The 72,089-nt window shown below is 34.4% G+C and overlaps 2 protein-coding genes and 1 pseudogene across 5 annotated transcripts in view; all 3 read left to right on the plus strand.

Annotated features, from left to right (window-relative positions):
• Positions 1 to 2,510, plus strand: part of LOC142627755 (flowering locus K homology domain-like) — a 10,651-nt gene extending 8,141 nt beyond the window's left edge. For both annotated transcript variants that reach the window (XM_075801631.1, XM_075801633.1), the window contains exons 4-7: positions 454 to 602; positions 737 to 1,021; positions 1,685 to 1,879; positions 2,085 to 2,510. In XM_075801631.1, the coding sequence (XP_075657746.1) occupies positions 454 to 602; positions 737 to 1,021; positions 1,685 to 1,879; positions 2,085 to 2,267 (812 nt within the window). In that variant the 3' untranslated portion in view covers positions 2,268 to 2,510. The remainder of the gene's footprint in view (positions 1 to 453; positions 603 to 736; positions 1,022 to 1,684; positions 1,880 to 2,084) is intronic.
• Positions 2,511 to 10,440: 7,930 nt separating this feature from the next.
• LOC142628607 (uncharacterized) lies at positions 10,441 to 16,363 on the plus strand (annotated as a pseudogene).
• Positions 16,364 to 20,365: 4,002 nt separating this feature from the next.
• LOC142628337 (protein ACCELERATED CELL DEATH 6-like) lies at positions 20,366 to 58,590 on the plus strand. Of its 3 annotated transcripts, none has more exons than XM_075802443.1 (6): positions 20,366 to 20,587; positions 26,033 to 26,117; positions 27,612 to 28,198; positions 35,026 to 35,193; positions 55,801 to 56,330; positions 57,729 to 58,590. In XM_075802443.1, the coding sequence occupies exons 3-6, from the start codon at positions 27,631 to 27,633 to the stop codon at positions 58,422 to 58,424; spliced, it is 1,962 nt and encodes a 653-aa protein (XP_075658558.1). In that variant the 5' UTR covers positions 20,366 to 20,587; positions 26,033 to 26,117; positions 27,612 to 27,630; the 3' UTR covers positions 58,425 to 58,590. The 3 variants fall into 3 exon arrangements, with proteins under 3 accessions (XP_075658558.1, XP_075658556.1, XP_075658557.1); XM_075802441.1 differs by having other exon boundaries at positions 20,367 to 20,587; positions 27,583 to 28,198; XM_075802442.1 differs by having other exon boundaries at positions 20,367 to 20,587; positions 27,609 to 28,198.
• Positions 58,591 to 72,089: the final 13,499 nt, after the last annotated feature.

Here is a 72,089-nt window from a genome sequence, read left to right on the forward strand (position 1 = left end):
CAGAACAGATTTCCACCACCATTGTTGTTGCTACACCATGGTTGTGCTGCCACCACTTAACCTCACTGTAAATGACACTGCTGCTTCTTCTGCCTCTGCTATTATTATCACTGTTGTTATCACTGGTCAACTGCTGTAATTAATATTCTAGCACATCCCCTTCTTAGTTCTACGTACTACCAGTTGAAATCTATGTCTGAATCTGAATGACATTACTTTTCTTTTTTTGCTACTTTTTAAAAATTTCCCTTGATGTGAAAAATGTCACTTTTGATATTCTAATAAAAGTGTAATCACTTTAGATAATTCTTAACTCCTTTAGATCTTGCATTTTTGTTTTGTTTAGCTTCAATTTATCACTTCAGATGGATAAGTTCATTTCTTAGTTTGTGTCTTAGTTTCTTCTTTAGAGAGTTTTTTTGTGTCTTACAATTTGGTTAATGATTTCTGCAGAAGACCTACCTGTTTTTGCCCTTCAAGATGATAGAGTTGTTGAAGTCGTAGGGGATCCAGCAGGTGTGCACAAGGCGGTGGAACTAATTGCTTCCCATCTCAGGAAGTTTTTAGTTGATCGCAGTATAATTCCTATATTTGAAATGCATGTAAGAAAATGGTTTTCACCGCTAGAGCAATAAAGTGATAATCTTTCTTTTAGTTTTCTGGGAAATGGAATTGTTGATGTACTGTGTTTTTACTTACCCCTCTAAAAAAATGACGCATTTTGCTTTTCTGGCAGATGCAAATGGGGAATCCTCAGATGGAGCACATGCCACCACCACAACACCAGTCATGGGGTCCACCTCAAGGTGTTCCTCCAAGTGGTGGTGGAGGTCCTGGTTATGGACCTACTCCTCAATACATGCCACCTCCTCGGCAACTTGACAATTACTACCCACCTGCTGACTTGCCACCTCCCATGGATAAACAGCCTCATCATGGGATATCTGCCTATGGAAGAGAAGCTCCAATGGGTGTACATGCGTCATCAAATGCCCAAACAGCACCGTCAATGGTTACCCAGGTCACTATCTTGTTTCACATATTTTTCCTTTGTTATTGATAATAGACTACCCAAAAGAAGTGACTTGAGACTTTTTTGATCTCTTATAGTCAGAGGAATGACTGGATAATTCAAAATTATGATTGTGGTGGTTGCAAGAATTGCAAATTAGAAAAAAAGGCCAAGGGATGTCTTGTAAATTTTTTGGTAATTTCTAGTTAATGCTTGTCAAATATGTCTTGCAATCATGTTTCATTCTGTTTGAGTTGATTGGATGTTTTTTGAGGGGATCTTTGGGTTGGAGAATGTGTAGTTAATGACTTCTCAGTCATTTACATACAATATCTTGGTCTCTTCCTGGGTGATTTGTGGCTCATTTGAGCTTGCTAATACTTTAATATTCTTCCTAAGCACTTAGAATTGCAGTTCAGCCCAGTTCTGAGAGGGTTGCAATGGGAGATTTGCAAAACCCTGCATGCAAAGGTGTCATAGAGATGTGCTTTAGATGTGAGATGTTTCTATTCTGAACCCAGTTTAAAAATCTGTGTGTAAATAGGGTTCTATGGCAATAAACCTTAGCTTAGTATGCTTTTTCTATGTGGACAAGTATTGGGATATTCCTCAGATGCATAGATACATAATTGCTCTACACATTTCTAAATTTGTTGTTGATGGTCTTTGCAGGTCACACAGCAAATGCAAATTCCACTAATGTATGCTGATGCTGTTATTGGGACAGCTGGTACGAGTATCAGCTACATTCGACGAGCTAGTGGGGCAACCGTTACTATACAAGAAACTAGGGGTGTTCCTGGTGAAATGACAGTTGAAATCAGTGGAACTGCTTCCCAAGTTCAAGCTGCTCAGCAGCTGATACAGGCATTATTCCTTGACTTTTCCCATGTTTCATTAAATCACTGTTTGTCATAAATACTTAAGTAGAAATTTTAGCCGAGCAAAATCATATGCTCAAGCTGAGATTTGTCAACCAAGTTCAAGCTCAGATCTTTAAAATATATATAGGCTAAAGCTTGGCCCATTTAATAAAACATTGGTGGCTGACATTCTGTTAATATTGTTGCAGAATTTTATGGTTGATGCTGGGGCGCCACCACCGCAACAGGCACCAGCAGGTGGGACTACTGACCAAGGTTACAATTCATATCCGGCTCATGGTTCTGTTTATGCGTCTCCTCCCTCCAACCCTGGACATGCAGGCCACGCTGGGGGTTATGGCTCAGTGTATGGCACGAATTATGGGTACTAAGGTAGCTGATTGGGTAATCATTTTAGAGATTATAAATGTCATTATTGCAAGTTTAGCGTACTCACTGGACCATTGTCTTAGGTAAGTCCTAATATTGTACTTTGCGTCATGCCAAATTTTCACTTAGAGAACTTACATATATTAGATTTCATCATGTGCGTTAGAATGATTGTATGGTTGAGTCAATTCAACATTAACAATTTTTTTGAGACTAAATTACAGCTGCTGCTTGCTTTGAATGTATTCCAATTTCCATTTAGTACTTCAATTTCCATTTAGTACTTCAATTCCATTTATGATTGCGAAATGATGGGGGACTCCTGACAATGATTACCACTTAAGAGGAAGTGTAATGTCCCCGTGTTGTTCTGTACTTATGTATTTCAAAAAAAGGCCTATGACTCCATCCACCAAAAAAACCTGGCTGGGGGTGTCTGAAAGTACTACTTTTCCATATATATATATATATATATATATAAAAAAGAAATGTTGTTGAAAAAGCCTTTGGATTGTTATGCTTTTAGATGATTTATCTGAATGTTATTGATTGCTGAAGTCACTGAATGCGAGTAATTGGAGTATATTGTTCAAGGCAGTCATCAAGGGTTCACAAGCAGCAGAATACAAAAATAATTTGGTGTCTGGGTGCACCCTTGAGTCTTTATGACAGTAGAACCAGCATGATGTCTATCTCTTTTCTCAACTCCATTTTGGAGAAAATGAGAATGATTTCCACCTTATTTGACTCCAATGATGATAACGATAGCCCTCTCTTCAAATAATTTGGTTCTGTAGATTTGTGAGAATTAACATGTTGGATACGGGAAAAGTTTATTGGGCTAGTAACGTGCCTCAAACGCATAGGGTGAAAGGTTGGCCCAGTGGAAATGGTGTTGATCTTTCTTCTCGCTTCTAAACCATCTTCCAAACCAACACCACCCTCTTTCTCTCTCCCATTCTCCTTCACATTTCACCTTTTAGTTAAGAAGTACAATTGAGGTTATTTAAAAGAAAAGCTTTGTAATATAAAGTGATAAACAAATGAGAAGTGTTACGGTAATAATATTTTTACAATAAGTCCTAAGTGATAAATTGTTATAAGTTTTAAATTTTAATCTAAATATAAAGCAAACATTGGTAACTTGAATCATATAAATCTTCTTACAATCACATCTTTAAATCTTTAACAATCTTATGGATCCTCTTACGAGATATGATTTTCAATAACTTCTATGAGCTATTATCTTCAATAGCTTTTATGAGTGTTCTATTATTTTTGGGCAAGATCTTTTTAAACAAAGAAATTAATTTTCTTTCACTTAGAATAATTTTGAATTAGAATAAGAAGTCTATTTATAAATCAAATTTTCTATGATAAAAGTTTGGTCATACACACTTGTTATTAAGTGGGTAGCTCCTCGTTGTTCCTTTACTCTCTCTCTCTCTCTCTCCCTCTCTCTCTTTTGCTCTCTCAATGCTATGAACTTAAAATAATTTTTATTTCAACTAACAAAAATTCCCTAGGCACTTTTCATCTTTCTTCTGGTCATGTCATTGTCATGCTTTGGTCATTTTGCACTCTATTAAGGATAAAAAATTAAAATTATAATAATAGTTTGACCTAAGTGAGTCTTTTTATTATTAATTTATTATTGTGGTTGTGTTTTTGAGGCTTAATTGCGATGGAGGTGGGTTTTTATGGCTTTTGGAGGTGGTATTGATGGTTGGTAGTTAGTAATGGAGTTGGGTTTGGGTTTGGGTTTGGGTGTGGGTTTTATCTTCTTCATGTAGAGTCACATAGGTAATCAAAAAAGACAGTTGCAAAAGGTTTTGACTCAATGACCTATGGGCTCCACATGTTGGAGTTAGAATTGAGTTTTTGTGATGAAAAATTTGTGCACACTAGTCATGTGGGCTTTAAGCCTCTAAACACAGTAGCTACCCTAGCCCAAAAAGGAAAAAACTAAGAAAAGAGAGAAAATGGGTCCTACAATTAAACTTAATAGCACTTATGTGCGGACCAATTGTTAAAATCAGGCCACTTAGAGCATCCACAATGATTTATGTCATTCTATCCTATTTTATCATTTCAAAAAACTATTTTATCAATTATACCACATCATTTTACAATACTCTCAGTATCTCAATTTTTATTTTATAATACAACACATTAAAACAATATAAATTATACAATAAAATATATTTCATTCTCTCTCTAATTCTTGCCTCCCTTCCTCTCTCTCTCAACTAGTACTTACCTCACCACAGAGAAAACCCAATACCCCCAGCACAGAAACTCTTCCCAAACCCCAAACAAACCCAGCATAGAAATTCATCCCAAACCCCAAACAAACCCAACACATAAATTCATCCCAAACCCCAAACAATACATCCACCTCCCAAACCCAAATCAACCCAACCATCAACAACACAACCACCCATTAATTCGCTCAAAACTTTTCAATCACCACCCATCAATCCACCATCAACAAAACCATCACCCACCAATCCATCATCAACAATACAACCACCACCCAAACTTAAAACTTTCTAATCACTACTCACCGATCCACAAACCACGGCACCACCCTAATCCAACATCAACAACACAAAGACCACCCACTGATACACCACCTCGGCACCGCCCTAATCTGCCACATTTGCCACCATATCAAACCCATGAGCTCCACCAAACCATGAGACCCATGGCGGCTTGATTCAAGGGAAGAGAGAGAGAAAAAGAGGTGAGACCCACGACGAGCACGACACCACCCTGATCCACAAACCACGGCACCATTCCAATCTACCACATCAAACCATGCGCTCCACCAAACTATGAGACCCACAGAGGCTTGATTCAAGGGAAAATAAAGAGACCCATGTCGTCGCATCAAACAATGAGGCCCACATCAAACTGAAGCAACCAGACCCACATCAAACCTTTCCATCTCAAACTATGAGACCCATATCAAATTGAAGGCACCGATCCACACAGAGAGGGACGAGGGGGGGGGGATTGAATGAGAGAATCAGAACTGAAAAAGAAGAAAAAGGAGAGGAGATAAGAGTGACTAGTGAGAGAGAGAAGAGTTGATAAAGCAAACAGTAAAAATGAATAAAATATTAATATTTGGTTTTACAATAGAGGTACAGTGCGATTCTACATTCAGAATCGCACTGTGGCACTATTGCAAATTTTTTTGCAATAGTTAGATTTTACAAGTTCTGATGGAGTGGGGATTTTGGGCTTTTATGCTAAATTAAACCAACATATGACATTTGGCAGTTCCATTGTGAATGCTCTTAACTTTTATCAAAGCGATACACTTACTATCCATCCGCACACGTGCACCAAGAAATGGAGGAAAATTACCTCACCCACTTTTGCATGCACTATATTTAGGCCATGTTTGGTAAGATGTAAAATATTTTAAGTGTAATTTTTAGTTAAAAATATTTTACGACAAGGAAAATATTTTCAGATATTTGTTTTGGGTTCTAGAAAATACACCAGAAAAGTATTTTCAATGTTTGGTCGTGCATGTAAAAGCATTTTTTCATAAAATATTTTCTTGTGTTTGGGACCCCAATCTAAAACATTTACAGGAAAATGTAAAAAAAAATATACCTATAATACAATTGAGCATCTCAAAATACATTTGAAATACCTTTGGGGTTTGGGATGGGTTTGAGGGATCGGTGTCGAAAACCCTTTTGGTTTGAGGGATAGGTTTGAGGTCACGGTGTTGGAATACCTTCGGGTTTATTGGTGGGTTTGAGCAAGATTGAGGTCACGGTGTGGATAGAGGGATAGATCGTGGGCTGGGATGGTGAAATCGGGGTGGGTTTAGTTGGGTTCATCGAGGAAATGCAGTGCTCGATTTGGACATGCTAATTGGAGATGGGTTTAAGCACGACGGAGGAGCTAAGGTGGGGCGATCAGAGAAGAAAAGCCAAAGAAGAAAAGGAAATAGAGTACTTACCAGTGCATGAAGGGGAATGAGTGGCGTGATTTGACCGGCAATGGGTTTGGGTGGATCTTTGACTGGACTTTCCTCCATTGCTCTCTATCTTTTTTGTTTTGTTTTTTAGTCCGTAAAATGAGGTTTGAAGGTAATTGGAATGTGTAAATTATTTTACACTTGGAGGGCTCTCATTTTATGGTCAAAGGAATTGATTTTCCTTTTGACTGAGTTTTACATGTGCTCCCAAACACACATGATAGTGTCAAATGTTTTCCAAATTTCATTCTCACCCAAAACAAACACAACTTTATTCTTTACACATGGCACAAGCATTGAGTTGCTTTTCAATAAAAACTAAAAAGAAGCTAACGGGAAGTGTTTTTTTTTTTTTGACTAAAGCTCACGGGAAGTGTTGTAGTTGTTAATCTCAGAAGAATTAAATTTTTAAGGAGATATTATTAAGTTACCGTTAAAAAAAATGGAAGCCCTAATCATTTTGCTAATTTTCAAAACTTTTTTTTAATAGAGTTTCAATTTATGGGGTTCGCTTCTGATAATTGCGTTTTTTATTATCAAACTAAGACAATAATTGATTTTTGGTGTAGGCGGAAATTGAACTCCAGACCTCTGATTCAACTATCATAGACTATATTAGTTAAGTTAAATTGGTAAAGAAGGAAAAATAGAGTGAATTGACAGTTCAATAAATATCCAAGTCCTATTAATTGGAGCAAGCATATTATAAAGAGAAAAATGCTCCCACACTCCAAAATTTTAAGGCAGTGGTCATTATATTCTGAACTTTGATTTTCACACATATGCCAAATTAATGCCTCAATTGGTGTCTGTTAATTTCTAAAAAAGAAGTAGGTCTGCCGTTAATAGATATACAAGCTGAAAAAACACATGAAGCTTAAAATACCATCAATATCCTCCAAACGCGTATGGAAATAAGAGAGAAACTTAAAGAGATGACTGAACCAGAAGCACTAACGGTCCCGCATCCCCCTCAGAGGGCGCAGTTCTTTGTGAGTTGGATTTGTAATCAAAAGCTAATTCCATTTTCTTTTTGTATTGAAGAGTTGAGAAATAAAACACTTTATTTTGGTGTTCTTTAGCTCAACCAACAAACCTCGATCTTTCAAAAGTCAAAACCACCACAGACAAAATCCAAAAAATCCATTCAAAAACGATAAAACCCAAAAAAGCAAAGCAAAGTGAGCCCATGAAATTGCTTAAACCTTAACGTCATCAACTACACAAAACAAAAAGGTACAAAAACCATTCATCTTGGTTTTCTTTTGGTAATAAATGACGGAGGAGGATCTAATAGACATTAAGTTCAGGCTGTACGATGGGGTTGGATTTGGATGGTTGAATTATGTGGTGGGACCACTAATGGCGAGATCTTCGGCAAGACAAAGAACTCCGACGTCAAAGATTGGGATGCGGCGGCTAAACGTAGTGCTGGTCCGATCGTCTCTCTCTCTCTCTCTCTAAGTTTCTCCTTCTTCTTTCTTCTGGTCGATCATCTCTCTCTCCTTAACTTTCTCTCTTATTTCGAAACAGCTCTGGAGGATTGATATTGGTTTCACACGTGTCTCGTGTGTGTTTTTAGTTAGTATATTAATGGTGGAGCAATTGAGGTATTAATTTGGCACATATACAAAGTTTAAGGAGTAAATTAACTAAAATAAAAGTTCGTAATGGCAACTCCCTCAAAGTTCAGGGGTATAAATTGATATAAGATTAAATGTACTGAGCTTGGAAACAAAATATCAGTTTCAAAGTAACTTTTGACATGTGAGATACAAATAGTTCAAGAAAACATAACATTATAATTTGCAAAGAGTTCCATAGGCATCAAAATGTGAATTGCAAGTTTCCATAGACATCTAACTGTAATTTACAATAAGTTCAATAACAATATAAGAAATTTCAATAATTTTGCTGGATTTGAAGCAATGACCGTATATAATCAAATATCACATTCTTAACAAATTTCATTCTTTTATGATTATGGTCACATTATATCTCTCTGTGCCTAGATCTGTGAAAATTTATGTAATTTGCACCCACAAGCTTTTTCGCGATCACCAACTGAGGAAGAAAATCAATTAGCTAAAAGGGCCAAAGACTGTTATATATGAGTGGTCAATAGTGTTTTTTTTTTTTTCTTTTGGCTGGAAAAAAATCATCCAAAATTGAAGATGAATGCATTTAGAGGAATAATAATACTAACACCTCTCATTTTCAACTCTTCTTATGGTTGATGGAAATATCATCCCACATTGATATGATAGTACCATTGTTAGCCACACTCTAGAATTAAATTATTAGCTTTGGATCTAAATTTTCATTAATGATCCCAAGAATTAAAAAAGTTAAAAAAAAAAAACACCGCGTACCATTGATAGTAGTCATTCTATAAGTGTTAAGTGTTTGTGAAGTGTAGAAGGGGCAAGAACTGAGATTCAAATCTCTAAAATTTTTTTTACACACAAACACACTTAAATTAAGTTTAAGTAAAATTTATATCTTGTATTAAAAAAATAAAAATCGTGGCCTTTTCCATATCAACGGTCACATGCTAATATATACTGAATTATGTCGTCATATTGATTTTTTTAAAAGTCAGAGACTGCATAAGGAGAAATTGGCTCCTTTCCCCCATGAAAGAAGGCCATACTTGAGCTTAATATATGCTCAGTGGTTGGACAAGACTTTTGATTGTGCTGATTTGCCCTCCAAATGAGGAATATTCCCATGCCATGCGGGGAGGTATAGATTTACTATTTTGGTGATCCTGTTAACGGGTGCTCGCTTAGGGCTGTAAATGAGCTGAGTTTTGTCCAGTAGTATATGTTTAAACTTGACTTATCAGGAAAAATTAAAAGCTCGAACTTGGCTTGAGCTTGTAACAAGCCTAAAAATAGTGTTTGAGCTTGAGTTAGTGGGAAAGCCAAAAAACTTGAGCTTGACTTAATTAATTAGTCAAGTCAAACTCAAGTTTAATATCAAGTTCAAACTCGAGCTCAAGTCAAGTTTTTGAGCTTGAGATCTAAAAAAATTACATTATTTAATGCTTAGATCTCTAAAATTAAGAAAAAGAAAGTATTATACTTATTTTATCATGCATTTAGTTCTACTTATGATTAGCCATTATTCAAACTAATAATTTACATAATTAAATTTATTCATTCATCATTCCTTGTCTACAGTTTCAGCAATTGTTCAAAATATAAATTTTAAATTCACGTTAGATGGTAAATGACTAGAAAAATACATGTTTGTAACTATTATAAATGAGAAAATATTAACATGTTTCATAACTTTAATCTAGATAATTGATAGGGAAAGATCATATGTGGCCTATTTAATTAATTTATTATTTTTAAATGTAACTATAGTCTAAAGTGGTTTTTGATCAGTTTAAAGGGAATGAAAAAATTAAAGTAATATAGGTAGTGGTCTCATATTGACCATGTCATTATTAAGATGTGTAATGAGTATATTTAGCTAACACTTATAAATTTATAAATGAATCTATGCTTGAATTGTTGTGTATCAAGCCTAATAACTCACGAGCTTGTTCGTGAACAAATTTTTTTGCTTGGGCTCGGCTTGTTTATTAAACAAGCCTAAAGTAAGGCTCAAGCTTGACTTATTTATAAACAAACAAATATGAAAAAATGTTTTATCTAGCCAAACCCAAGTTGTACATAATCGGCTTGATTCATTTACAGCCCTAGGTGTTGTGCTGCCCCCGTTAAGTAGGAATTTAATAATAAATTTTTTTACATGTGAAGCCACTTTTATTGAGGAAAGAAAAACCATTCAATTTCTTATTTATAAGACAAAAATACAATTCTTTATCTTTTAACTTTCCTCACCTTTTACGCTCAAAACCAGTTTAGCCTCGTTAAAAATTCCAAACCAGAACAAACAACAGTTTCAAACCTCTCAAAAAACAACAAAATCACACTCTTTTACAAAAATAAGAACAATTGATCTGAAATTAAAAACTTCATATGAGTTTTGGGTGTGAATGAGGGAGGAGATAGACTGTATAAAACTAAACCTGACGAAATGCTTGCTAAGCGGCCATCAGCTTCGGTGAGTCTGACTAGGCTGAAACGAAGCTTTCCGCAAGCAAATCAACTTCGTCCAAATTTCCACTATAAATTGAGTTCCATGACAGCGCCACGATGGCGAATGTGAGTGGGAAGTTGGTTTGGTTCTCTATGAACATGAGGGAAAGGGAAACAGAAATAAGAGGAAAAAGACTGAAGATTTGTTGGGGGAAAATTTGGGTGGGTTCAAAGTTCAAAAAGCTCCCTGGATCCCACCGGAAGGAAAGAAATAGGAAAAAAAAAAGGTGCCATCTAGATCTATAGCAGTGAAGGAGAAGGGAAGGAAAAAAAAAAAAAATCAAAGATAAGAATAAACATCGAAGCCAAATGATGGGAAAGAAATCACAAGGAAAAAATGCTATGGTAAAAATTGTTGAGAGGGTATTTAAGTAAAATAATGCAACATTTGATGTTCCATATGCTACCAGACACATATCATACAAGTGTTGACGTTATTCTCCATTTCCCCCATTAAAGTAGGGCTATTTCAGTAATAGCATGCAAACTAAACAAGTACCAATGCAAACTTAATGGGTGTTATACAACAATTGTTAACAAAATCCATAAAACAATGTCCTCAAACTTATCTAAACTAGACCAAGCGTGTAACAAGTTAACGTATCAATATTAAATATTTGTTGGATTATGAATATAATTAGCCATCATAATACCATCGAGGTGGTGTGGTCTAGTGGTTTGGGGTTATGTACAAGAGTGTGCACTGAGTGTGAGGTTCCAGGTTCGAGTCTGAATATCAACGTGCTTGGGTAACCTCCCTCAGTAGCTCAAAATTCGCTAGTGCTCCTCGTGGGGCTAGGAAACTATGGCTCACCGTGGTCCCCTATACCTTAGCAGGGTTCCAGACCTAGCAGGTAGGGTGCTACTATGGTTATGCCTAGGTAGGATTGTCGCATTGACCACCCCCTACCTATTTTTCGTTCATATAAAAAAAAAAATCAGCCATCATAATGAATGATTCGCAAAAACAAATAAAAATAAAAAACACTAGGAAAAAGACTATGCAAATGGACCTACTTCTAAATAAAGATTGTCTATATGAGAAGGAACCTTTTATTAAGATAAAAAGGAGGATGATATACAAAAGATGCTTCTTTCATAAGAGCATTCGCATTAATCTCACTAAAAATTTCTATTTATTTTAGCATAAAAATTTACACTTCCTATTTTACATGATTACTTTTTAGAACATTTCACATCATTATTTATTTCACACTATATCTTATTGAAATAATATTTTTTTATATATTCCAAAATCATCTCTCTCTCTCTCTCTCTCTCTTCAACCAAAAACTACATCTCTCTGTCTCTCTCTCTTTCTGAAATCACTCTTCCTCCTTTCCAAAACTCTCTCTCTCTTCTCCACGACTAGTCTCTTCTTCCTTTCCAAACCCAAGGTTCTCTCTATTTCCTTCTCCACAACTAATCTCTTTTTCCTTTCCAAACCCAAGGCTTCTCTCTTTTCTCCTTCAGAAGGACCACAACTAGTCTCTTCTTCCTTTCCATTCCAAAGACTCTTTCTCTCCTCCTTCATAACCAATTCACTCATTGAACAGATCCTCCACAACCAGTCGATGATCTTGGGTTCTCTCACGCACCGACGAGCCTGCATAATTACTGTTCTTGCTCATGGTGGTCCAATTGACGTCCTACCCAGCCATCATAGACCAACTCAAAACCCATCAACAACTAGATCCACAAAAACCCAAGAACCCGATTGACCAATAGGACTGATTTGTGACCTTAGGCGATGATTCCAGATCCTCCCAACACAATGATGAGCCCATATCATCACCATCTCACTTGTGGCTGTCAACAAGTGTATTAGTGGAAAAAAAGGAAGAAAGGAGAGAGAGAGTGTGTGAGATAGAGAGAGAAAGAAAGAAAGAGGAGAAAGAGTGAAGGGAAGAGAGAGAGAGAGAGAGAGAGAGCAATTCTGACGTGGGATGGTAAAAGAAGAAAATAATAAAATGTAAAGCTAGTAAGCTACAATAGTTGGGTAAATATACATAAACATAGCAATTTTGTAAAGTTGTACACTGTTACAATCACTAATGTATGTTTTGCTTCTAAAATGTATAAATTTTACATTTTTTTCTATTGTATACCAACTAATGTGAGTGCTCTAACAATATTTTTAAGCATGGGAGGAGCTGAACTTTAGTCAAACCATGATGTTCTAACGATGAAGAAACCCTCAAGTTTAACACCACATTTTTGCAATCTAATGTGGAACACAACAAACACATTAAGTATGGGTTCAAGTTATATCTAATGTTATGTTACATCACTTAATACTTTTTATTAGATGAGCATTTTAAAAAATCCACATTGGATTAGAATTTCTTTTTATACTCTACATGCATGCAAAATTTCAAGATGATCTAAGATCGATAACTATGTTATCTATCAAACGTTTAAATTGCAAGTTCTTTTTTAATATTTAAAATTGTGTATAAAATATGAGTTTTTAGATCAAATATTAAACAGTACCCGACTAACACGAAAATTAGTATACATGTTAAGAAAATAGTAAATATGTAATCTAATAATAATATTTTTGAAATATTAATTTAATAAAGAATTATTAAGTGGTATAAATATAGTATTGCTTACAATTACATTAATTATAACCTGAACCAAACCTTATGTATACCAAAGCCTTCTAGTACTTATTTCATGTCTCCCCAAAGTCTCCATGCTCTTGTCCACTCACCAAACACGCCTAAGCCTTGCCAATTCAATTTTCATCTCTTTTTACTTTACTTTTAGGAGAATGTTAACCAACACCGCTTGGTACTGGTTAAGTGCAAAAAAAACAAAAATTTTGTTAGAAAAAGTAAAAAAAAATCTCAAATATTACCTATAAAACTGAAAAATTGATATAAATTAAAAAAAGACAAAAATTGTATTAGAAAAAAGTAAAAAAATTTGTGCTTAATGGGCACCGTGCGGTTACCATTAACACAACCCTAAAAGTCAAGTCACTGTACTCGTGTAGAAACTAGAAATCCTAGGGATGCTAGCTGCAAGGCGTGCATTGCAATTTGTCCAGGAACTCGGTTTTGTTTAATCCAGCCAGGGCTGGTTGAAGCTATAGGTGGTTTAGGCCCCCGCCTAAGGCCCCTACTTGTAACAGGGGCCCCAAAATAATAATATATTATATAATATTAGTTTTTCATCTGAAAAAAAAGCCTGTTTCTCACAAACCAAAAAGACTGAAGTGACATGAAGAGTAATCGTATCACCACACCATCACCAAATCTTTAGCTTGCAGTTCTCATCTGAAGAAAAAAAAAAAGTCCCGTTTCTTTGAAGTGACGTGAAAGGCAAGCTAATCCTATCACTAAATCTTTAGCTTGCAGGAGAAAAGATTACAAAAGATAGCTTGCAGAAGAAAAGATTACAAAAGGCAAAAAATTGAAAGAAGATACAAATAAGAAAAGGCAGAAAAAAATACTCTTCACTTTCTGACTCTCTCCGTCTTCATTCATTCTAAAAAAAAAAACCCTTGACTTACTCATCAATTGGTGTTGACAACAGATTTGGTGTGTTCACAGATCTTCATTTCAGGTTCGTTTATTGTTTTCTTTTCCTTTGCCTCTTTGTCTCTTTCGTCTTCTTCATGGTTTGCTGTTGGGTGTTTGGTTTTTTTTTTTTTTTTTTTTGAAGAGGAGTTTGCTGCTGCTGCCACCTGCCTGCTGGGTTTTGTTTGAAGAGGAGTTTGCTGCTTTTTTTTTTTTTTTTTGGTTTGTTCTCTTAAGTTTAGATTTCTCTAGAATGCTATAGATTCCGAGTAGTCATTGGTCAGTGGGCCCACTTAATAGTTAAAGGCTTTTAGTCTTTAGATTTCTCTAGAACTCTTCTCTTACATGTTTTGTTTTGTTTTGTTTTTTTTTTTTTTTTTTTTTTTAAGAAATCAGATTTAGTGGGCTGGTCTTAGCTTAGTGGTTCAAGTTGACTCTTGCTTAAAAAAAAAGGGTTTACTGCTACACAACAAAAAAGTATTGACAACAAAATTATAAATTTAGAATAAATTACTTTGTATTAATATTAATTTTAATTTTTTGTGCAGGTTTAAAGTATAAAGTGATCATATTAAGTAAAGCTACAATTGTGCTTTTGATAAACCAGGTTCTATTGTTTTATACATTAAGTTTATATTATTCTAGTTAAATTGTAATTTTTTTTTTTATAAATTGTGTTTCATTTATTCATAAATAGTTTTTAATTACAAATGTCTACTAGAAAATATCTATCTGGATATGAAAAACTAAAAAAAAAAAAAGGCAAAGAGAAGAACTAATTGAATCTCAAAAAGGAGCTATGGACAAATTTATTACTAGTAAAAAAACAAAATCTTGCAGAAAATTTGAGTGAAGGTTTCATAAAAGAACAAGAAATTCATCAAAAAGAGTTAGAAGATAATGAAAATATACAACAAAATGATAATAACGAAGGTGGTCATGATAATGTTCAAAAATGTAATGTCACCATTCTTGATAATGATGCTCAAAATAATTTAGAGGAGAGAGAAAATATTAATGATCAACCTAACTATATTCCTACAACTATTTTTGGTCCAAGTCAATGGAAAACTATTGATATAAAATTGAGAGATTTGTTAGTAGAAAATGGTCCAATAAGAGTTGATGATCTAAACTTTCCTATAGATAAGAACTCTAGACATTTTTCTACTACGCATTATATTCGAAAATTGCCAAATGGGGAGAAACATGATAGAAAATGGTTAGTGTATTCAAAAGACCTAGATAAAGTATTTTGTTTTTGTTGCAAGTTGTTTAATTCAAAATCTAATACAAATCAACTAGCTAATGGAGGAACTAAGGATTGGAAAAATATTAGTTCTATTCTTAAAAATCACGAAACAACCAATGAGCATATTACTAATATGAATACTTGGATTGATTTTGAACTAAGATTATTGAAGAATAAAACAATTGATAGAAATGTCCAAGAACAAATTAAGAAAGAGAAAGATCATTGGAAAAAAGTGTTATTAAGAATAATAGTGGTGGTAAAAAATCTTGGTAAAAATAATTTGGCATTCCGAGGAAAAAACGAAAAGATCTATCAAGAAAATAACGGAAATTTTTTAAGTATAATTGAAATGATTGCAGAATTTGATCCAATAATGCAAGAACATGTTCAACGTATTCAACATGGTGCAATCCATAATCATTATCTTGGACATAATATACAAAATGAAGTGATACAATTATTAGCAAATGAAATTAAAAGTAAAATTATAAAAAAGATTAAAGAAGCAAAATACTTTTCAATTATACTTGATTGTACCCCCGATGTGAGTCATCAAGAGCCTATATTTCGTGAAAAACGTATAATTTGTAGGAAGAAACAGTTTGATGAGAATGTCAATGATGAGACAACACAATCCGCTGAAGAATATTTTAGAATTAATTATTTTTTATATATAGTAGACCAAGCTATTTCTTCAATTGAAAGTAGGTTTGAACAATTTCAAATATATGAAAATATTTTTGGTTTTTTATTTAATTTTGAAAAACTAAAATCACTAGATGATGATAGTTTGAAAAACAATTGTCTTAATCTTGAATGTTCTCTCACACATGAAACTTATTTCGATATTCATGGCTTAGATTTATATTCAGAACTAAAAATTTTAAGAGAAGTTTTGCAAACAAATGAAAACTCTCCAATTAATGTACTAAATTAAATAAAGAGGTTAGAATCTTTTCCAAATGCCTGTATTGCTTACAGAATATTACTAATTATACCTGTTACAGTTGCTTCTGTAGAAAGAAGTTTTTCAAAATTAAAATTAATAAAATCCTATTTAAGATCAACTATGTCACAAGAAAGATTAAGTGGATTAGCCATATTATCAATTGAAAAGGAAATGTTAGCGGAACTTGAATGTAAAAATTTAATTAGTAATTTTGCCTCTCAAAAAGCAAGAAAAATAAATTTTAATTGAAAAAAATATAAATATATAATTACATATAATAAAAGGCCCCGTATAAAACTCTCGCCTAGGGCTCCCAAATTCGTTGAGCCAAAACTGAGTCCAGCTTTAAAGGAGATTCCGAGACAATCATCAAGGTTTACAAAAAGGGGATATTCATATGCTTCTATCTTCTTTTGGTCACTTAACTAGAGACAATATTTATTTTGTCAGCTCATTGTGGAGTTTTTCCTTTTCTCATTTGTTAAGCAAGATAATGCAGTTGTTCACACCTTAGCTTAAATAGAATATTTTTGCCGTTGTTTGTTTGGAGGGAATCTGTTTTACAAAACTTAGATGATTTTTTTCAATTTGTTTTTTACCAAAACCAGTCTTAATCATTTATTTTTTATTTTTAATAAACCAGCCACCGCCCCAGCCCAGCCCCTAAGTTATAGGCTTTAAAGCCTAGAATTGTACATTATTGAACTTAGTAATCGCCACGTCCAACGGGCTTACACTTTAAAAAATCAATGCCGAAAAAACAACCCCAACTTGACAGAATTGAAATATCAATCACTTCCCCAGAAGAACTCAGCGTCGAAAGAAACCTCCAAAACATAGAAATAGTTTAGGGCCCTTTTTTACCGTTAATTAAATACACGTTTTTAGTGTTTAAACAATATTACATATATTTTTAAATTATTTTTACCCACATGTTACTTCTAAAAAATACAAACAACATTATTAGAACATTACCAAAACAACAATACCAAAGGCGCCCTTAAGAGCATTCCAATAGGCTCTCTAAAGCCTAATTTGGAGAGCAAACACAAAAAATACACCTCCAAGAGCCTCTCCATCTCCAATTTTTTTATTTTTTATTTTTTATTTTTATAGATTAGCTACAGTAGCTCTCCAGACATGGAGAGCACTGTAGCAAATACTGTAGCTCTTCTAAACAATATACTCCATTAAGATAATACCCGATTGAATAAAAAAATACTTTTTTCTCTTTCCTCAATTTCTCTTTCTTCTGCACTCCCTCTCTCTCTTGCTTCTCTTTAGAAAAAAATTTCTATTTGCTTCTCATTAGAAAACAATGGTGAAGCATAAAATCGACAAAGCTCTCAATCAAAATACAAACTCAAATCACAATTTTAAAACAAATCAAATTAGAAAAAAAAAAGAGAGGAAAAGTTGACCCATTTGAGCCTCGGTGGGGAGGAGGACTTGCGGTGGTGGGAGGGGAAAAAAGGTTGTCCTCTAGCCTTTGTCATCCGCCGACGATGTGAGAGAGAGAAAGAAAGAGAGAGAGCTTCTTCAATGCTCTGGAGTAGACGAAGTGCTAGAGAAGAAAAGAAAAAAGAAAATTGAAGAGAGCTCCAGAGGAAGCGCTAGAGAAGAAAAGAAAAGAAAAGGTGAAGAGAGCTCCAGCCGTGAAGATAGAGATAAGGGATGGAGGAGAAAAAAAGAGGAAAAGATAGAGAGAAAAGAAACGTGTGGATAAAAAAAAAAGAAATAAGAGAAAAATAAAATAAAGAATAAAAAATTAAAATTGAGAAATGCTATTAGAATATTTTTCACAATAAATTTTAAGTAGTTGGTTGTTACTAACTAATACTGATGGAAAAAAAAAGTGATGTGTTCAAATTAAAATCAGTAATAGCTTGTTTATAAAAAAAAAATCAGTAATAACTTACCACATATGATTTATTGTAAAAATATTGTAAAATGTTAAAAACGTAGCACTTTTTATTAAAATTAGATGAATGAAAGAAGATTGGAAAAGAAATATTAAAGAAAGAATGAAGAAATAATATTTAAATGAGATAGAGAGTTTGTTAAAAAATGTATTTGAAAAAGTAAGTAGGCATAAGGTAAAATGAATTGTTCACTCTCCAAACAGTAAAAAAATTTGAAGACGGTGGTGGAGATGCTCTTACAACATCTCCAACAAGCTCTCTAAACCCAAAATTTGAAGAGCAAACCCACAAAAACATGCTCCAGTAGTCTCTCTAATTCACTGTTCAATAGCAAAAAATTAGTTGCTAATGAACTGTCACTCTCTTGGTTTGATGACCTATTGTTCATAAGCAAAATAATTAATTGTAATAACAAAATCAAACCATCGAATAAAATATTCAATTTTACTCAAGTTGACAATGGCTAATTGCAAACATCTCAACCATTCCAGAATTTTCTCTCTTAAACATCTCTATCTAAACTCAATCACAATCAAAATACAAACTTAAATCACAATCTTAAAACTAATCAAATCAGAACAAAAAAAGAAGAAGCAAATGTAACCCATTTGAGCTGTGGTGGTGAGGCAAACGAACGATGGTGGAGCAGATAAGCGACATGCGTGAGCGTCGATTTAAACTCTCTCTTGCTGGCGATCTGTGTGTGTGTGTGTGTGTGAGAGAGAGAGAGAGAGAGAGAGAGAGAGAGAGATAAGAAGTATACGTGTGTGGAGGAGAAAAAAAGAGAGAAAAACAAAAGAAAAAGAAAAAGAAAAAGAAAAAAAAAGTATGAATGAAAAAAAAAGGATGGAGATAAAGAAAAATAAAATAAAGTATAAGTAATTAAAATTGAGAAATGCTACTGCAATATTTTCACAATAAATTTTAAGTGGTAAGTTATGACTTATGATTAACTAATATTGGTGAGAAAAAAAAAACTTTTAAGAAAGAGAAAAAAAATAATTTTAATAGTATGTTTAAATTAAAATAAGTATCAACTTATCACAAATGATTTTTTGTGATAGTGTTGTAAAAAAATTATGAATGTAGTTTTTAGCAATGAATGAAGGAAAATCGAAAGGAGAATAAAGAAATATTAAAGAAAGAATAAAAAAATAATATTTAAATGAAATAGAAAAATAATAGAAGGTCTGTTAAAAAGTGTATTTAAAAAAGTAAGTAGGTAAAAAATATAATGTACTGTTTATTCTCCAGAGTACAAAAATTTAAAAAGGCTATTGGAGATGCTCTTAGTCTTTACCTTTTTTTTTTTTTTTTTTTTTTGGGACCCCGGTATTACAATAACATATGACATTCCCTAAACATATATAAAATAATTTGTAAACGTTAGAGTACCAGCTGTACTTAAAAAAAAAATTTATAAAAGAGTCAAATATAGTTTAATCTAATTCTTTTTAGCAAGATTTAGGGTCCGTTTGGATAGAATTTATTGCTGAAAATTGAAAACACTGTAGCAAAATAATTTTTAAATGTGTGAATAATACTATGAGATCCATTTTTAAAGAAAAAGTTGCTAAAAAGTGATATTTGTGGGTCTCCGTGAACAGTGCGTGCACTGTTTATGCAGAAACGTCAAAAGTTACGGCTACTGTTCATGAACAGTGCTTGAATAGTAGTTGTAATTGACAAATTTGTCTTGCTAAAAAAAAAAAAAAAAAAGAAGGAAACGTGAAAACGTGAAACACAGCCAAATTTAATCCATATCCAAATGGATACTTAGGTTGTTTTTCTTTTTTTAAGACTTTGCTATATGGATTTTTTCTTATGGAAAGAAAATGTTTTTTTTAGCTAAATAACTATATGACTAAATTTTAAAAGAAGAATATAAAGAAGAGCACCTAAAATACTTTATCTGAGTTTTGTCCAATTCATTTTGTTTTGGTTTCGCATATAGATTAGGGGTGTGTTGGGATCCCGCTTATTTTGCTGAAAATTAAAAACTAAAAATACTGTAACAAAATAATTTTTAAATATATAAATAATATCATTAAACTCATTTTTAATAAAAAAATTACTAAAAAAAAAGTTTATAACTCCCTAAACAATACACAAAATTTACTGGTGTGACATAAAGCCACTAAACACGATTTTTCAAATAAAAAACAAAAAAGCAGACTTGGATACCGCGTGGGCGCGTCTCACGCTCTCACGCGGTATCAAACGGATGCTAGATCTCAGACATAAAAGCCACTGAAACACGATTTTCCAAATAAAAAACAAAAAAGCAGACTTGGATACCGCGTGAGACGCCACTGAAACACGATTTTCCAAATAATAAACAAAAAAGCAAACTTGTCTCACGCGGTATCAAACGGATACTAGATCTCAGACATAAGCACACCTAACATCTAAAGGACTAAAACAAATACAGAAAGATAAACAGAGAGAGCGAGAGAGAGACCACTGCACTTTGATATTGACCTGGAGGGAGCTGGTGAACGAGTGGAGGTTGGAAGCAAACTATTGAGGTCTCGTTGAATACTACGGCGAGGTAAGGGATTTTTGTTTTCTAAGTGGACTTGCATTTTTTCCTTTTTTTTTTTTTTAATAAATAATTGCTTTAGGAGGTAGGACTGTGCCGGCTGCCTGGGTCAGTGTGTTGAGGGAAATACTTTTACTTAATTTGTCATTGGTAGCTTGGAAAAATTCCAAACCACAGTCAACCCACTGACCTCTAAAAGCGATAGGTTTGTTGAAAATTTAAGTAGTTTTGGACTTGAGGATTTAGGGTCTGTTTGGATAGAACTTATTGTTGAAAATTAAAAACTGAAAATACTGTACAAAAATAATTTTTTAATGTCTAAAATTTATTGTTCATCCTAAAAAGTACTGTTCATTGGCCTAAAAAGTACTGTTCATTGGCCTAAAATCACTGTTCATGGCCAATGAACAGTGACATATGCGCATGGAAAAAAAAAAAAAAAAACGTGGACGCAGCTGGAAAACGCTGCATCCAAACGTATTCTTAGTAGATAGGTTAGTTTTAGTCATGTATTGTATACATAAAATTATTTTTCTTATTTATGGATAAATCTAAAAAGTTATATTTCCTTTAAATCTTATAAACTATTAAAGAATATAAAAAAAGTATCCACTTTCCTATAAATTAAAGTATGAATACTTTAAAAGCAAAATGAATACACATCTTAAACTATGAATACTTTCTAATTTTTTCTCTAAAAGCAAAATGAAGACCCAAATAAATTTTATGAGAAAAAAAGATTGAGAGTCCGTTTGAAAACTCCGTAGTTTGCAATAACTTATTTGTATAATGTTTCCACAAAAAAGAGACTTATTTGTATGGTGTTTATTAAAAGAAATATTTTTTTATATATAATTTTTATGTTAAGTATGCGTTTGGATAGCGTCTAAGAGTCATGTCTTGCATCTGGCGTTTGTATATCTGTGGAACCCACTGCTATAGTAACTTCCAATTAAATGCAAGACTGAATTGAAATGCGTAGCTTTTTTTTTTTTTTTTTCCTTCAATGCACTATTCTTCGTGTTCGTCTCAGAACATGACTATTCATGTTCTTGAAACCCAGCAAACCCATCAAAACAGAAGATCAAAATAGTGAAACCAAAACCATATGAATCAAACCCATGTGAAAAAAAATCAAACCCATCAAACCGATCAAACCTAGCAAATGCAACCGATTAAACGAATCTATCTAGCAAATGCAACCGATCAAACCCAACAACTGATCAAACCCAGCAACCGATCAAACAGATCTACCCAGCAAACGCAAATCAAACCCATCACCAATCTCAACCTCACCTAGCACCATTGACTTCCCATATTAAACCCATCAAACCCACTGCTGATCAACCCATCCACCACCACCGAGGGAACCTGATCTTTGCCGGTGTCGGACCGATGTAGGTCTTCCTCACGGATTTCTCTGGTGGGCATGGACCTCTCTTCTCGAAGACACAGGCATTCGGGTGGGTGAGGAGTGAATAGAAGAAAAAAAGAAGAAGTAAAAACGCAACCCTTAAATACTTTTAGCTGAGCTACAGTACTCGGGCCCAAAGATAATTAGTTGGCATTTTTCACTTATTAGCTCTTTTTTTTTTTTTTTTTAAAAAAGTTAGTTAATTAGATTATTTACCCAATAAACGTCTAGACCAAAAACAAAGGGTAAAAAAGTTTTTCATAAAAAAAAAGAGTAAAAAGTTCAAAATTTTCTTCTCTCAAAATCCTTGGGTGTCAGTGAGTAGATTTAAAGATAATTTTTGATTTTATCTTTATACTTAGTTTGCCAAAATTGCCCATATGTCACATAATTAGCGAGCAAAGAGCCCTGTGGTTTCCAGTTTTAATTAACACATTTTAGCAAAAACGTCTGATCATTAAAAAACTCAAATCTAATAATGATGGGGCGGATCTAAGTTCAAAAAATAAAAAGAGAGTAGGACTAGAAGAGAGTGTTTATGTAAAGAAATCATTAGATCTTCGGACCTGGGGCGTATTTATAATAGGGATGATAGGGCAATGATAAAGCATAAGAGGGAAGGGCAGTGGTGATGAAAGAAAGAATGTGGAGGTTGGGAGGGGGGTGTTTGGTTTGTGTTTTCAAATAACTATTTTCAGTTTTTAAACCATATTACACGTATTTCCACACACTTTTTCATCCACACGTATTTTCACAAATGTTTTCAAACAACAATTTTCAGTTTTTAAACACATGTACCAAATGGGCTCCCAGATTACTGAAAAAGAGAGAATAGGGGCAAGGGTTATGATAAAAGGAAGAGAAAAGGGGGTGGGAGTCATGAGTCAATGGGATAAGGTGGGTAGAGAGTATTTAATAAGATAATTTTTTTTCCTCAATTTTTTTTTGTTTCTAAAAATTATATCAAAATAAAATATTATTAAATATTTTGTAAAGAAAAATTCATCCATTAATGATATTATGATAGTAATCTATCTATATCTATATTTTGGTGACTATTTTTTATATCATCCATCCAAAATACCCTTTGTTGACGAAAATTGTTAACAATGATTGTTAGATTATGTTTAACAAACTTTGTCAAATTATGCTAAACAAGAATTGTTAAATTATATCTAATTCATCAAACACAATTTCACCCATAGGCCTTTTGGCATATGAGTTTTATTGATGTGAGTAGTGCTCATTTAAGATAATGTATCTCTTAATTACAACCCCTTGTTTCAAGGGAAAACCCTTTGATTTCAATCACGTTGTCTTTGTACATGAGTTTATTTATTTTCATGTTTAAGGGGATGTGTGTTTTTATTTATTTGTGACTGCACCTAATAATTTGTTTAGGTTGCCTACGTACTCTTGACGAGGATCAAGCCAATTTGTAGTTCTTTATTTTGGGATCTTAGATTTAAAGTCCTCGAATTAATTTTGCCCAATTTAAATGATGGACATTTAAGTCAAATACTTTGTATTTAATTAAGCATCGACTTAATTTTTCTTTTGGGGTGAGATAATTGGTTTTAATATCAAGGATAAGTCAATGACCATGTTTTTATGGAAATTGAATCAAGGATTCTCTTTTTGAGAAGTTGAGTGTCTAAGCAAGTTTCCCTTTCCTTTCATATGCTTCCTTGTTGGAATTTTAATGATATTTGGATTGAGGTTTCCAAATTTAATTAAGGGAGAGAAAACTCCTTTGGAGTAATTGTATTTTTTATGAACATGTTTTAGGAATTGGGAATTGGAAAATTTCCTAAAATCAATTTTTATGGTCATTTGATTTTGTAAATTATTAACTCCAATCTTAATTAGAAAATTACGAATTCCAAAGAATTAGTCATATTGGATTTTGAAGGAATTAGAACCCCCACTTCATTTAAAATGATTTTGGGAATCAAGAATTCCATTGAAATGTGGGGGAGTGAAGGACTCCACTAATTTGGTAGAGTCAAGGACTCCATTAAAATGGTAGAGTCAGGGACTTCATTAATTAGGTAGAGTCAAGGACTCTATTAAAATTTGGTAGAGTTAAGGACTTTATTAAAATGGTAGCGTCAAGGACTTCATTAAAATGTGGAAGAATCAAGGACTCCATTGATAATTTTGATTTAATAGAGTCAATGATTCTAGTTGAGAAAACACTGAACCAAAACTTGAAAGAAATTTTATTTGATAATGTTCAAATAGGATTTACAAGTTAGAGATTCGTATCTAAAGCTTCATGCATGGAGTTAGGAACTCCTCATGAAACCCAACCCTATTTGTTTTACCAAACAAAAATTCAAATTTGAAGAAGAGGAAGAGGGAGAGATTTATGGCCTGTTCGGAAGTTTAGAGAGGGAGGAGAGGAGAGGGGAGGAGAGTAGAGGGGAATGATTCTCCTCTATCTTGTTTGGATGTTTTTAAAATTAATAAGGGGGAAGTGAGTAATTAGTTCTTCCTCTTGTTTGGATGTTTTAAAAATTATGATAGAAATGAGAAGAAATAATTTAAATAGATAAATTTACCCTATTTGAAAATGAACTTGCAACATTAGCCTATGATTAATTTGTTAGATTAAATAATTATATAATCATCATTCTCATTCCACATGTTAAACTATTATTTGGATATGTTTGTTCTAAGATTTGGGTGCCCAAATATAATAGGAAAAAAAACAAAATTTTAAGTTCCAACATTTTTCCACTTTTTAGATTCCAACAAAACAAACACCAGAACTCAACTATATGCATATTGAACATTTTCTTTTCATTTCATTTCAATACCTCGGATTTTCTGAGAAGCCAAACAAAGATTTTTTTTTTAATTTATAAAATTTATCATTACCCACTTGTTACTCTGCGAGTTAGACTGGGACCAACCGAAGAACCCATTAGCCGTAGAATCTGACCCGACCAATGGACCCTCATTACGACGCCACTCCACTCCATTTTCATTTCTAGCTTCTTCTTGAGCCACACAGAACACCTAAACTTGACGACCCGAATTCCCCAGCTGCGTCCGTACCAGAATTGCAGGGATTTCCTGCAATTCCTACAATTCAGAGCTAGTCGGAGCTGGAGTGAGCTCGATGACCATGTGGCAGAAGAAGACGAAGACGAATTCGCCAACGTGGACTCGCAACACGGAATTATCGGCCTCGAATTAGGATTGCAATCTCGGAGCTCAATTTGAGGGGAAATAGAGTTGTTATGATTTTTTTTTTCTCGGGAAAGTAGGGTGTTTGGTTGGTGAGAAAATCTAGGGTTTGATCGGTTTGAGGGGAAATAGAGTTGTTATGATTTTTTTTTTCTCGGGAAAGTAGGGTGTTTCATTGGTGAGAAAATCTGGGGTTTGATTGATTTGCGTGGATATGTTCCTCGAAGCTTCAATTTTGAGAGAGAGAGAGAGACAGATGGGTTGAAGGGTGAGTCTGAAATTTGGGAATGGATTAGTAAGTTGTGAATTTATTTTTATTTCTATTATTATTTTTATCACCTTCAATTTTTTCAGTAAACAAACAAAGATAATCGGTTTGTAATTTTATTAATTTAGAAAGGGTAAATTAGAGAATTCATTTGGTCAATAGTTTATCTATTTTACTCTCCCTCTAAATTTCTCTAATTTGGGAGAATTAAAAATGAGGGGTTAGAGGTAGTTGAAACCCCTTCAAATCCCTTTCCCTCATTCCTTAAAAAATTTCCAAACAAGGTAATTGAATTATTCTCCCTCCCTTTACTCTACTCCCCCTCCTTTTTTTAACTTCCAAACAGGCCATTAGAGAAGAAAGGGACTGATAAAATCCCAACCTAATATTGTGTGTTTCTCCTTTGCTTGTTGCTCTTTATCTTTGTATGTGTCTTTTTTTTTTTTTTTCTTCTCTGCATTTTTGCTGTTTGTGTTTGCCTATTTTGTGTGTGTGTGTGTGTGTATGCGTGTTTCTCTCTAATCTATAGAGGCATTGATAAGCAATTTCCCCCCAATTTTTTCTCTTAACTGATCAGTTCATGGACCAAAACTATAAAGAAAGTGCAGTTCTACACTAGCATCTTTCGGGTACAGCTGGTGAGAATTGTGGCTAAAATTCAGGTACGTTTGCTTTTTTGGAAATCGTTGAGTGGTGCGTGTGGCAAGAAGTTACCCATTTCATCCTTTTTTTTTTTTAAAATTTTATTTTAAACAACGACATGACATTGTGCAGTATTGCCATAAACAACCCCACTCACGTGACGTGAGTGTGGAGTTTTGTTTAATATTATTTTTTTCCTTTCTTTTTTAACATCATTCTTATTTATTTTTTTGCACTATTTTTTTAATTAATTTTGTTAATTTTGAAGAGCATTTTTTTTGGTCCTATGAACTTGTCCAAAATTTATATTCTTTGATAAATCTTGCTTGGATATTTTTTTTAAGTAACTATTTTATTTTGTTGAAAATTGAATATTTCAACACCCTTACACATTAGCCCCCCCCCCCCCCCCCCCACAAAAAAAAACCCTTAGACATTAATCATAATAAAATTTTCAAATAATATAGTAAAATAAGAAAAATAATAAAATTAAATAACCTAAAATTTAGGTTACGTTTAAAATATAAGACAAATTCCTAGTATTACTCACTTTTTACACTAGACAATGGCTTATAACTACTTGAATTTTTTTAATTATAAAAGCTACATGCACTTTATACTATTTGAAAAAAAGGATATTATGAAGAAGTATTATAGCTTCTTATACTTTTCTTCTAAAAATAAGGCCTCTGAACATGGACTTTTCTAATTATAAAAGTTACATGTACTTCATAATTCGTACTATTTATAAAAAAAGGGATATTATGAGGAAGTTTTTATAAATTCTTATACTTTTCTGCTAAGAAGAAAGCGTCTGAACATGCACTTTTTAATGATAAAAGCTACATGTACTTCATAGTTCATACTATTTGAAAAAAAAAAGGATATTATGAGGAAGTATTTATAACTTCTTATACTTTTCTGCTAAATATAAGGCATCTGAACATGCACTAGTATAAATTAAAGAGATGTTGTTAATAATAAAATAATAATTTATTTTATGTTCTTTTTTAGAAGAATTTAATTATTTTATGTTCTGATTAGTAAGTGCAGTATATATAGGATTTTGTCCCAAAAAGAAGAAGCAGCATAGCCGAGTTTTCATTATATCTTTAATTAAACGTGTCTCAACATAGGTGTAGACTAAAATAATTTCTAAGCTATACTATGATTACTAATCTAATTCAAATTTGAGATTTTGATTTGAGATGAAGTAATATTAACTTATTAACCCCCACTTCCTCGCTCTCTCTCCCATTTAGGATTTAGCTATTTCCTATTTTTAGTATTAGTGATTTATTTTTTTGGGAAATTATTGTGTACTGCTGGGATACCATAAATGCGTACTCACTCTTCTCATATAAATAGTGGATCCCACTAATTAAATTCATTGTGAGACCCACCATTCATGTGAGAAGGAGAAGTACGTATTTATGATATTCTAAGAGTATCTAATAATTTTCCTATTTTTTTTCGAATTATTAGACGGAACATTAACCTACTATATATAGAAGAAAGGGAAAGCAAAACACAATGAATCCTGAACTGTATCGTGCTGCTAGCTCTGGTGATTTAAGTTTCTTTGAGAGATTGAAAAATCCCGAAACTCTTGTCGACGTGACAATTGAGAAGAGTACTGCTCTTCATGTTGCGGTGCAATGCAATCATTTCCATGTTGCACAAAAGATGGTTCAATTACGTCCAAACCTTCTGAATCAAACAAACTCCAAAGGCGATACTCCGCTACATATTGCTGCGAGGGTAGGAAGTCATTCAATGGTAAAGCTCCTAGTAGAACGTATCAAAAGTTTGGATGTTGAAATTGGTGGCCAAAATATTCTGAGCATGGTGAATCTGGTGAAGGATACCGCCCTGCACATTGCAGTGCGATATGGTAAATCTGGGGCTGTGGAAGAACTAATTAAGGAAGACCGAGAACTGGCTATGTCTATAAATAACGCTGGAGAATCCGCATTGTTCCTTGCTGTGGATAGAAAATTCTACAATATTGCTTCTCAAATCCTGAGCGCTGCTCCAGAATACTCCCTTGCTGGAAGGGACGGCATGAATGTCTTGCATGCAATTTCCCTTCGCTCAAGTCGTAAGTCTCTTTTCTTTTTTGATAAAAAGTTAGAAAACTCAAGAGTTAAGTCGTAAGATTATAGGCAGAGATGGAACCAGGATTCATACCCGAGGGGGCCAAAGCTTAAAACCAAAAAAAGAAAAGAAAAAAGAAAAGAAAAACTAATATTTATTTCATATTCAACAAAATATTACATATAAAATAAGTATTTCTTAAACATTTCATATTATAAAACACATCAACAAAGTATAATATACAAAATAAGTGTTTTTTATTTTGTGCACGATTTTTGTTTAGTCCATATTTATTTTATTTTATTTTTTGGTCTTTGTAGTTAAAGGAGCATGAATTATGTTTATTTATTTCTTTTCTTGTAAGTTAATATCTAAATATTTTAGTGGAGGAGAGACAAAATATATATATATATATATATATATATATATATATATAAATATTTAAGGGCAAACTTTAATTTTTTGTATACCAAATTTGTTTTTTTTTTTTAATGGGGGTGGGTATGGTCCCCTCTTCCCTTATGTAGGTCCGCCCTTGATTATAGGAGTATAGACTACTTATATTTGAGAATTTTATGATGATAGGTGATGTTACATGTTATAATTGTAAGTGCACAATTGCGCCTGGATAAAAAAAACAAACGTGGACTCAGACCCAACGAGCCTTAAACAATAAAATTTGTAGAGTGTGGACTCGAAATCTAGTTTAGTGGCGTTGGAAACTTGATGAACAGACTAGAGTGTTATAGTATTTGCAAACAATAAACTAATATGACAAAGGAACCTCATCGGACGTAAGCCGATGATGATTTATGTATTATCTTTCTTTTTCTTCCAAAAATTACAATTCTTAGTCCTTCTCTAGCTCCCTCACCGACCTCCTATTCTTTACCCTCTTCTCTTCTTAAATACTGCTCCTTCTTCCCTCTTTGTCCACGTGTCATGCAAATCTTATCCTGCGATCTTTCTCTTCCTTTCTACCACCTTCCTGAAGTCTTTAAACAATAGCAAGAAGGTGAATTCTATTGTTCAGGGGTCACTTCCCCATCAATGCGGCCAGGGAGGTAGGTAAAGGGTTTTAAATGTGGAGGTAGCAGCCTTTTTTTGAGATATTTCTCTCACACCGTTGCGTCTAGAGAATACTTGGATCCTCCTCTTAACCAACAGTCTTTCCAGAACTCTGCCTCTGATCTTCCTGGCGAATCCTAAGGTCATCGCGGGTCTGTCCGAGGGGAGATTCGTCCTCGGACGAATCCTCGGACCTTCGCCCTGTGGGCCGACTTGTAGTTTTAAAGGCCTTTACTCCAAAACGGGCTGACACCTGTCAATAAAGCCCAAGACCCAAATACTTGCTCAGGTCCTTTTACTCCCCACAATAATGGTAAGGAAAAATTTTCTGAAAATTTTCATGAAAATAGTTAATAATTTTTGCACTTCCCCTTTTCGGAGCGTTGTTTTTGTATATCTTAAATGAAGTTTAATTGACATATATCATATTGTAGACATCATTAATCAATAAAACTAGAGTTCGCAATAAAAACTCAAAAAAATTTCACAACAAATTTCAATTTAACTATAAAAAGATTATTTTCTTTCATGAAAACATCGATTTGTTTTCTTTGTATTTAATTTCTCTTTTATTTAGGATGAATCATTTTTTTTTTTTTTGAAAAAAAATACATATACAAAGAAGAAAAAAAAAGATTCTAACATAAAAGCATATCACAAACTCCACTCAAAAGTTATAGTAATTTAATTTTAAGAGAGAGTGACAAATTATACTACACATAACGCCCTTTCTTACGCAATATGGGACACCTCCACTCCAAAATATGAGTTAGTTATGTGACAATGCCACATACCCATAATTTGACTTTACGAGTGTATAGGACTCCATTAAAGTTCAATGACTATTTTCACCCAAAAAATAGAAAAAGAAAGTTCAATGATTATTCTGCAAAAGAACTTCAATAACAGGTGACAATTCAAAATTGACCAATCTTTGATATATCTAGGGACGGAACCACCCTTGGACTAGGCAATCCGCCCCCTCCCCCCAAATTTTTTTTTTTTAAATTATTATATATATGTATACTAATTTAGCAATTTTGTTATATAAAATTATATTTTCTTTCCCTTTAACAATATCATTGCTTCTTTAAAGAGTAATACTATACTCAAAAACTTTTTTGTATCATTTTTACAAACTATTTTGGTGACAAATTCTTATTAGTTTGCATATGAGCACACCACTCACATCATTTTTTTTCTTACTAATAACCATTTATCATATCAGTAATTTATAAAAAAATTTGTAGCTCTAGCATTTTCTTCATATTTTAGTGACCATAAAAAAATTTATAGATCTAAAATCTAAAACAAAATATACAGGCCAAAAAAAAAAAAACTCAACAACAAAAATTACCAGTAAAACTAAAAACAAAATTAAGCTCAATTAACTAATTTTATCCAAAGTAAATAACCCTACACTTTAACAAATTCTAAACAAAAATAATTTGTTCTTACCCACAAAAAAAAAAAAAACTCAATAGTTAAGTACCAGAATCAGAGGTTGAAATTGCCGTATACAACTAATAGTAAAAATGCCCCCCTAACTCAAAGTTCTAGCTCCGTACGTGGATATATCAATAGATAAAAGCAAAATTCCTATAATATTGCTACTGATGATAGAAAAGTACATAAATTTTGATTCTTCCATTAGTCACTAAACAATAATGTCAAATCCTAATATTCTTCTCCTAAATCTCCTCAACAATAACTCAAATGTGCTACTCCTCAAAATCCAAAACAAAGAAAGAAGGGTTGAAGTAAATAGGTTAGTAAGACCATTTATATCAAGAATGCTAAAAATTTTAGCTTTTAACAATTCAAAATTTTACTTTATCTATTTTAATACCACACTTTACCATACACACAACATCAAAGTTTCTATTTTTTTACTTCTTTATTTATTCTTTATATATATATATATTTATTTATTCTTTATATTTATTCTTCCTCTGTTATCTATTGTCTCTCTTTCTCAACCTAATAATCCTACGCATCACCAGCCACCACAATACCAATAGCCACCACAGTACCCAAACCCAATCACATCTAACAACCATCACAATACCAATAGCCACCATGCTCAAAACTCAAACACTACCAACAACCACCACAAATCCACCACACAAACCCAACCACCGATCAAAAACCCACCACCTATACGACAACCACCGCAAACCTACCACCCTTGCCACCTGGCCACCCACCATACCCAAACCCAACAAACCACAAATCAAATTTCACACAACCCAGACGCACGAAACCTAAACAACCACCACCACAATGCCCACAACAATGACCCATAGATCTCCATGCTGATGCCCACACTGGTAAGTGAGTTTCACGCTTGGGTTTGGTCTCAGGTGTGGGAGAAGGGAAGGGAGCTTGGCTGCGTGAGTTGAGGGAGGACTAACAAAAAAAGAAAAAGAGAGGAGGCAGCGTGAGAAAGAGGGATGAGAGGCACACTTGAGGGGATTAAACAAATATTTTTTGTTTTAACATTCAGCTACCGTGAGCTGCTAGAGATGACAGCTCACTGTAGCTGAGTGTCAAATTTTCTAGCATTTGAGAGCTTTGATATGATAGGTCTTTTTGTGTGTGTTAATTGTTAGATGGGCTTGTTAGTATTTTTAGCATATTCTTGGTACGAATGCTCTAAGTAAACCAAAATCTCAATTAACTAGAGGAAGCATATATACAAATAAAAGAAATAAAGTATTCATAGGTAAAATTCATAGGATCTTAGTTCAATAAATTTCAAAACACCAAAAATTTCATTGGACTTGAAATGAAGTACACAACCAATTAAATTTATATACTCAATAATCTTTATGACTATAATCGCGCTATATGCATTCCGTAAAGCTGTAATGGAGAAAATATTAAAATAGCATTAATTTTCAAACAATATAGTTAATAGGTAAGGTTTACAAACTATATTTTTTACTAGCATCTCGAGTCTTAAAGAGTCGATTTTGGGGCTATAAATCGACTCTTTAATGCTCGATTTTTATGGTCTGTTACTATCTGATGTGGCATTTTTCCCACGTGGCGACTACTTGGAAATCGAGTCTCTAAGACTCGATTTACAAGCCAAATGAAATTTGCTCTAACACAAAAAAAAAAAAAAAAAAAAGACCAGGCAGTGCGCTGCCTGGGCGCGCGGCCTGGGCGCGCGGTGGCCTGGGTCGCGACCCAGGCAGCGCGACCCGGGCGCGCGGTGGCTGGGTCGCGCGCCCGGGCGGCGCGACCTGGGCGCGCGACCCAGGCCACCGCGCGCCCAGGTCGCGCTACCTGGGCTCGCTGCCTGGGCGCACGACCCAGGCCACCGCACGCCCAGGTCGCGCTGCCTGGTCCGTTTTTTTTTTTTTTTTTTTTTTTTTTTTTTTTTTTTTTGGAGTGGCTTGTAAATCGAGTCTTAGAGACTCGATTTTTAAGTAGTCACCATGTGGAAAAAATGCCACATCAGACAAAATTAGACCATAAAAATCGAGCATTAAAGACTCGATTTATAGCCCCAAAATCGAGTCTTTTAGACTCGAGATGCTAGTAAAAAATATAGTTTGTAATCAGTAACTGTTAATTATATTGTTTGAAACTTAAAGCTATTTTACTATTTTCTCCAGCTGTAATTAAGCCCAGAACATATAGAGGTCAATGATAAATTCTAGAAGAAAGTAGTTTATATAGGTGCCAATATATACCCGTCAGACAAGGTAAAAAACATAGTTAATTTGTACAGTTAATTATCAAAATATATCCAATTTCATTTTAGTTTATATCTAAAATTCGAATATCATAGTATCACAATTCAAAAAATATATTTTTTATTTAAATCTTTGGTTCCATTTATTAATTTACACATGTTTGATCCAAATTTGAAGGAGATATAAATTTTCTAAACACTCTACTGAAACAAATAAATAATATATAGTATTTCATTAAGTTAAATATTCTAGTTCTTTTCTTTAAATCTACTTAGTTAAAATAATCAAATAATTTTTTTAAGGGAAACAAAGGAATATTTAATAAATCAGACATTATATTAAAAGAAAAATATGACTAGCCAAGAATCAGATTAATTACCTCAATCAATGCTTACTAAAAGAAAAAATCTTGCAACATCCCAAGAACAGTCCAACATAACCTAAATCCATCATAATCAATTCAATTACTAAAAATGTTTTTTAAAAAAGAAACTAAAATAATTTAGATTAGGTACTAAGTATAACATAGCAAAAAGGGATTTCTAGTATATTTAACTCAAGGATCTTCAAGCCTCCACTTCTTGGAATCCTTAGGTAGTCTTCTCTCTTTGGGTTATCTAAGTTAGATTTTTATACTTAGATGTCAGAACTCATGTTAAGAGGGAAGTAGTTGTTATTATTATTATAATTAGTAGTAGTAGGGTTTAGGGTTTGGGGCATAAATTCTAGAAGATACGGTACTTAGTTTTATTAGTATATAGGAATTTCTGGAAAATGTTTTGCTACATATAGAGGTATGAGGCAGCGCAAAAAAAAAAAAAAAACGAGACGTGTTTAAGAGATTGCACATGACTAGGTGGACCTTAAACACTTGTCATTTTCTTTTTGCTACCACATAACTATGTATGAATAATTGCTGCGAACAAGTATTCAGTAAAACTTTTCCCTGAATTTATTAGAGTTAGTCCCACAGTTTTATATTTTGGGAAGGTTTTTAAAATAATTTTTAGAGTTCTTGCGTGTAATTGATTTATTTTTCAATTAGTTTGAAATTTTGACTTGATAACTATGATTAAAGTATTTATGGAGATTGATTAAAATTATTTCTTAGATTTTCTTATTTGGTAATCTATATATATAATAATAGGTAAAACAGAGAGAAAATCCAATTAACTTTCAAATTAGAAGTTAATTAGAGTCTAATTTTGCACCACGTGTTCTATCTAATCTAAATTTTAGAATTTTATGTCAAGTGAGTTAATTTAGTGTAAAAAAATGAATTTCAATTAGAGTTTAATTTTGCGCTACGTGTCCTATCTAATCTAAAATTAAATTTTCGTGCTAAATTAGTTAATTTAGTGTAGAAAATGAGGAGTCCAATATAATAAATCATAAAAATATAATTATATAAGTAAAAAATATTCAAATTTATAAGTCCTCTATATATATATATATTTATTAATAGGTAAAACTGAGAGAAAATTCAATTAAATTTCAAATTGGATTCTAACTGTTATCTAACTTTGCGCCACGTGTTCTATCTATATATTTTTTAATTTCTAGGTGAGTTAATGTAAATTATTTATCTTTAGAGAGAGTTTTATTTCCCAATTTTAGAATCAAATATGGAACCACATCATAAATATTCATCTAAATGAGTTATTGAGTATAAAAACTAAAGAGTTTAGAATAAATGAATCGTAAAAAAAAAAAGTGCTTCACTTTAATAAAAATTAAGAAATAATAAAAATAGACATGGAAAGTTTATATTTTATACCTAATAATATTTTTATAAGACTTTTTAAAAAAATAACAAAATATAAGAATAATTATCAATAGTATTTAAATTATATTTGTAGGAATAATAATATGTATTTTATTGTATATTTTTTAGTGTATTCATGCATATGCATGATATTACAAGTTACTTTAAGAATAAAAAGTGGATCCGGCAATCCTTGAAATTAATGTTTCGCATATAAACATATTTTTCTACTTTTGAAGCGGTTCTCTAGTATGATGATTGCTAACTGGCTTTCTGATTTACCCGATGTAGATATCGAAATTAATGGAGAAGATGTGTTATCTTCAAAAGGAAGAGGAGTTCGCTTCTTGCGTAGTCTTTTGTCCTTAGTTAACATATATCTACCCCCTGCTTGGGTGGTCCTTGTGGGTGAAGTATACCCGAATCGTGCACAGCTCAGATCTGAAACCATTCCCGAAGGTAAATATATCCAACTCCAGAATTCATTTTTTCCCTTACTTTTATTCCCCATTAAACCATAAATTCATCTTAAATTAGTAAACAATCAAGCAGAGGATTCGTCATCCTTCTTAAATGATTAGTTGTTATTGATGGGTATCATGATAACATAATCTTGAATAGTAGTCTATTGTGAAAACACGTAAAATAATAGAATCTAAATTTGATAAAGATGTTGCGTAAAATTTCTAGTTTACATGAATTAATAAGAGAATGATACATTATCATTTTACTAAAAACTAAATGGACCTTACCACACACCATCACCTCCACATCTCCACACAGGCCGCCACACAGGTTGTCGGAGTTGATAGGCCAAAAATGTATTGACCCTTGTGATGAATTAATTGATTAATTATCTAAGTTTATTAATTAATTAAATTAACAAGCAATGTACATGGCAGCACAAACAAATCACCAATTAAAATATAATGTAGTGGAAAATAAAATTAACATAGTGATTTGTTTACGAATGAAGAAAACCTCTGAGGCAAAATCCCCACTGGATGATTTTAAGGTCACAATTCCTAAGAATTCACTATTATTATAATAAGCGGTTACAAGTAAAGAAATCCTAGTACCTTATACAAATCTATAGTTGAACCCTTACCTCAATACCCAATTGGACCTGTTTTGTAGTGTCAATCTCTTATTTTAATGCACGACTGCTAACACGTGACTAACCAATAGATGCGCGGATCCCAGTACGAGACTTGATCATCAACTTGAGAAGGATGTTGGTTGCAGTTCTTCAATTCATCACACGATGAAGATCACGAAGTTGCTTGGTCACAAAACCCTACGGTGCACAAACACAACAACTTATTGTATAGAAAGATGAACTAGGGCATATGTCTCTAGTTCACAATATGCTTGTGAAAAACTTTTGCATTAAATTTCATTCGCTGTGACGACCCTTAAAACAATCCTTATATATGTTTAGGGTTGTGAGAAAAGAAAGTCCAAACATGTATTCACAGATTGGATTGAGATCAGTTCTGAGAAACTGAATTTCATAAACCTCGATAGATAACTTATCTGTCGAGAAGCTGTAGAGCATCGGGCTTCAGCAGCCTTTTAAAAACCTCAATAGATAATAGCCGTCGAGCTTTAAAAACTAGCACTTCATCACTTGATTCCTGGATAGACTTTCATGGCTTTAACATTTAAACTTGAAACCTTGTTTCTTGAAGTATTAAACACATCATAGATCTATCCAAATACAAGTAAAGTGTGTTTTGTCAAAAGATTAGCCAATATATGATAACATATGTTCCTAATATGAATCACATATGTCCTAACAATCTCCCCATTTGGCAATCCGTGACAAAACCACAACAAAAAAATGAACATATGAGAGAAGTCATAAATCACTCAACTCATACTCACTTGTTGAATACAATAAAATTTATCATAACACAAACTCTTGAAATTTTTTGAAAGAAGAGAGTTCATGGCAAGAAGATTTTGACAACCTGTATTTCTGAAACACTTTAAACAAAACTCATCAAGGTATCTTAGTGTAAAACAAAAATAAAAGATTGCATACAATATATAAGAATCATGTGCATAAAGAGAGAAAAAAAAACAGCACATGTGAAGATAGGTGAATAACATACATCAATAGATATAAACCAAATATAAATACAATGTATGTCAAATGGTCATAAGACCAATATACAAGAGATAAATGTAAAAGAAAGAAAAGAAGTTACATAAAAACCTCACTACATGTCTCATAGACACTCCCCCTATCAAAAAAATCTCCTATGCTAACTCTCCCCCTATGTATATGACTACTTTCATATCAAAACTACTCCCCCTTTTTTGTCATGAGTGACAAAGGGTAAGTACATCAAGTAGACATCTCATCATCACTGGGCAAGTTAGCATCCTTGTCCTCATCAGCATCATCACTGTCGGAGCCATCATCACTCTCATCCTTAGAAGCCGGTGGAGATGGAGAGGAAGCAACGGTGAGACCACCCATGACAGCCTGTCGTCGTGCGATATGACCAACATGGGTGTTCATCTGACACAACTTATCACTGAGTGTGTCAAGGCGAGCATCCATGCGTACAAGTTGTGCCATAATGGCCTCAAGAGTCACTCTACCAGCAGAAGACGAAGGAGCGGAGGTGGATGGAGCGGTAGAAGCTGGAGGAGTCGCCGTCTCGGTTCGGGTCTGCCTTGGTCTAAGTTGTGCCTCGCTTCGTCGAATGGTAGCTGCATCTATGGCACACATAACCATGAAATGAGGAGACTCATGAAAGGAGATAGAAAAATGGCGATGAAGCCTCATGATAGCGGAAGGAAAGATGAGCTTATCACGAGTCATTGTATACCTATAGGCATCTATAAGAGATAGAATAAAATGAGAAGGAAAGTCAATAGAAATATCCTTTAAGAGGGATAACAAAAATCGAGCACTAGGCTGTAATAGAGTTATAGTGAGACAATGGATGAAGAATGAATGTCATCACCATGTTCCAGAATCCCGGACCTTTTGCAAAGCCTTAGCAAGTGGTGTTTTGACGGTTACCACAAGATAAAAGTGTCTCGCAAAAGAGATATGAGAGTTCGTCTTTGGACATAGTCTTTAGACGATCGTAGCTGGGGTAGTCCGAATAACCCTAGGAACGTGTTGTACCTCAGATACAATATTCGAAGTAACTACAATGCGCGTACCTCGAAATGAGAGAAAAAATGAGGTATAGAAGTATCGAATTCATGCATGTTGGAGTAAAACTCTTATATGATCATGGAGGGACAAGTGACCGGGATGTCACACAGTGAAGCCCAACCTTGATTGTAGATGATAGTAGGAAGGTTAGTATTGGAAAAATCCGATAGAATGACTTGGCGTTCCGAATGAATGCCTCGTTGAAAAAAGTTCTTTGAAAAGTCCTTTCGGGCTTTATCATCACACTGTACGTGAGAAGGAGTCGGGTTAGAAGAAGAAGTGGATGCCCCAGAACGAAAAGTGTTCTGGGACGGAGTGGATTTGCGTTTGGGTGCCATAGAGCATACTAAAGCAAGAGAGAGAGAGAGAGAGAGAGAGAGAGAGAGAAAGAGAGAGAGAGAGAGAGAGAATCAGAAAAGCGCCAACAAAACAATATAAAAAAATATAAAGAATTGAAGGTATGTATGCATGAAAATGCATGAATATGTGCCATGCAAACTTAAAAGCATCATGGACTTAAGCCCAATCTAAACCTACTAGCACACAAATTTGCAACAAAGTAAATACACATTTAAAATGCATGAAACATTATTACAATGCAAATGTAATGCAATGCATGAACATATAGGATCATTTACACAAAACCCATCCCAAAAATTTCACAAAAACTTCATTAATTTTGAAAAACCCCAAAAGTTTTTCAAAAACCCAAAACCTAGATCTAAATGCTTGAAATGCATGAAGAATGAGAGAAAGCGAGAGCATACCAAGTGATTTGAGACAAGAAAAGGCCGAAAATCATGTGGGTTGAAGGTTTTGAGAGTGAAGAGAGTGTTTGGGAGATGAAGAGACAAATTCTGTTGAGAGAGATCGGGGAGAAGTGAAAAGAAATCGTGTAGATCCTTTATATAGAAAAATCATAAAGCTCGAAAGATTGAGAGGTGTCGAGATTTAAAACTTTGACAGATATAGCTATCGAGGAGTTATCCAGAGGTGTCCACAGCAAAAGGGGTTCGACGGATCGAGAAGTTATTGAGGAGACGTAAACTTTCTCGATGGATCGAGGAGCTATCGAGAAACTATGGAGATTGCGATAAAAAGAAGCTGAAGAGCTCGATAGATAGCCTAGCTGTCAAGAGGCTATCAAGATTGCTTAAAAATAGTTTTTCAATAAGAGAAAAACACAGATATAAATGCATTCAAGCATGCTATACTACCAAGGATCCAAACAACATTTTAAGCTCTTAAAATCATCTCTCAACAAGAAAAATGTTAAGCACATACACCCAAAAACACACCCACACACACTAAACAAGTCTAACAAATTTTATATTTCAAAAACATGTTAAGATAGTTTAGTGAGTATACATTGACACATGTATTCCTTATGATGGCTAAATCACATTGTACTTGCACATGTATCTAAAGTAGCAAAGAATATTGCGTGTTGTGTGTGAAAAACATCATAAGATTGCATAAGTGTCTACATGTTATGACGATTTGAGATATGAGAAAATCACTTTAACTCACACATAATCATAACTGTTTGACAGGGACTATGACCTTTGAGGTACATCCTATAACTCTTACATCTCTTAGAATACACGCTTGCAATCATATATAAAGCATTTTGATTCTTTTTGCTTTTAATTTTCTTTCCATATTTTTCTTTTAAGCAAACTATGCATGGGCATATAAGAGATAAAAAAGAAATACCCAATGATGTTAAGCATTTGACATTCCACTTTTGCTATGCCGAAGCATGCAAATGTCGTTTCATGATTGACGGGCAACAGTGGAAAGATGGTTATTTATGCGTTTCTCTTAGGATTTTCTAGTCCTTCCCGTCAAAAAGAGTGATATGAGTGTTAAGTATAAGAGATTATCTAATATTATTCATCACAAACACGTGCCACAAAACTCACTTACTTAGTTGTGCATAGAGATATTCATCTAAGTTACAAATGATACAAAGTTTAGAATATTTTGTTTTATTGGCCATTCAAGGTACACAAGTACCAGTGTACACAAACACACACTGTTTTGTATTTTTATAATTTTTCAATTTTATTTTTATTTTTATGGAGGAAAACAAAATAAAACAAAATCGAAAACAAACAAACAAAAACATATTAAGCAAAACAATGTATAAAAACTAGACTGACTCAAAATAATAAAACAAAACACTCAAGTAATGTAAACACACAAAGAGAGAGAGAGAGAGAGTGACTAAATCACTTGGAGCTTTTTTACTTCCACACCTTAGAAGAACCTTTCCTTTTAGCGAATCCTTGGGCCGGCGAAGTGGGGCAAGCATTGTAACCGTTCAAGTTTGAAGGAACATGAGGACTTTGAGGAGATCTCCAAGTGGAGTAAGAGAGGATGGAAATTGACTCAGATTTCCTGATAAGACCATATTGTTGCTATGTTGAGTGGCTTGCCATTTGGCAATTAGGTCGAGTATGTCCAGCTGCTCTACAGTGATGATAGAGATGCTACTTCTTCTCTTTAGACTTTTGAGCATTACTCTTCTTAGCCCTAGGGTTTTTGTTTCTTTCTTGCTAAGCTTAGGAGATGTTCCTAAGATAGATTTACCCTTATCTATGTTTTCACTAGCTATCACATTTTTCACGTTATTGTTCTTAGATTCAACATTATTAGCAGGAGAAACAAAAACAGTAGTACTAGAAGAAGCAATATTAGAAGAGGAGAAATCATACCCTAAACCGGTTCGATCAGAAGCAGATTTCTGAAGGCTGAGCATCTCATCAAGCTTTGCACTTGAAGTCCTCTCCAACTCAGTACTCCTATAGTTTGATTGGCTTCATCAAACTTTATGGAGAGTTCTTCTCGTTCAAGCTCCATATCATTGAGCTTCTTGGTGGTGAACTTATACAACTTTTCATGCTTTTTCGAGACCTTGTATAACTTTGCATAGGCAGTGTAGATGTCATCTTGTTCATCCATCTTCTCAAACTTTGACTCCACCAAGTCTTCTTCTTCATCCACATTTTCTACAATCCTTTCAGTAGGATTGACAGTGGCGGTGAAGGCATTTAGGATTCCACCATCTTCATTTTTGAAATCATCCTCAAGTTTGGTGTCGCTCAAAGTTGTAGCAAATGCCTTGCTTTTTCCAATGAACTTGAGATAAGTAGGGCACTTTTGTTTTATGTGACCGAAGCCTTAACACCCAAAACACTTTGGTCCTGAGGGAATAGTGTAATGACCAACGTCCTTAGCATCCTTTTTTCCTTTGTCCTGGTTCTTGAACTAAGATGAACTGGACTGCTTGTGGTCTTTATGGAAGCCCTTTGCATTGACATTCTTCATGAACTTTTTGAATTTCCTGGTGATGTAGGACTTCATTTTAAAATCTTCATCGTTGGAAGACTCCTTCGTGTCACTACTCTTGGCTTTCAATGCCATGCTCTTTCCCTTACCAGATTTCCATATCCTTGTCAAACCCAACTCATAGGTTTGTAGATTGCCAACCAGCTCTGTCAAAGGAATTTTCTCAATGTCCTTTGATTCCTCAATAGCGGTGATCTTAGCATGAAATTTATCGGGTAGAGATCTGAGCACTTTTCTCACAATCTTGGGTTTGGGAATGGTTTTCCTTAGATTAAAGGCTGAGTTTACTATGTCCTTGAGCTTGGCATAGAACTCATCAAATGACTCATCCTCCTCCATCTTAATCTTTTTGAAGCTAGTAGTGAGCCTTTGAAGCTTCGAGTCCTTGACAGCCTTTGTTCCCTTATAGGTTTTTTGGAGAATGGTCCACGCTTCCTTTGCAGTTTCAGTGGAGGATATCTTCTTGAACTCCTTATTTGTGACCGCACTAAATAAGGCATTCAATGCCCTATTGTTGAAGTTTGACGCCTTGATCTTAGCATCATCCTAGTTGGTCGGTGCTTCCTTCGGCTTGGTCCAACCTATCTCCACAGCTTGTCATACTTTCTCATTTAGAGACTGCAAGAAAGCTCTCATGCTTACTTTCTAGTATGCATAGCTAGTATCATCAAATAGAAGATGTATAATCAGAGACTGTCCTCTATCCATGACAACAGGGGTCAATGGATCACACAACAAAGATTAAAACCTAATCAGAGTGTGCCTGCTCTGATACCACTTGATAGGCCAAAAATGTGTTGACCCCTTGTGATGAATTAATTGATTAATTACCCAAGTTTATTTATTCATCAAATTAACAAGCAATTGGACTTGCTTTGATGTGACAATCTCTCTTTTTAATCAAATTATACCAACCTATAGTTGAACCCTTACCCCAATACCTAGTTGGACTTGCTTTGTAGTGACAATCTCTCTTTTTAATGCGCGACTCCCAGTACGTGACTAACCAATAGATGCGCGGATCTCAGTATGCGACTTGATCACCAAGTTGAGAAGGATGTTGACTGTAAAATTTTTCAGTTCATCACATGATAAAGATCACGAAATTGCTTGGTCACAAAACCCTACGGTGTATAAACACAGCAGCTTCTTGAATAGAAAGATGAACTAGGGCATATGTCTCTGGTTCACAATATGTTTGTGAAAAAACTTTTGCATTAAGTTTCATTCGTTGTGACAACTCATAAAACAATCCTTATATATGTTTAGGGTTGTGAGAAAAGAAAGCCCAAACATGTATTCACAGATTGGATTGAGATCAGCTCCTATCGAGTTAGCTGTCGAGCTTTGAAATCCAGTACTTCATTACTTGATTCTTGGACAGACTTGCATGGCTTTAACACTTGAACTTGAAAACTTGTTCCTTAAAGTATTAAACACATCCTAAATCTACACAAATACAAGTAAAGTGCGTTTTGTTAGAGGATTAGCCAACACATGATGACATATGTTCCTAACATGAATCACATATGTCCTCACATGAGTCATTTCTGAAGCCGCTATGAATGTGGGTCTATTTTTTCTTGATTTTTCATTTTCCCCCAGATTGGCTTATTACTTCAATCAACAACAGAATTGAAACCCAACCTTTCTTCCTAAGTATATTATCTAAAGAAATTCCAAAACTTTTGTCCACAAAAAAGCTACAAAAAGAAGGGGTACTGCGGATCATTTCTTAAAATTGAGTATTGAGTCAAAGAAATGGCTGAGTTATTTTGTCTAGGTGGGTAAGAAGGGCCACAAAACAAATAAGAAGAAGAGTAAGAGATTACAAAGGAGTAACTTGAATTTTTGTACTAAATGAAGAGATCAATAGCAAAGGGTTTGAGTTGTGGCCATAGTATTGTTAAGTGTTAATAGCAAAACTTAAGCAACTAATACTTGTTTGTAGTGGGCCCTAGTTGAAGAAACAACCTTCATGATCATGAGTCAAGATCTGGGGTGTTCTAGTTGATAAGGCAAGGAGAGTGGTGGTGAGATTGAAATTAAGAGAAAGGAAATGGAATTGATTTGCGAAAAGAACAAATCAAGAAAAAAAATCTTGAGGTTGCAACACAATGTTCATGGTGGCTCCATCATGTTTTTCAAGCTACAGCCAAGATTCTGACAATGGATTTGGACACAGACCGATTTAAGGCTGCTATCATTCCCGTGAGCTTTTATATTTCCTTCGTGTTCCTTGGCGTACTTAGTTGTTGAATTGCGCTGATTTGGTTGGGATTGATCTCAATTTCTCGGCATGTTATAATGTAACCAAGGAACTTCCCGGATCCTACCTCGAACACACACTTAGCGACGTTAAGGCGCAATTTGTGGTGCCTCAATATCTCTAATACCTCAGTTGGATCTGGCATGTGCTCCTTCGATTTCTTACTCTTGACTACCATATTGTCAATATAAACCTCCTTTGTTTTGTTGATTTGTTGCCTAAACATCTGTGAAACCATTCACTAGTAAGTTACCTTAGCATTCTTTAGACCAAAGGGCATGACTGTGTAGTGGTAATTACCTTCAGTAGAGATAAAAGATGTCTTTTCTTGGTCTTCGGGAGCCAACACCAATTTGGTGATATCCTTAGAAGGCGTCTAGAAAGCTCATCCTCAAATGGTCATATGTGGTGTCTACCAACTGGTCAATCTTCGGGATAACGAAAGGGTCTTTAGGTCATGCTCTGTTTAGGTTGGTAAAGTTGATGCAGGTCCTCCATTTCCCATTCTTCTTTTTCATCCCCACAGTATTTGATAGGCCAAGAATATATTGACCTCTTGTGATCAATTAACCAATTAATTAGCCAAGTGGATCTGGCATGTGCTCCTTCGATTTCTTGCTCTTGACTACCATATTGTCAATATAAACCTCCTTTGTTTTGTTGATTTGTTGCCTAAACATCTGTGAAACCATTCACTAGTAAGTTACCTTAGCATTCTTTAGACCAAAGGGCATGACTGTGTAGTGGTAATTACCTTCAGTAGAGATAAAAGATGTCTTTTCTTGGTTTTCGGGAGCCAACACCAATTTGGTGATATCCTTAGAAGGCGTCTAGAAAGCTCATCCTCAAATGGTCATATGTGGTGTCTGCCAACTGGTCAATCTTCGGGATAACGAAAGGGTCTTTAGGTCATGCTCTGTTTAGGTTGGTAAAGTTGATGCAGGTCCTCCATTTCCCATTCTTCTTTTTCATCCCCACAGTATTTGATAGGCCAAGAATATATTGACCTCTTGTGATCAATTAACCAATTAATTAGCCAAGTGAATTAATTAAGTTAATTAACATGCAATATGCGTGGTAGTACAAACAAATTACCAACTAAGTTAAATGCAGTGGAAAATAAAGTTGACACGGTGATTTGTTTACGAATGGGGAAAACCTTCAAGGCAAAAACCCCATCAGGTGATTTTAAGGTCACCACTCTCGAAAATATACTATTATCACAAAAAATGGTTACAAGTAAAGGAATCCTAGTAGTTTATACCAACCTACAGTTGAACCCTTACCCTAATACACAATTGGACTTGTTCTATAGTGATAATCTCTCATTTTCAATGCACGGCTCCCACTACGTGACTAACCAATCGATGCACGGATCTAAGTACTTCCTCCTTCATGGCTTCCATGTGGGGTTTGGCCAAACGTCTGGGCTTTTGCTTCTTGGGGGGATACAGGGGTCCACATTTAATCTATGCACTATAAACTCTAGGTCTACCCCAAACACCTTGTATGGACTCCATGCGAAGACATCCAAGTTCTAGACCAGTGACAATAGTACTTTCACACGATCCTTGGTTGGAAGGCTCTTACTCACCCAAAAATCCCTGTATTCATAAGGTAAAAGGTGGACCTCAACTAACTCCTCTACACTATCAGCCTCATTGGAGTCCTCAGGGCTCTGTGATTGCTATAATGGGTTCGACTTTATTTGCTTTTTTTGCTTGATCTCGTGGTTAATTGCCTCCCTAAAACATTGCCAAGCTACACTTTGATCTCCCCTCACCACTATTATTCCATGCTTGGTAGGGAACTTCACCTTCAATTGTAGGGTGGATGGCACGGCCCCCATGGCATGGATCCATGGTTGTGCCAAGATCCCCATGTATGGAGAGAAAGCGTGAATCACAACGAAATTTACCATTACCTCTTTCCCTTCTGTGACCACAGGGATCTTGATCGACCCTCCAAGCATCAGCATTTTCTTGTCAATCCCCACTAATGGGGTATCATACTTAGTAAGGTCCTCATCTTTCAAACCTAACCCCTTATACAAATTAGGGTACATGATCTCCGCTCCACTCCCCTGGTCGATCATATCTCTTTTTACAGGGAACCTCCCTATCCTAAGGGCCACAACTAGTGTGTCATCATGTGATTGGGTCGTTCCTTCAAGGTCGTCATCATTAAAAGCTATTTTCTCCTTGCCTGAATTGAGCTTCTTCTCGAGGCAGTCCACTATCTTATGTTCCTGTTGGGGAGTAATGCTAAGTATTCCCTTTCATCAGCTAATACTAACCCTGATTGACGTGGTGTGTATGACTTCGATGATGCCTAGGGGAGGTGGCATTATCCCTTTTTAACATCCTGACGCTTGTCCTATAGTACTACACCCTTGGCTGACCACATAATCTCTCAAATGCCCCGCTTTCACTAACTGTTCCAAGTAATCCTTGAACATCTTGCACTACTTGGTGGTATGTCCTTTGTCATGATGACAGGTGCAGTACAAGTTCTAGTCCCACCTGGCTGGATCTCTGCTCATTTTACCAAGCTAGTGGAAATAAGGCTCATGCTTGATCTTCTCCAAGATTTTTTGTACATGCTCCTTAAAAGCGACGTTCACCCTTTCTACACGGCTAATGAGGTTTTTCCCTCCAACCTTTCTTCTGGGCCTCTGTTGAAAGTCCCTGGTTCGGTGTTCCTTCTAGTACTGAAACATAGCAGCGGCCTTTCCTTTACTCTATAACCAGTCATCTTCCAGTCTTTTGTGTTCCTTTATTTGCCTCATCAACTAGTGCATGTTCTCTGGGAGCTTTATAGTCAAGAAGCCCTTTAGCTTAGACTCGTAAGGAAGCCACAGTTTAAAAGTGCTCGTAGCCACCTATTCATTACCTCCTCCAATCTTATTATACAATTTCTAGTATCTGTTCGACTGTCCGTGTAGGACTAGAGAGTCTCCCACTTTCTATCTTCATGGATAGCAGGGCATCAATGGGCTAGGGGACTTGGCTGCATGTCACAAAGTGAGCCCCAAACGCCTGGATTAACTTCCCAAAGTTGCGGTTGGAATCATTCTTTAGGCCGTTGAACAATCTCATCGCTATGGGACTGAGATTGGAAGGGAACATCTTGCACAGAAGCCCATCATTTCGAGAATAAAGAGCCATAAGTTGGGTCAAATGACTTACGTGCTCTACCTCGCCCGTCTTGCTGTTGTAATAGATGAACAGTGGGTGAGTGAAGTGTCTTAGTAACTTGGTACGCTTTATTATCTCGAAAAAAGGTGATCGAGCTATCCTTCTAAGCGCTCGACATATGGCATCCATAGCGGTGTTTGGACACCCATCCCTTTCTCTCCTCAGTGACACCGAACTTTTGTCTCTAGATTCATTTGACCTATCCCTTGATAGCAGAGAATGACTCTGGTGAGATGATCTCTTTGTATGCTTGCTTGTCGGGCTATGGTCGTGGGACGACCCTTCAGGGGTCCTCCTTCGGCACCTGCCCCTCATCTCTAACTTTAACTCCTTAATCTGCCTTTGCAGGCTTTCCATCTCTTGATCTTGGTCACTATGGTATGAACCCTCGGGCACATACGAAATAGTTCTTTCTCCTCTGGATGACGCAGCATGCGAGTCCATTTGAGTCTTGTACCCGTCTCGGCCGTAGTGCTCTCTCCTATGTTCCTACTCCATTGCTCTTAGGGCCCGGGATGAGCCCTTAGAGTGATTCCCATCGGACCCCACCAACCCTTCGTTTGTATGTTTCCCTTCCATCTAATGACTACCTCGACCACCTCTAGACCTTTAGCGTAGTAGGATTTCTCACAGATGGTGCCAATTGTGGTGGTCCTTTCCCAACAACCTTGGGCTTTTGGGCCTTGACCTCCTAATTTACTTGTACTCTAGGTTGGGCTTATCCCACAATGGGAGGTCCAAAAAGTGACTTTTCAGGTCATTGATAGAGTTAACGTGTTACTTTGGCCCTAAACTCTCTTGATCTTGGTTCAGCCGAGATGACTATTAGGTAGCTGAGCCCTTCCCTTGAAATCAGACCATGATTTCTTAATTTTCAACATGTGTTTTTCCTTACTACTCTCATGTTTCACTTTCCCAAAATTTCCAATCCCCCATTACTCCCTCTTCTCCTCTATTTATCTCTTCCTCTTAGTGGGATTATCATGATAAGAGGATATTCCCCATGTCAGTGGGTCCCTTCGTATCGTATCACAGACTAGAAGGGATCCACCTCCTACTACCGACATGACCTCCTAGTAACTTGTGTCTAACGCTGGTCATTGCTCGGCAAGTGGATTCCTCCAAGGCATTATCGCTTGTTCTCAGCATATCTAGGGGTACTTAGTTCGTATGTTTGGCCAGGCCCACCTCAGCTTGGTTAAGTGGGCTGAGATGGGCCAAGACAGTTCAGCGAGTGGACCTGCAGTTCAGGACTGACCCATTATTCTCAGTCCATACAAAGCTTATCTTCCAACTCCTTTATTGGAAAAAGTTGTCTTTTAATTCTCACACATATTACAAATGTTACTCCACCACTCTATTTATATTTTATAGGGACAACTGCATATCTCTTATTATTCTTCTTACTAAAGTATGATTTCAAAATCAATTAGTAAATCTTTAAACTATTCTTCTCTTTTGCTGGAATTGAGAATGTGTTTGGCATCAAATTTCAGCTTTAAATTTTTATACATAACTTTTTAAAACTTTTTTCCACTTTTTTCAAAGTACAAATTTATTTTGGCACACTATCAGTAAAAAGATTTCAATTAAAAACTAAATTAGCTATTCCCAAACATTACCACAGTTTCCACCTTCTGCCTAGGAGATCTCTTTACTATTACCCCATTGGGTATTCCTTTTACATTCCCTTTGTGGGTGAGTATTGATACCGGATTTTGGACAGACCTTCTACCCACAGGATTTATATTATTATTATTATTATTATTATTATTATTATTATGCCTTAAACTAAAAGTACGTAATGTCTCCTATGAAATTAAGTTAGGTAATTCATTTATGTGCGCCAAAGGTGTTAGGAACCCTGAAACAATTACCTAAGAGGTATTACCCTATTTCTGTATTTTTAGCATTTTAAAAGAATTTTATATGAAAAACTAGAAACTAGGATTTTATATTTAAAAATAACTTTTGATATGGAAAACCTGCAACCAGGGCCTGAGTTTTTGAAGGGGTCGTTGTCGTGGAAAACTAGAATTTGATCTTTGAAAAGGTTTTTGATGTGAAAAGCTAGAAAACCAGGGTCTGATCTTTGAAATGGTTTTTATATGGCAAACACTAAAACCAAAATTTTTTTAACAGGGAAAACCAAGAAATCAGAGTTTCATATTTGAAAAGGGTTTGACGTGGAAAACCATAAAATGAAGATTTTGTATTTGAAAGATTTTTGACGTGGAAAACTATAGAATCATCGTTCGGCACGGCACAAGGACGGAACTAGAGCTTTGAGTTAAGGGGGTAGTTTTACTGTTGGCTATGTGCATCGGTTTCAACCTTTGGCTCTGCTACTACTTAGTTGCTTAGATTTTTTTTTTTTTTTTTTTTGGTAAGAACAAAATTATTTTTGTTTAGAATTTTTTAAATGACAGGGTTGTTTATTTTAAATAAAATTGATTAATTGAGTTTAATTTTTTTTTTTTAGTTTTACTATTGAAAATTTTTGTTGTTGAGCTATTTTTTTGGGGCTTGTATATTTTGTTTTAGATTTTAGATCTATAAATTTTTTTATAGTAACTAAAATGAGGAAACTACTAGCGCTATAACCTTTTTATTTTATTTTTTATTTTTATAAATAATTGATGTAATAAGTGGTTACTAGTAAGTAAAAAAATGATGTGAGTGGTGGGTTCATGTGCGAACCAATAAGAATTTGCTACCAAAACAGTTTATAAAAATATTGTAAAAAGGTTTGTGAATATAGCATTACTCTTAAAAGAATCAATGATATTGTTTAAGGGAAAATATGTAATTTTATAGAACAAAAATGTTAAAATTAGTACACATATATATAATAATATTTTTCTAAAAACATTTAGTGGGGGCCATTGCTCCCCTAGTCCAAAGCTGGCTACGTCCCTGGTTTGGCATTGGAATTATTTTATTTTATTTTTAACTCTAAAAACTAGAAAACCATTATTTCAGCCAAGTTTAACCATTGACTAAAGTGGGCGTGAAGTGTTAAATTAAATGATTAAATTCTAGTTTCTTAATAATAATGCTATTAAAACAATCGGTAACTTATCATGGCACTAGAGCCACTTCTCTCACCCTTTAGTGTAGTCTATAGGTATTCTTTCATCTGTTGCCTTCCACTTTGTCGGAAGCGAACCACTGCCATTATTAACCAAGATTATATCACCTAAGGTTCTGCCCATCATAATTCATAATTCCACTTTGAGCTTGCATCAACCTAAGCAAACAAATATGTGGATCCATAGATCGAAGAGTTCCAAAACATTCCCATCGAAATCAGCCCTAAAAACTGTTGAATGAACTAACACGTGCTAGACATGGTTTAAGAGTTCTGTCACATGTGCCCACACACACCCATAAGTGCTTGTACACAACAACACACCTTAGCACACACAGGAGTGGCAAATGGGCGGGTTGGGTCATGAATGAATTGACTCATAAATGGGTTGGGTGTATAATTACCCTTTTATCCATTTATGACTAGTTTATATATAAATTACTTATCCATCATCCACCTAACCCATTTAATTAGTAACCCACCCATTTAACCTAATATGACCCAAATACCTCTGAAACTACTTGAATACCCTCTTGACCTCCAAAATTACCAAAATACTCTTAAATACCTAAAAAGACCTAGGTGCCCCCAACACTTCTGAAATTACCAATATACCCTTGGACATTCGAAACTATCCCTAAAATCTCTAAAATGAGCAACATATTGCTAAAATATCTAAAATGAGCAAAATACCTATGAAACCTCTAAAATGACCCAAAACACCCCTAATATCTCTAAAATCACTAAAATAACCCCCAAAACCTCTAAAGTGACCAAAATATTCATAAAACAAAAAGAGACCAAAATACCCCCAAAACCTAAAAATGACCAAAATACCTCCTAAACATAAAAAATGACAGAAATACCCACAAAACCTATAAAATGACCGAAAACCCTTGAAACCTTAAAATTATCAAAATACCCCCCTAAACCTAAAAAAGACCGAAATACCCCCGAAACCTATAAAATTACCAAAATACCCCTGAAACCTAAAAATTACCAAAATACCCCGTAAACCTACAAAATGATCGAAATACCTCCGAAACCAATTAAATTACCAAAATACCTCATAAACCTAAAAAGTAACAAAAAAAAAAAATCCAAAACCTAAAAAAAGACCAAATACCCTCGAAACTTAAAAAATGACCAAAATAGCCTCGAAAACCTAAAAAATAACCAAAATATCCCTAAAACTAGAAATTTAACAAAATACCCCCAAAACCTTTAGGTTATCCTTTAGGTAATTGTATAGGTTTTGGAGGTATGTCGGTCATCTTTTAGGTTATGGGGTATTTTGGTCATTTTATAGGTTTTGTAGGGGGTATTTTGGACATTTTTATAGGTTTAGGGGGTATTTTGGTAATTTTTAGGTTTTGGGGGAATTTTGGTAATTGTATAGGTTTTGGAGGTATATTGGTCATCTTTTAGGTTATGGGGTATTTTGGTCATTTTAGGTTTTAGGGGTTTTTTGCTCATTTTTTAGGTTTAGGGGGGTATTTTGGTAATTTTTAGGTTTCAAGGGTATTTGGTCATTTTATAGGTTTCAGGGGTATTTTGGTTATTTTTTATGCTTAGGAGTATTTTGGTAATTTTAGGTTTCAGGGGCATTTTGGTCATTTTATAAGTTTCAGAGGTATTTCGGTCATCTTTTAGGTTTTGGGGGGTATTTTGGTTATTTTTAGGTTTCGTGGGTTTATTTTGGTTATTTTAGGTTTCGAGAGGTATTTTGGTCATTTTATAGGTTTTAGGAGGTATTTCAGTTATTTTTAGATTTAGGAGGTATTTTAGTAATTTTTAGGTTTTAGAGGTATTTTGGTCATTTTTTAGGTTTCATAAGGGTATTTTAGTTATTTTTTAAGTTTCGGTGATATTTTGATAATTTTCTAGAAATTTAGATTTTCTGTTGTTTATTTAAATTTTAGATGGGTTTTAGTGGGAATTACCGTATTAGTAGGTTTATCCATTAAGACCCATATAATTAAATAACCTAATGGGTCTTTACCCATTTAACTTAAATATTTAAATGGGTTGGGTTAAGATTTATTCAAAGTAGGTGCATAAGAATATGGATAAAAATTGCCACCCCCTATGCATAGCACACATTTACACCATGTGTCATACACTGTGTCACTTATATCCACGTCAACACGACTTTTTAAGTTCCTAGTGTGTCGTGTCAGCATATTGTCCACGTAATTGCTAGTTCATTTGTTACATCAGCAGATTCACCATGTTAGCTAACTGAATTGTCAACCTAGACGTGAAACATTAACTTGACCTATGTGCGTTGACTAGACCTTTGACCAGTGTTGACTTTCTGCCAGGATTGAGTTTTTTGTGCAATGTACTTCCTAGACATGGTTTCATTTTTTTCATTTTGTTTTGCATTTGAGTTTTCTTTATGGAACAACAAGAGATTTCTTGTCCAATTCAATTCGTTCTTGATGGTGAGAAGTGAAAACTACTCTTACTGGGCCTAAGCCACGTGTAGCTTTCTTAAAGGTAGCAAGTTATGGTTTTATAAGATTGGGTAATGCAACTAGGGCTGTCCACGGGTCGGGTCGGATTGGGTTTAGTATTGATCCGCAACTGACCCAATTGAATCAGGTGAATGGAAAATGGACCCGCGACCGACTGAATGTTCGGGTTGAACCCGATGGCACGGGTCATCGGTTGAGTGGGTCGGATCCATCAAATAATTTTGGGTCTGAACTGAAGCACAAGATGAAGACAGAAATAAAAACCCAAAGAACAAAGAAATCACAACCTAAATAACACAAACTAGGACCAAAAACACCAAATCCATGAAACTGAAACGAAAAATATAGATAATACTAAACCCACACCACCACCACCACTTCATCCCCCACCATCACCACATCCATCACAAGATCAGTACAGTTCTAAAATAGAAAAACAAAACTTTTATTTTACTAACCCATCTTTGATTAAAGTCTCACAGTAGATTTCAAGTAAATCAGAGGAGGGATTCATCAAGAGTGTGGTATTTGAGACCCAACCCAGAACGAATGATAGCAATAAGGCCAACTGGGCGACGATGGCAGTAAAAAGGCTAGGGGCGGCAACAGAGCCCAACTTGGCGACGTTTGCAATAAGGATGCTAGGGTTAGGGATTTGAGAGAGATTAGAGAAAGTGAGAGATCAGAGAGAGATATCAGAGAAAGTGAGAGATTAGGGAGAGATATCAGAGAAAGTGAGAGAGCGAGAGAGAGCGAGAGAATTTTTTCTGAAAGGGCGTAGAAGAATCAAGAAGGAACCCAAGGTGTTTTCCTTTTAAATTTATGATTGGGTTGGGTCGGTTTATACGGGTTTGAAGTTAAGGGACTCGAAACTGACTTGCAAAATCGATTTTTAAAATAAACATAACCGTATTCGACCCGTTTTGGCATTCGGATCCGCATGTATGTCTTCAGATCGGATCAGGTCAGGCAGGTGGGTCAGGTCTTCTGGGTTGATGGACAACCCTAAATGCAAGACTCTTGAACACAAAGATGGTAAAATTGATGATGACTATGCTTTCGTCTTGAAACTTGGGGTGGCTTGAGCCATCAAATTATCACTTGACTTTGCAATAGCTCTACTCTTGTTGTTCACATGGAATTTGGGGGATACAACACAACCAAATAAGTGGCAGATATGATTGGTTCCCAATATTCTGATGGTGCAAGAGAGCATAATCTTATGGTTGCCTTGCATTAACTCCGACAAGAACCTAGCAAACACTCCAACCTTTCAGTGCATCCAATTTTGGTTTGGTTATGTTCATAGGAGAGCAATTAAAATTGCACTGGTAAGAATGACTGAGTTGATTCTGTTAGGATTAGTGCCCTTAAATCCTATTGTATGATGTTATGTATTTTATTATGTATGACGTTATGTATGACTTAATGTTGTGTTTAATAAAGTTGTTTTATTATTATCTAAAAATAATGGTAACATGAATATTGAGACATTATCATATAGTTCATGAGATGCATTGTATGTGATTTAGTCACAGAAGATGTAAATCACAAGTTCCTTGTAAACTCAAAATGTAGTTCGTAGTCGGTGATGAGATTGGACATTTCATCTGCGAAGACTATAACATATCAACTAAGATGATTTGTCTTGATCATGGAAATTGAGATTTCTAGTTGGTGTGTTGATATGTTTTAAGAGTTAAGACATATTGAACAGGACCAGTGTGAGATTTATTATTCTTCTAACGACTGTCAAATGAATAATAAACTCATGACTTATATTTGCATGAACTCTTTATCCTGAGAGAATAATGGACCTGATCATGAAGTGTAGGTTGCTTTGATGTATCAGGAGTGAGATCTAGAGTAATGGTCAAAACCTCAGTATGTTGGGCAATCACATTTAGTGTTGATGGAACATATATTCTAAAGATGGAATTCATAGTCTCTTAACGGAAACTATTCCCTTAAGATAAGTTTAATGAGATTGTTATTCAGAGAGTTAGACCTAACCACTTTAGTAAGGAGTTACTAAAGTATATATATTTATGGAATTTGATTTCATAAATATATAATGAATAACTTTAAAGGATTAAACTGGGTACTCAAGGATAAGATGTAGTAATTTACAAAGTGATAGTCTACATTCATGACTTTGTGTTATTACGAATATTTTATGAAGGGGTTGCATGTACAATAACGTCTTGGGATATAATTTATTGATAAGGCCTAGAGTGCAACTATATTGGTATTAAATATAGTTAATGGTAACTTTGGATTTGTCAAGAGTTGACAAAAAAGCCCAAGGCCCATTGGAACTAGTGTCTTATTGGTCCCACTCCAAGCCATACACTTAAGCCCAATTGGAAAGGCCCCAAAAGACTAGCCCAATTAGAATAATCGGTTAGACACAAAGGGAGAAACATACAGAATTTTCTGTAGAGAATTTTGCAAGAACACTATTGTGAAGTGGTGTAAGAAGTGTTAGACACTCCTTGACATTCTCCATTTGGAACTGATTGAGAGACCACACATCTTGGGCATTAGTGGAATTGGAGTGAAGATTGAAAGTCTTCCCAAGTGATTTTGATCTTCGTTTTGAAATTCACCGCTCCAAGGTACACTCTTTTATTTTTATATTCTGAAACTTATATAGCACATGTTAAATTTTATGAATGAAGTAGATCCGTAGATTTTCAGCTGCGCATATGCATATTTCCATCAGATTCAAGTTGAGGGAACCAAAAAATGTTGGAGGAAGACCAAACTAACATTAGAAAAGGCAATAAAAATGGACATGAGAATTAAGGAATTAGCAAACATTGTGATTTTTTTTTTTTTGTTGAGAAACAACATTGTGATTTTAGATACAATCGAATGGAGGAAAAGATTATTATGTGGCCAATCCTAATTAATATGTTGAGGATTGGTTGCTCACTTAAAAACATCCCATAATTAATGTAATATTGCTTGTAAGCCATTGTGATAAAAAAAAAGTTGAAATAAGTGGAAAAGTTATTTGGTGCAAATGATACCATGTTAGTAGTATTAAAATTTAAAAAATGTGAGACATGTCAGTATAAAATAACTATCTCACTCACAAATGAAAGACATGTGTTAATGTGTAATTATTTTTATAAACACGTTTCTCATTTATTGGATTTTAATATGGATGACGTGGTATTATTTAATACGAAATACTTTTTCAAATAAATGACGGAGTATTATCATTTTAGTTATTTTAAATTCTTGAAGATTTTTCAAATTCAATTCTCTTATTTTAAAACGGATGTATAATATTTTAGAAACTCCAGAGTTATACTTTTATCCTTCTGTAAGATAAAGTAAGAGAATTTACTTCCCATTAATATTCCAAGCAATCAGCATCATCTTAATCTATTTCAAATCAAATTGAATATGACTATTTTAGGAGAAATTCATCGTACTCATATACATGTGTTGATACGCTAACCTTATCAATATCCTCATCTTAGATTTTGTGAAAGAAGTGATGGGAAAATATCCTTCTGCGATTGAACAAGGCGAGAACTTAGGATGCACTCCTCTACACATTGCCGCAGGTATGGGTAACGTGAAATTGGTCAAGCTGTTTTTAGAAAATCGCACTTCGCTTGCATATGTAAAGGACAAAAAAGGTTTTTCTGCTTTTCACATTGCGGCCATGGAAGGCAATGTTCTTGTAATGGAAGAACTCATCACAGCTTGTCCAGATATCTATGAGTTGTTGGACAACAGGGGTCGGACTGCTCTCCATGTTGCTGCAGAAAATATCAGCCTGGAAGCTGTCAATTTTTTTCTGAAGAGACCAGATCTTAAGGGTCTTATAAACGAGCAAGACGAAGAAGGAAATACACCTATGCATCTTGCAGCTGTCAATGGACGTTATAAAATTCTCTCAAAATTGGCACGTTGTAGAGATGTTGACACAAATGCGGTAAACAAGGAGGGCTTGACACCAATGGACAAAAATTGTTCAAGTACAAATTTAAGAATCAATCTACAGGTATGCCTCTTCTGTCCTGCGGAATGCAGTATTAATGCACCATAGGAATTTTGAACGAAGAAACACTATACAATTTTTCTTTTCATGCAGGATTAAAAAGACGGTTGATTTGGTTGGGGGGGGGGGGGGATTTAATTTAAATAGGGAAGTTTTTAGAAATGTTGACCTCTTGACAGTGTGCCATCTCAGCTTTGCATTTTAATTTTTAAAATTTTAATAATAATTTGTCACAACTACATGATTTCGTGTAGCAACTCTGTTTCTGAAAACCCCCAAACTTGAAAAACTTCAGAGTTGAGACGCACACTGCCACACACATAAAACCTGAATATCTAGCCACCCTTGCAATTTGGACCTTACTTACCAGCCATAGCCAAGGAAGTCGTTGCCATATATACCATACTGGCTGATATTTTTTGTTCCGGCCAGTGAACCGATATCAAATTACCTCTAATACGTATCACTTGATACCAGATTGTAAAAGAAAATCTAAATCGGACGGTACAAAAACGTGAAAAAAAAAGAGAAATTAGTGGCAGAATTCACATTGAGATCGTTGAGATCGATGAGGGTTGTGAATTTCTAGGTATAACCTATCAAAAAAAAACAAAGTGAATTCTTAGGCAATGATGTTGATCCTCTTCTCAAATTTTGTTGCTTAATAATTTATAATTAGAATGATTGATAATTAAGTAGATAGTTTAGTAAAATTTAATAAATTCAAAACGAAAATAAAATTTTCCGTGTATTGTACGGGTTAGCGACTAGTATAATTTATATTTGTGGGTTCTAGTTAACTTAACTGATAAATGTTTTTGATGGTTGAATAAGAGATTTGAAGTTCAATCTCAGTTTACACCAAAAATCAATTCGTGTCTTGATCTAAAGGTAAAGAACTATCATCAAAATCAAACACCATAATTTGAAACTCTCTTTAAAAAAAAAAAAAGGTTACTTATTTCTGCTAAGAATATTTTTTTTTGGTCACTTGTACGTGCGCCACCGCTGCTCTTTCTATCTCTCTTTCAGTCCTTCATCGCCTCATCACCCCCAAAACATTGATCCCACGAGACTCAACTTTGCACGAAGAATATTTTCTATGAGATGATTCTTTTAGGGTTTGATCAAGTTTAAATTTTCAATCATGCTTTTTAGGTGTGAACCAGTGAGTTTAAGGTTTTGCTGTCCATGTTGATTGGGGTTGAGATTATTTTCGTGGAGTTCTGGTCATCCCCTATTTGCTGGTTCAACCCAAACATGTGGGCTATGCTTGCTGAGTTTGTGGGCTTCGGAGTTCGGACTTGTGTTTATTTGTTATCCAAAATTGCTTGTATATAATACTACTTTAAATCATAATATGTATTAGAAAAACAAAATCATATATTTGTAAATTTACAGATATATACGAAGAACCAGTTAAAGGCGAAAGGCGGTCTACGAAGTCTAAGAGAACTCTTAAAAATGGGCACTTGGCTACTAAATCCCGAGGGGCAAGACAAAGAACAAATCCAAAAAGAAACGGGGATAGAATCTGCAGATGGAGGTGCAGGAAATGCTACAGCCATAGAAAAGAAAGTTCAACAAGGGCAGACTGCAAAGGAAAATGAGGTGAAGAATGCTGCCTCTGAAAGCAAAGAAGAAATGGCAGGAATCAGCATGTCCAAATCGGAAATTTTAAGGTCTGCGGGTGAGACCAATATGTTGGTAGCCACGATCATCGCATCTGTCACCTTCACGGCAGCTTTCACTGCGCCCGGTGGTTATGAAAGCGGAGGTATCAATCCGGGATTGGCAGTATTAAGCAAACAAGCTGCTTTCAAAGCATTTGTGATAGCCAATGCTTTAGCTTTTGGTTTTTCCACTGCCTCAATATTAGTTTACATGTTCTCGGCTAAAATTAGAAGGGTGCTATCATACAAAGACAGAGCGGTAAAAACAAAACGTGCCCTTGAATTGGCAGGCTACTCTATTGAAGCATTGCTGATAGCATTTATATCAGGAACGTACGCAGTGGTGCCACACTCTTTGGGGATTGCTGAAGCCATCATTATATGTTTTTGCTACTTTACTGGCATCCGGGTTTTCAGGCGGTAATTATTTAATAGAATGGGTGATACTGCTACGTCGAATTAATGGGTGTTTATGTTTTATTTTTTGATTGCCTCCTGTGGAATAACCTCGGTCACGTACGTTCATGATTGCTATTATTAAACACGATCTATATCTATATATTATGAAGCTCGGATCATTAATCTACAAATGTACTTATAATATTTTAAATTATGGCACATCATCGATAGGTGACTTTCATTCCTCAAGGTTGAATTTATTAGACTTTCTGCTGAATTATTATATCATCTCAATGAAATAAATGCTTGTACAAAATATTTCACTTAATATTCACACCTTTCATACTGGGTATTCACATTTTACACAAGTATTCACATTTTACACATGATGTAGTGGACATTATTTTGAGTGTGGACATTATTAAATAGATATAAAGCAATTAAAGCATTACAATTATAGAAGTAAAGAATGGACTCTCTTTTTTATGACATTTTCTGTTGAAATCACATACACGCTCAAATCACATACAAGCTCAAGGTCCTACAATGGTGGGTCGAGAATTACACAGAGAAGAGAGAAAGTAGGAGTTGAGATATTGTGAATGATTCATTGTCAATACAAAGAGGACAAGTGTCAAAACAGAAAAAGAAAAAAAGAAAATAGAAAGTAACTAACTATGACTACTGCATAAACGGCAAGTCGTTTTATGCGCTGCTACTCTATACTCCATATAGTTTAGCAGACTATATACAGAACTACAATGTACAAGATACAAAACTACAATGTACAAAATCAAACTACTACTTAATATTTTCTTTATTGGAACTCTAACTAACTAAATAAACTAAGTATATTAATCAATCAAATTAAATATATTTATCTATATTTAATAAATTAAATTCATTACCACCGCCCATTCTTGACACAATGGTCATTTCATAAGTATAAGTGTTTTTGGAGTGTGGGAGAGGCAAGGGTCGGGGGTTCAAGTCTCCAAGAGAGAGATTTACACACATATATACTTAGATTAAGCTATAGTAAAATTTTATCTTGTATAAAAATAAATAAATTCATTAAAAAGATAATATTATCCACATGGAATTATTATATGATCACATGACTACCATAGTTAAACAACACCAACCAATAAGATTTTTTCTTTTAATTAAAATTAAAATTTTTATGGATCAATTAAATAAATCATGACTTATCCTATGCATGCATGTTTATGGTAAGATTTGTTGTGAACGTGGAAGATCAAATACCAAGATTGATTTTTAAAATATCATGGACTTGAGAGAAAGATTTAGCAAATAATAGGAATGAAGAAAACCTGAAAATAGACACACACAAAAAAAGGAACACCAAAGAATTACATGGTTTGATGATAGCCTACATTTATAGGCGACAACAAAAAGAAAACTTCACCAACAAATACGGAGACAAAATATAGTTTAGAGGCGCTCTCACAAATACCAAAATCCACAAAACCAAATAGTTACCTCACACAAATACAAAGATTAGTGAAAATTTTCTTTATACCGCACAATATCCTTAATGAGATATCTCTCTCTATTAAACCAACAAACCAATGCATATGCAAATTACAGTAGAGCACAGACAAAGTCCTACCAAACGACTTGTGGCACTCTTGCCAAGACTAAGCCACAATGCAAAACAAAACAAACAATAAAGCCACAACACTAACAAATGAGCTCTTTCAAACTAATTCAACGTTTCTCCCCCATTTAGGAGGATCCGAGGGCATCCAAGGGCTAAAGTCATTAAATCATTTGCGGTATTGTCTATTTATAAAACTTCAATATTTAATTTTTAGTGGACAAAGAATACATTTCTTGGTAGATAAAGAATACTTTTCTTGGTGGACAATGAATACAATCCTTTATAGACAACGAGTTCTATTACTTGTTGAGCAATCACACTGGTCTGTGTAAAATATTCTGTCTATATTAGCATAAAAACTTACTTTTTCTATTTTACATAACCACTTTTCTAAAACACTCACATCAGTTTATCTATTTTAAAAGAGATTTCAATAAAATATTCATTCTTCATTCATTTTTTTTTTTCTCTAATGATCATACTTTTTTTATTTTAAACTTATTTTTCAAGCAACCACCAAAAGTGATGGCTCATGTAGTGGAGCTATTGGTGCTAGATGTCTGATGACTGGACCACTGGAATGACCACCACCAGAGAGGTGTCTCCAATGATTAGATTGCTAGGTGCTAGCACCAGTGATTGAATTGATAGTTTTGATTAACGAACCTCTAGCATTGGTCACCAAAATGGTGTCTCCGGTAACCAAAATGATGGTTCAAGTGACCGGTTGCAATGTGGTAAATTCAAATATAATGATCATATTTTTTTAATTTAATGATTTTAATATAAAAATTTAAGAAAATTCCTAATAAACTAATCAGATTAGTTAGTAAAAACTAAAACAATTTGGTTCTTTTGTAAATAAACATAGACATTAGGGTATTTGTAAAAGAGGAAGCTTCCTAGAATTTTCATACCCCACGTGATTGGTTAGCTTTTCAAACTCTTTCTTTCATTTCATTTGTACTTGGCTTGGAATACCACAAAGAGTTTGATAAACAAGGACTCTTCTTTTCTCAAAAAATAGGTTCATTCAGATGCAATCCTAGGACTCTTCTTTCATCTTCCACTATCATTCTCTTCTTCCTTTCCAAATCCAAGTCTATCTCTATATCCTCCTCCACAACCATATCCACTCCATTACACAGGCCAACCTAAGCAACTCGATCCACCGATAGGCTTGATCAACGATGATTCTGAGTTCACCACATACCGACAAGCCTACATCATCTTTACTTGTGGTGGTCAGCTTGTAATGGCGGAACATGGAAGAAAGAAGATAGAGAAATAAAGAAGAGAATAAGAGAGACAACAGATCTGACGTGGGAGAAGAAAAGAATAAAAAAAATAAAATGTAAAGTTACAATATATACACGATTAGCATAGCAAATGTGCAAATATACACAATTATACGTCCACTTGTGTGGGAGGTTTTGGAACAAAATTGTGTAAATTTTATAGCTTTTTGTATTATAGAAGACTGATGTGAATGCTCTAAGCATTCTCATCAAGGGTGGTATAAATGCTAACATGCTATTTTTTAGAATCTGAAACCACAGAACTCTACTCCATCAAAGATGCTATAAGCTAAAAAATTTGACATCTTGCTATAGTGAGCTCTCATTTTTAAGAGCCCATCGTAGCAAGATGTTATTTTTTAAAGTTTCTAATTCTCTCTCCTCAGACTCTCACTCTCACTCTCTTTCTCTCTCATCTCTCCTTCTCAGACTCTCCCTTTCGTGGGTTCGATAGGGTCGTTGATGACTGCAAGTGAAGGTTTGTCCGATGACTGGTAGTGGGTTATGGGTCCGATGGTCGATGGGGTCATGGGTCATTTTTTTGCTGTGGTTTGCTTGATGAGTCTCGGTGATCTTGGTGGTGTTTTTCAGTAGTTGTGTTTCTCAATGGCGGTGGGTTGGTGGGTTACTTGATGGGTCTCGGTGGTGCCGTGGTTGGTTGTGTCGTGGGTTATGCCGGTGGGTTGAGGCCATTGGTTGTGAGTTTGTGGTGGCTTGGGTGGTAAGCATGAGTGGGTTGACTTGTTTATGCCATGGGTTGAGGCCGGTGGTTGTATGTGCCATGGGTTGAGGTTGGTTGTGTTGGTGGATTGAGGCCGTTGGTTGTGGGTTTGTGGTGGTTGGATTGCTAGGTAATGGTGGTGGGTTTGGTGGTTGGTGTGCCGTGGGTTGAGGCAGAGAGAGGATGAGAGGGAAAAGCAGGGATTGTGTCGTGGGTGGTGCTGTGAGTGAAGGTCGGTGGTTGGTTGTGCCGTGGTTGGTGCTATGGGTTGTGTCGATGGTGGAGGCTATTGGTTGTGTGGGTTTATGGTGGCTTGGGTAGTGAGAATAAAAAAGAATAAAAAATGATAAATAAAAAATATTTTAATGAAGTGGTAAAAAAATAGAAGTTTTCATGTGTTAAATGCTATAAAATTGGTTTTTTAGATGCTAAATGCTATAATTTTAAAAAACCTTTGATGAGAATGCCCGTCAGCTTTTGTATAAATTTTTGTCTATTTTACGAAAAGAAACTACTTTGTCTATTTTAGAGCAACTGCATCAATGGTTGCAAAAGTTTGCAAAATACAAAAAGTGCTTATTTTGCACATTTTAACCCAAAAAAAAAAAAAAAAACTCGCATTAGTGCTTGCAAAAATATGCATATATGCACGGTTACTGTTCATGTAAAAATGTTTTTTATTTATTTATTATTTTTATTTTATTTTATTTTATTTTATATTCTTACTTTCTCTCTCCCCCTTCATCTTGCTCTTCTCTTGTGTCTTCTTCTCACAACAAAACCAAAAAAACACCCCCGCCCCAACCTCAACCACCAATCTCTATCTTCTTCCAGCAACAAAGTCACAAAACCACCCCTGCCCAGCCTTAACCACAGATCTAGGTGGTACCACCCAAATACACAAACCAAAAACTAAAATTAGCAATAACCCATCATAGAACCAGCTAGAACCAAATGAAATCAAACTCCAAAATTAACCAAAACCAAGATGAAGTCAAGTGGGGACCATGTAGCAGTACATCATAATCGGAGGTGGCGGTGGTGGGTCGCTGCAACTAGGACTGACTGGGTTGTTGGCGGCGGTGTGATGATGGTGGCAATGTAATGGAGTGGATATGGCTGTGGAGAAGGATATAGAGATAGACTAGGGTTTGGAAAGGAGGAAGACAATGGTAGTGGAAGAGGAAAGAAAAGTCCTAGGATTGCATCCGAATGAACCTATTTTTTGAGAAAAGAAGAGCCCTTGTTTATCAGACTCTTTGTAGTATTCCAAGCCTAGTACAAATGAAATGAAAGAATGAGTTTGAAAAGCTAGCCAATCATGTGGGGTAGGAAAATTCTAGGAAGCTTCCTCTTTTACAAATACCCTAATGTCTATGTTTATTTACCAAAAAACCAAATTGTTTTAGTTTTTACTAACTAATCTGATTAGTTTATTAGGAATTTTCTTAAATGTTTATATTAAAATCATTAAATTAAAAAAATATGATCATTATATTTGAATTTACCAAATTGCAATTCGGTCACTTGAACTGCCATTCTGGTTACCGGAGACACCATTTTGGCGATCAATGTCAGAGGTCCAATAATCGAAACTATCAACTCAAACACTGGTGCTAGCAGTCCAATCACCGAAGACACCAATCCAACCGTGGTCATCAGAGCAACTATTCTAGTGGTCCGATCATTGGACCTCCAGAACCAATGGGGCTTCGCTACCTGAGCCATCAGTTTTGGTGGTTTCTTGAAAAATAAGTTTAAATTCAAAAAGTATGATCATTAGAGAAAATAATAAAAAATGAATGAAGAATGAATATTTTATTGAAATCTCTTTTAAAATAGATAAATTGATGTGAGTGTTTTGGAAATGTGATTGTGTAAAATAGAAAAAGTAAGTTTTTATGCTAATATAGACAGAATATTTTACACGGAATGGTGCGATTGCTCTTACATAACCATTTTCACAAAATACACACATCAGATTGTCTATTATACACACCAATTTATTTAAATAATGAATTATTATTATTGTTTTATTATTATAAATAGTTTCATTAATTAATATATCCGTTTTCTCATCTCACCTCAATCAATCAATCTCACGCTGTCACGCATACTTTCTCTTTCTCAACTCTCCCTCTTTGCCTCTCTCTCAACCCAAACAGCTGCATACTCTCATCCCAATCAGCCACACACAAGGTCATATTGGCAGCTCTAGCGACAATGGTAAAAGCTTTGGCAACAACTCCAAGATTATATCAGCAGCACTAGTGGGTTTTCCATTGGGTTTTTTTTTATGGATTTTTTATAGGTTTGCTTTTGATTTGATTTTGGTTGTGGTTGATTTCGAGTTGGGTTTTTAATGGGTTTTTTAGTGGGGTTTGTGTTGATTTTGAGTGGGGTTTAGGATGGGTTTTCCAATGGGTTTGGATTGATTTTGAGTTGAGGGTGGGATGGGTTTTCTATTGGTTTGGGTTGATTTTGAGTTGTTTTGTTTTGATTTGTTGATTTTGGGTTGATTTTGTGTTTGGATTATCAACTGTTGAAATGGGCTATGGTGGTGGTAGTTGAGTGGTGCTAGGTTGCTGTGGTGGTGATGGTGGTGGTGGGTTGGAGGAGGTTGATGTTGGATCTTCTTTTCTTCTTCTTCTTCACGGTGAGGATGAAACTTTTCATCTTCTTCTTGTTCATGATGAAGATAGTATGTGGAGAGAGAAAAAAAAGAGTGAAATAGGTTTTTGTAGATTGGCAAACCAAATAAAGCCAAATCAATTCAAATTAGAAATTTGAGGCAAGATTCCTTGATGAATTTTCTCTATTTAGGCATAAGGAGAAGTTTTCTAGATTGGATTGGTTTGAATTGGAGTATGATGGCATTCTCTTTAGAAAATACTCCGTATTACTTAAGAATATCTTTTGTAGGTAACTTTAGATTTAGTGGAAATCACACTTCTAGCAAAGCTTGGGTTTTAATTTTAGGCAATTTTGCTTTGCTTGAGCGTCTAGTATTATTTCAAAATTTATAGCATGTCTGAGTTTTACTTGACCGAAGCTGTTGTTCTTTTGAATTTTCAATGAAAACAAGACACAGACTTCTCACCTAACTCTAATATATCACTTTCAAACCTTTTTGCCTTCGTGGTTGTAACCTAGAATTATTAAACATTTAAATTTTAGGAGCATTCATTTCAATTTATGAATTTTTTTTTGGGTCTATTTTAGCATAATTTGTTTTTTCTATTTTACCCACTTTACATTGGTTTATCTATTTTATACTGTATTTCATTCAAATATTATTTTTTCTTGATTTTTTTAATTGTTTTTCTCTTTTTTCACATTCAATAACTATCATTTACTCTTTTCCTTCATCCTTGAGATACATAAAGAAAAAGTAAAAAATAAAATAAAAAATGAATAATACCAATGTAAATTTACTCGGTTAATGTAGCAACTTTGTATCTTACACAACTTTGCATGATCTGATGTTGGTGAATTTTGGACTTAATTGACTAAAATTTTGATATTTTTCCTATTATACAAGGACTGATGTAAGAACACTAACAATATCGAACTATGCATCTAATGACTTAGTCTAATCGGCCAATTGGAAGATATTGAATTGAGAGGATAAATAACAGTCAATGTGCAATGGTTAAAGAAAAATATTTTGCTTAAAACATGGATAATGCTATTCATTATATATTAAGAGTAATTGGACCATATGTGTGGTCATGATCGGCTTTATGAGATTTGACGTAGACAAACCTATGTTGAAATAGCTCCACTTTGTCAAAGTTGTGGAATTGTCAGTGAAGCAAATGAGGTAGACAAGGGAGTAGTACTATTTAAATACTTAAATTTAGCACCTAAAATAAACACTAGAAAATTTGTTGGTCTATAAATAAGGCTATTTGAACGCTCTAAATTTGATAAATAACCATTCTCAAAAATTCTTTTCGGGGAAAAAACTCATTGTAACCTGAACACTATTTACTCAAATTTTCTCTCATTTTTTCTTTTTGTCAATATTGAAAATTCTGTGATTTTTATTGAAGAGTTGAATTTTTGTTTCAATTCTAAAACGCCCTAGCCATATCATAGAAAACATTAGAGGGAACAAAACCTTACACAGAAAATCCTAAATAATTTAAGAGGTACGGTATCCAAAACCGAAAAATACAAGGGCAAAGACATAATACAACTATACAATGACGCTCGATCAAGCCTGCACACACGCTCTCACAACATTGTCGTAGGTCATCAATGGCAAGCAATAATGGCAAATTCCTTAGCAGTCAAATCATTGTTTACAGCCCAAAGTTCAGTAAACTCGGGCTCCCCAACCCAAACACCGATTATACATGTGGGCTTTAAACACACTAACCTCACAAGAGCAAATGGTCCTTACAATTAACACTAGGCCACACATATATATGCGGCCCAACTATTAAAACCAGGCTACTTCCTTTTATCAAAGCGACACACTTGCTACTCTAGCCATCCTCACAGGCGCATCAAGAATAGGGATGACAATGGAGCGGAGCGGAGCCAAAGGATGGGTCTTCGTCCTTACCCCGCATGATGGGGAAAACTTTCTCACCCCATCCCCGCCTCTTGGGGCCCTGCGAAGCCCTGCCCCATCCCGTAAAACTCTACTTTTTATTAATTTTCCTTACAACTAGAACAATTTTTTTAATGAAACCTATTTCATTAATAAAAATATATTTGAAATTACAACTAAATTTATCCTATCAATTCAAATCAATTTTTAGAAAAAAAATTGAATAATATATCTAAGTGTTTAACAAGACAATCATAAAAAATAAAAAATAAAATCTCATAGTATAACACATAACAAAATAAAGGCAGACAACTATATTGGGTAGAATAAAATAAGCTAATATTGATATGTTTGTTTAAATAGTAGGGTTTTAGGGTATGAAAAATTTACAATTATAACCCTTAGCAATGCGGGGCGGGGACGGGGCGGGTCTAAAAATTTTAAACCCATCCCCGCCCCGCCCCGTGCTACGGAGCTAAAATCTTGCCCCATCCCTGCCCTACCACCTTTACGGGTCGGGGGAAACCCGCGCGGGGCGAAGTAAGGATGGGTGGGTTTAGCGGGACGGGGAAAAATTGACTTCCTTAATCAAGAAAGATTGAGCTGAGAATAAGCTTACTATCATATGCGCTGTTAGTGTACAAGACTATTGAGCTCTAGGCCCACCGTAGTTTCCTTGCTCATTAGTCATCACACACACACACACACACATATATACACACATAACAAAGGAGAGAAACTTTTCAAATTTTTTTTATATTTTTATATTGAGTGTGAATTTTGAAAACCTAATATTTGGATTACATGTTTGTATAATATCATTCATACTAGCAAAATTTAAAAAAAATAAAAAATTAATTGCTCTTTCATCAAGCAAATGTTAAAATTTCAAATTTTTGTGATCTAAAATTTTGTATAAAAAATAGGTTTATTAATCAAATAGTAAATAAAATTCGATTTAAACGAAATTTGATATGTATTTTAATAACATAAGAAACATGAAATTCAACAGTTAGATTTTCAATATATATATATATATATAAAAAGAAGTTTGAAGAGTTTCACTTTGGAGAGAAACTTTATTCTATCTTTTTCTGCACACATATTATATGCCTACCAATATAGAGGCAATCTCTCATACAATACGATTTTATTTATCGAATAAAATATGAAGTTGCTTTTCGAGGAGAAATTTTAGTTTTTAATAAAACAATTGTTTACCTTAGAAATTTTAGTTCTTTGAGGAGATATTATTAAATATATTATTTTTGAAATAAAATTTTATCAATTTTAAAAATTAGAAATTTTCAATCTAAGCGCAAATAAAGTAAACGTGAATCTCTTAATAATAAAAGATAAATAAAAAAGCATAAAAATTGTATATATTAATTCTTTGAAGTAAGTAACAGTTTAAGATCTTTTGAGATAATTAATACAAAGGACAAATAAGATAAAACCACGGAAATAATGTTAATTAAGTCAGTCATTTTATAGCTGCCATTAACTAGAGTAACATCAGAAAAACTAAGGATTTTTATAACATTTTTTTTTTTGAACATTGATAATTGGGGGTGAGGGAGATTAAGACCTTGGATGTCTTAGTTGAAAAACTAGAAAGTGCCATTGAGTTAGAATTACAAAGCTCATGTTTTTTCTTAACAATTTAATTAGGCAGTATTTTGGTTTCTAAATAATTTAGATTTTTAATATATTCTTGTTGACGAAAATTGTTAACAATAATTGTTAGATTATGTTTAACAAACGTCGTCAAATTATATTTAACAAGAATTGTTAAATTATGTCAAATTCGTCAAACATAATTTCACTCATAAATCTTTTGGTGTATGAGTTTTATTGATGTAAGTAATGCCCATTTAAGATAATGTATCTCTTAATTACAATCCCTTGTTTCAAGGGAAAACCCTTTGATTCCAATCACGTCGTCTTTGTACATAAGTTCATTTATATTCATGTTTAAGGGGATATGTGTTTTTTTTATTTATTTGTGGTTGCACCTAATAATTTGTTTAGGTTGCCTACCTACCCTTGGTGGGGATCAAGCCAATTTGTAGTTCTTAATTTGAAGTTTTACATTTAAAATCCTCAAATTGATTTTGCCTAATTTAAATGATGGACATTTAAGTCAAATACTTTGTATTTAATTAAGCATCGACTTCTTATTAAAAAAAAATAAAATTAAGATCGACTTAATTTTGCTTTTGGGGTGAGATAATTGGTTTTAATCTCAAGGATCAAATTAAGGACCTTGTTTTTATGGAAATTGAATCAAGGATTCTCTTTTTGAGAAGTTGAATGTCCAAACAATTTTCCATTTTCTTTCATTTGTTTCCTTATAAGAATTTTAATGATATTTGGATTGAGGTTCTCAAATTTAATTAAAAGAAAGAAAACTCTTTTGAAGCAATTTTATTCTTTATGAACACGTTTTAGGAATTGAGAACTTGAAAATTTCCTCAAATCAATTTTTATATGGTCATTTTATTTTATGAATTATTAACTCCAATCTTGTTTAGAGAATCAATAATCCCAAAGAATTAGTCACATTGAAATTTGAAGGAATTAGAATCCCCACTTATGATAATTTTGAGAGTCAAGGACTTCAATTAATTTGGTAGAGTCAAGGACTCCATTGATGGGGCAGAGTCAAGGGCTCCAATAATTTAATGGAGTCCTAGTAGAGTTAAGGACTCCATTAATGGGGTAGAGTCAAGAACTCCATTAATGAGGTAGAGTCAAAGAGTCCATTGATGGGGTCGAATCAATGACTCCAATTAATTTGGTAGAGTCAAGGACTCCATTAATTTAGTAGAGTTAAGGTTTCCATTAGTTTAGTAGAGTTAAGGACTCCATTAATGAGATAGAGTCAAGGACTCCATTAATTTAGTAAAGTCAAAGACTCCATTAATTTAGTAGAATTAAGGATTCCAATTAAAAAAAATATTACACTACAACTTGAGAGAATTTTTATTTGGTAATGTACAAATAGGATTTACGAGTCAATGACTCGTATCTAAAACTTAATGTATGGAGTTAGGAATTCCCCATGAAACCTGATCCTATTTGCATTATCAAGCAAAAATTCAGATTTGAGAATAAGGGAGAGAGAGATTTAGAGGAGAAAAGTACTGGTGAAATCCCATATACAAATCTATGCTGCGTATTCCTCCTCTACTTGATGTTACTCTCTCTGTTCGTGCCTCTTTTTTTTTCTTCTCTCTATGTCTTTGCTGTGTGTACTTGCTCTCTTTTTGTGTATCTGGCTTCCTTGCTTCTTGTGCGTGACTCTCTCTAATTATAGAGAAATTCCAAAGAAACTATTCCTTTATTTTCCTCTGAACTGCTAAGCTCATGGAGCAGTTTGCGTCTGTTTTTCTCTCCACAATTTCTAATTTTGTGTTCAGCCGTGACCCATTTTTCAGCTTCTTTTCTCTTTTATTTGTTTCGTTCCTTTTTAAATTCCCCCTTTTTAGCTTGTGGCACCCCTACTTTTCAACTTTTCAGGCTCACTTTCACCAAACCGTGATCCTTATTTTCTGGTGGCTGCTTCCTTATCCACTTTTCAGCTTTTGTTTTTGTTTTACTTGATGTGTCTATCTTTTGCTTTTGTACCAGGCAGCAGACTACGAACGTGGCTCATGTTATTATTATACTTTTTTTTTTTTTTTTTTTGTAATATTGGCTAGATGCCATACATGACCACACTTTTTTTGAACCTATGCTATTGTTTAATCCTAGCTGCCATGTAGATGCAACACTTTTTATGAAGTAATTTTTTAGTTTCAACAATTCTAATTTGAATTATAGTGTCCATGGCCAATTGGTTTATGGATTTGGACTATGCATTTAAAAATATTTTCTACACCATATGAAAAGAATTTTCAAAGTCAATTCTACATTTCTACGTTCTACCTCTCTAGTTATTCATTCCAATTTTGACCAGCCAAAACATTTTTAATAGTTAATGAAAAATATTTGGGATGATATTTATTGTCAGTATAATTGCCATAGTTTGAGGACCGTAACGGACCGAACGGAACAAAATGGACCAGATGAACTGAAGCGAACCAAAATGGACTTAATTGAACCGAAATGGACTAAGTGTGTGTTTGGCCTTGATAAAATTTGTCAGTTTATTTTACTATTTAGCTTATTTTTGCTATTACTCATGGGCCTTATTGCACTTTTTGGTATTATTTATGAGTTCTATTGTATTATTTTAGCTAACTTATATTTTTATTTATAGTACTTTTAACAAAAAATTTTCAGTTTCAGCAAAATAAGCAGATCCCAAATAAACTCTAAATTGACCAAATGGACTAAAGCAAACCAAAATGGGCCAATGTAAGCCAAATAGATTGAAGTGAACCAAAATGGACTAAAATGACCAAATGAACCAATGTTATGCAATGCACGAAACTACTACTAGCACGTGTGTGTATATAAATTTTATTTATAAAAGAGCTTGCCAAAGTATAAGATTACAAATCTTTAAATATATCTATTCAGCTGAAAGTATAAATAAATAAATAAATAAAGCTAAAACCACAAATAATTCTACAAACTTTTGATGTAATTTGGTACACCTAACCTTTTAAAAAAATCAAAATACATGTCTGAATAAAAGCACTAAAATTTTATAACAAGGTCTTAAAAATCGAAATAAATGTTAGAATAAAAGCACTAAACACACACACACACACAAGTTTTTGCATGTAAAAATTCCTAAAAGAAAGGATCTCAAAAGCGCGGGACTTGGCTGCTTGGCCAATCATTAAGAAAGAAGAAAGCCAAAGCCAGTATTTATAAAAGCATACTAACATTGATAGTTGGTAATGGGGGTATTTAAACCCTAGATATCTCTATTGAAAAGATCACTAATAAGATTTTTTTTTTTTTTGATTCTTTAGTGAACACACACACACATATATAGTTGGTAATGGGGGTAGTTGAACCGTAAATGTCTCTATTGGAAAGATCACTAATAAAAAAATTTCTTTTCATTTTTTCAACTCTTATTCTATCCATTACTTTAATTCCTTCATATAAGAATTTTTTTTTGTAAAAAATATTTTTTAGAACATAGTTCCTTTGTGGGTTCTATGTAACTCAACTGATGAAGTCTCTTGCCATTAAATAAGAGATTTAGAATTTAAACTCCGCATAAACCACAAGTCAATCAATGTCTTAACCTAATGATAAAGAGTAATCATCATAGAGTTAACATCATAAATTGAAATTCAATCATAGCTATTAAAAAAAACATACTTGCTTTATTATATCCCTTACTTGAATTCCTATAGTATGATACATTCCTAGCTGATACTCCACCTTACTATTTTAAGTTACTTCTTAATAAAAAAAATTCATAATTGATGGTGTGAGGATTTGAAGGATAGATATCTCCGTTAAAAGCTTCAGATGATATCAGTTCAACTACAAATCTCTTAACATATTCTTTAGTACAT

The sequence above is a fragment of the Castanea sativa genome, chromosome 3, assembly GCF_040712315.1.
Source record: "Castanea sativa cultivar Marrone di Chiusa Pesio chromosome 3, ASM4071231v1".
In the NCBI taxonomy this organism is placed as follows: Eukaryota; Viridiplantae; Streptophyta; class Magnoliopsida; order Fagales; family Fagaceae; genus Castanea; species Castanea sativa.

Bases quoted from the DNA above. Each gene is read 5' to 3' on its own strand.
- LOC142628337 (XM_075802443.1), top strand. From the start codon at position 27,631: ATGAATCCTGAACTGTATCGTGCTGCTAGCTCTGGTGATTTAAGTTTC. The intron at 35,194-55,800 runs GTAAATATATCC...TCCTCATCTTAG, and splicing joins ATCTGAAACCATTCCCGAAG to ATTTTGTGAAAGAAGTGATG. The intron at 56,331-57,728 runs GTATGCCTCTTC...GTAAATTTACAG, and splicing joins ATTTAAGAATCAATCTACAG to ATATATACGAAGAACCAGTT.